The following is a 61,445-nucleotide window of genomic DNA, read 5'->3' as shown; positions in this document are numbered from 1 at the left end:
TTTCTTCTTCATTTAATAATATATATATATATATATTCAAAAAGAATAACTAATTATTACCTAACCTAATTACCTTTGTCCTGAATTGCAAGTGACCTATTGTGAGGCTGCCACTTGGCTTAATGTGGATATTTCTTCTTCTTTGTTTAATAATATATAGATTACGCAATGCAATTATAAATTTATTACCTATTTGGAGGTAATTTCACAAATTAAATTTGATAATTATTTTAAAGATTCGGGAATTAATAGCCTATAAGAGAAGAAATTATAAATGATTATTTGTAAGAAGAGAATTGATAATCCAAAGAAGGATGTAGATAATTTGTTTTAGTGTGAAAAAAGAAGAAGATAATTTGAAAAGTTACAAGACATTACAAAAACAAAAAATCAAAAACAAGAAAAGTCAATAAAGAATTTGGAAAGTTACAATATGATTAATGTATATAACAACAACAATATACCCAGTATTATCTACATCGTGGGAAATATGATTCATGTATTCGTAAAATTTAAAAGAATGGTAAAATAAGAAACAAATATGAAAAAAAAATTAAATCAATACGGGATAATTTGAAAAATATAAATTTATAGAGAGGATAAGTTTGTCTTGAATAAATTAATTTTCTGCTTCTGCTTCTTGGAAGAAGCTAGAATTATCTGCTTCTTCCCAAAAGTAGAAAAACTGCTTCTGTTTGGCCAAACAACTTACATTTTTAAAAAAGTTTTTTTTAAACAAAAAAAAATATTTTTGACCCCTCAGAAACAGAAGGAAGAAATGGGCCAATCTATAGCAAAAAGTATTGGGCTGGCTATATTTTGAAGGTCCATAAGCCCAATAACCCAAGACATCATTAATCATTTCTAGGTTTATTAATCCCTAACTCACCACCTTACACAAACTTCCCCCGCTAGGGTTTTGCAGTCTTCACACAAACGCCGACTTCCCCCGCTAGGGTTTTGCTGTCTTCACAGAAACGCCGAGAGAGAAAGAGAGTAAAGCAAAATGAAGACAATACTCTCATCAGAAACAATGGACATCCCAGATGGGGTAAACATTAAAGTAAAAGCAAAGCAAATAGAAGTAGAAGGACCAAGAGGAAAACTCACTAGAAATTTCAAGCATTTAAATCTTGATTTTCAGCTCATTAAAGATGAAGAAACAGGCAAAAAAAAGCTCAAGATTGATGCTTGGTTTGGTTCGCGTAAGACTACGGCTGCAATCCGTACAGCACTTAGTCACGTTGAGAATTTGATCACTGGTGTCACTAAAGGGTACCGTTACAAGATGCGTTTTGTGTATGCTCATTTTCCTATTAATGCGTCGATTAGTGGAGGGAATAAGGCCATTGAGATCAGGAATTTCCTTGGCGAGAAGAGGGTATGATTTCTTTCTCTTTTTTTTGTAGTCTTTGTTTTTGTTATGTATTAAGTGGGTTTTTATGATCTGATTAAAATGTTGGTTTGTTTTTGTTTGTTTAACTATGATGCTGGTATCTTGAAATGTTTGATTATACATGTTGCTGTTGTATGTTAATTTTAACTTTAGGAATGTTCATCTAATTTTCGTTTTGGGAAATATATAAGCTTCTCGACTCTCGAGTGTGTTTGGTACGAAGGAAAGTATTTTTCATGAATTTTAGTTTTTGTTAAACTTAATTTTTTACATTTACAGGATAATTTTCATGTGTTTGGTTAGATATAAATATTGCTTACACATGATTATCCTGTGTGACCTTGCTCTGTTCCTAAGGTTGGATGAAGTAGGAGGATTACGGTAGGTTGATAATCAGCCTAAAACTAGTTAAACTATAATGAATAAGCAGCTGGAATAGTTCATTTGGTGGGTCCCGCGGGGCTCGGGTGAGTTCCGGAGTGATTTCGGATCATTATCCTCATATTGGCATTACTGGTTTCTCTGATTTCTGGCGCTGGGCTATTAGTCATCGCGAAGAGTATTATGGGGCCACTGGTGGTTTAGTCATCGCGGTCGCGACAGGAGGAGTGCGTTTGCGAAAGTTTGAGCGGGTTGCTCTACGCGTTCGCGATAGGGTACCGCGTTCGCGTTGAGAAGCTGGGGATTGGTGGAGTTGTTGTTGTGTAGGATAAGGGATAATCATAGTGTTGTTGGTCATATACTTGTATTAACGGTGAATAACAATGGGTAAGTGTTGATTAAAGTAAGCGATATGTAGTAAGAGTTGAGATGTTGCAAGGGAAAATGACTTCTCTCGCTAATGGAGGGAATTCATATATTTTCCTTGGAGGAAAACCTTTCCACATTTCAAGATATGTGGTAAATATTTTCCAAGAAAACATTTTTTGCCATACCAAAGACGCTTGATCAGGGCCTTTTCTTTTTCATTGGCTGCTCAGGGATAGGTTTCAAATAGCAGAGGTAAAAAGCATTGAGAAGTGTTTAACAACTTTGATGCCTTTACTTCATGCTGCTTGTTGTATGGACTATATCCGTCTTTTCTTAAACATGTGGAGATCATCGCAACACTAATATTGATGGATTTAAATGTCCCTTGCATGGTTTATAGTGTTCTTGAGCAATGGGCTTCATTGTGCTTTTATTTTGCTGATTGTTTTTAAAATTATACAGGAATGTACTAAGACAAGCTTCATTGTGCTTTATTTTTGCTGATTGTTTTTAAAATTATACAGGAATGTACTAAGACAATGATTTGATACTTTTAGAGGATGCTTTCTAAGTTTTTCTTTAACCCCCCCCCCCCCCTCCCTTCTCCTGTTCAATGGTCATGATTAAAGGGAAGTTGTCCTAGAATGATTGATATGTTTGTCTACTCGTCTTCCAACACTACAGAATGTAGAATCTGTTGACCTTTGCTTGGAAATGATATTGTTATATTAAATTTAAATTTAAATTTCTTCCCTTATCACTGGGATCTCTATGCATTAGCTTGTAATTATCTTCTTGTTTGGATGCTGTGATCCACAATACATTGCTATCTCACGTTTCAGCATGATTTGACATTTAAATAACCTTGAGGTCGTATAATTTGTTTTTGCTGTTGCACTTGTTATGGGCATTTCTTAAGTGTAGAGCACTAAGAGACCGACTTGTTTGCTGTGATTTTCAGGTGAGGAAAGTCGATATGCTTGAAGGAGTTACTGTTGTCCGGTCAGAAAAAGTGAAGGATGAGTTGGTATTGGACGGAAATGACATTGAACTTGTCTCACGATCTGCTGCCCTCATTAACCAAGTAAACCTCCGTTTCTTTTCTGTTCTTTTAGATATCACCCTATTTCGCCGTAATATGTGTTTACTCTTTATAGTGAATATCAATATCTTGCATATTGAGGTCATATATTGTTTTTTTTTGGGACAGAAATGCCATGTGAAGAACAAAGATATCCGTAAGTTCCTTGATGGTATCTATGTCAGCGAGAAGGGAAGAATAGTTGAGGAAGAGTAAGTAGTTATCAGTAGATTGCTCTTGGTCTGTTTGTTCTCGTTATTTTTGGTTAAGAGTTGAGGTTATGTTGGGATCCCTTGCAAATTTGTTTGGAGTTAGATCAATCAAAATATTGTAAGGTTTTTTACTTAAGATTCTTTTGAGATAAGTAATTTGTTCTTGGAACTGGGAAGATTAATGTTTTTCTTGAAAGCAGATTGATTATAGTAATTCTAAATCTGCGTTGTTTTCTGTTTTTCTATCAAGCGGCACGATTTTTTTTTGAGGAAAAAAAATGCCCAATGTAATCTCACATAGTGGAGTCTGTGGAGGGTAGTGTATACAAAAACCTTACTCTTACCTTGTGGAGATAGAAATGTTGTTTCTGATAGACCCCCGGCTCAGTAAAAGCATAAAGCGCAAATAGGAAAGAGAAACGATAGTGTACAAGCCATGAAAATGAAGCAGCAAGATAATAAGATGACCAAAACGAAAAACACATGTAGCAGGCCAGGAACCAGAATACATACTAATATTACTAAAATGGATTGGAAAGGAATAGTGCTTGACTATCTACTAACTTTCTACCCTCGGTAAGGACACCGGGAGTTGATTCAAAACACTTTCCAATCGTGATGGGGTTGCATCAGGGATCAGTGCAATAGTTCGTTTTTACGAAGAATAAACAAGACCTATTGACACCATACTTGTTAAGGTAAGGATGATTTTAGCAACACTTTTGTAGTAAAACATTGATCAATTTAATGTTTTGAGTTTGTTTATTCTTACCATCAGTGTTGCCATGTTATGAGGGTATAGATTATCTAATTGTGGTGGCTGTGGCTGCCAAGATTTGGCAAATCATGTGATTTATTTCCAAGGCTCCTCTGAATCTACTATCCACAAGCTATCAAATGTGATGGAGCCAGTAAGCAGTAAGTGAAACAAAAAAATATTTACTAGCAAACACTGTTAAACGTTTTGGATGTTCCAAAGAAAGAGAAAGAATCATATAAGTTGGGGGTTGCCATGTTTCATCTTGTAGAGAATCGGTGGTTTTTGTAAGCACAGATACTTGGTTCATGTGCTGGTTGGAACTAGAGGCATTTATTGGTATATACATTGTTTTGGACATTACGGTTATAGATAAATTTTTATTTCTCTTCATCTTATTCATGCAATTAAAGGGAGGCTTGGAGCAACAGTAAATTTATTTTTACGTGACCTATATGTCACGGGTTCAAGTTGATACTTGCATCAGGGTAGATTGCTTACATTACACCCCTTGAAATGCGACCCTTCTCTAGATCCTGCATGAATGCGGGATACTTTGTGCACCATTATCCTTATTCATCCAAACCAAAAAAGACTTTAAATCTTTAATCGAGGGAGATTAGTGTGGTCACCGAGTCATATTCGCCTAAAGACTTTAAAATGCAAACTGAAGGGATACGTGCAAATAATAATTTTTTTAAAATGCAAACTGAAGGGATACGTGTAAATAATAAATTTTTTAAAAGCGAAATGACATAAATCACGTGAAAATAGAAATACCAGCATAAAGTAATGTCAATATGAAATATAAATTTCTCTAACCTAATTCTAGCCCGCAAACTTTTAGTACTTTATTGAATCTTATGGCAGATTCAATATAATTTTGGTATTTGTTTGATTTGTGAACGAGTTAATATCGAAACACGAAAATTATATAACGATGTTAAAAATAGCCAGTTTCCAGTTTGAATTGTTATTTTCTCCCCGGCATATAACGTTAATTAGTACTAGTATAATTAGTAGAAAATGAAATAAGATACCGAGTTTCAAGTTTGAAAAAGTGACATTAGATATGTATTATTTTTTCAAATAAATGTATGTCCAAATACAATTTTAATTTATTTAACTTAACTTCAAAATCTACTTTAAAAAAAAAAACTTATGTCAAAATACAAAAAAAAATATATATATGATAAAAATAGTCTCATATGTTTGAAAATAGGTTCAAAGTAGTTCGTAAAATATTACATTTAAGTTTGCTCTCCATCAAATATTTAACAATTTATATTAGTTAGATTTGACGGAAAATATGAAAAAAATAATTTATGCTTAAACACCACAAAAGTCCCATCAAATCCTAAAAAGTACATTAGACACCAAAATAGGAGAAATTGCACTTTCAAAGGGTGCATCAAACTCTAGAAAGTGACCAAAAATAACAAAATACAAAATTTAACCTTTAAATGTGAGTTCTCACTGATCTTTTTTCCATATTTTCATTAATATAATTCATTAAATATTTGATGGAGATCAAAAGTATTAATTTTTAATAATCAAAAAGTGTTCGATGCATACTCAAAGGGTACTTTTTTATTTAAACATAAGGGAACAAGTAAAATAAAAGTCAAACATTTACACTTATGTTCCTTTTCTTTATCTCTCCCCTGAGTTAAACTCTGTAGCCCTAATATACAAAAGGAATTACAAATTTACAGCCATTTCTCTGAGCCTAAAAGGCAGCATAAAAAAACCTACAAAAATTTCGTTAAATTCTGTAAACCTTAGACCGACAACAATCGACTTGTTGCAGAAGAAAAAGGTACTGGAATTTGCGATTACTAATTTAGCTGTAATTAAAGTTTAAATCTTTGGGCTGTATTCTAGCTGTTCCTGCAGGTTGTAAAGCTAAGAGGAAAAAGATGGAAAACGGAGGAGGGCCCAATGAAATCCCAGAAAATGCTCCTGAACGTATGTTTATTCTTTGATGTAAAGCTAAAGTTTTTTTTTTTCCTTCGATTTAATTGCTTAAGCGTCTATATTTGTGTTGTTTTGTTGTTGGTATTTCAGATTGTCCAGGTCCACAATCTGAAACAGCAGGAAAATCGGATGCTTGCCAAGGATGCCCCAATCAGGAAATTTGTGCTACTGCTCCTAAAGGCCCTGACCCAGGTCTTTTCTTTTTCCAATATTTTTTCCATCACTATTTTGCTCTTTAATTGTGCATAATATGATTCTGTAAAATACTTTGTTTGAACTTGTTTTTCTTTCCTTGAAATATTAGGTGTCAATTTTTCTGACTTGGAATGTTATCCCTTTTATTTTTTAATATCCTAGTGTCGTGCTAGCTTTGGATTGGATTATGTATCTTATGGGGTTAACTCTGCGCGCCAAAGCTTATGGGGATGGGAAAAAATCAATTGCTTTAATCCAAATGCTAAGAGAAAGACATCCCGTCCCAATTAGTTTGACATTATAAAAATGGCAAAAGCTTCTTTCTTCTAGAATTCGGAATGGAATCATTTAGAAACACTTATAGTACTATTACAAGATTGTGTATATACATAGTTCAAAGTAACCTCAGCATAATATCTTCGTCTTTCTTTTTTAATAGTCAGGGTGGTTAAACTATGTTAATGAAACACAATGGAGGGGCTATTATTAAGTAACTATCGGCAATTTCATTACATATGAAGCACATATGAAGCACATATGAAGCACTATTAGCAGATAGAGTGCACTTGTTGCTGAAGTACAAGATACATATGCGTATTTTTCACAGAAATTTCAGACATGTTTGTTATTTATTGCATTATGTCTTTTTGATGTCCTTGGCTATATACCCATGCTCATACAGTACCTAAAGTCATAAAGGAAGGATGCTTAATTCAATTTGTCTGAATCTTATTAAGATCATCAACTCAGGAATTAGTTCAATATTTTAAATCCTTAACTTGGGAATGAGTTTAAGAAAGAAAGGATAAACTTTTAACTGAAGTTCACTGAAAGACATAAACTTTACCAATAAAAAAAAATGTGTATGCTCTGCAATGATTGGTCGGAGAGGGTTTTTTAGTCTGTGCAGCAAGAAGGGAACTTAAGAAGAAGTTGAAGGAATTCTATATTTCTGAAGATTCATTGTGGAATGAGCAACGATAGAAAGGATTTTCTCCACACAAAAACGTGCAAACGTTCACACTAAAGAATATCTAAATCACATTAAGCACCTCTCAGGCATAGGCATCTAGCTCTCATTCAGATGTTACCTTTTCTAATTTTAGAACTATTGCCTTGGTACATTTATTTTGAATTTATGTTCTCATATGGATAGTGTAACTCAAGTAGCTCTTATATGTTGCAGTAAGTAACAAAGGAAATTTGAATATTGTTGACTGACGCTTTCTAATGAATAATTTGTTTGCTTCTGAAAGCTAGTATGCGGACACCCTAGGTTTTCGAAAGTTGAATGACAAAGTGGTTGATAGTGTAATACTGACTAGATTGTTTATTTACCAAGTTGGGACATTTCTGGGGTCAAATGCATGCTGTATATTTCAGCCGTTGCTTTTCCCAATTACTTATATTTTCCCTTCGAACCATATCGGACGTGCCAAGGCTGAAATCTATTTCGACCATATACAATGGTATTCATTTGTCACGTATTTGTATTTATTATTTCGTGCAGACTTGGTGGAGATAGTAGAAAGAATGGCAACTGTGAAGCAGAAAATACTGGTTTTATCTGGCAAAGGCGGAGTTGGTAAGAGTACATTCTCAGCTCAACTTGCTTTTGCATTGGCAGCTATGGATTTTCAAGTAGGTCTCCTTGATATTGATATATGTGGCCCCAGCATCCCAAAGATGCTTGGTCTAGAAGGACAAGAGATTCACCAGAGTAACATTGGATGGTCCCCTGTTTATGTTGAGTCTAACCTTGGGGTTATGTCAATTGGTTTCATGCTTCCCAACCCTGATGAAGCTGTCATATGGAGAGGTCCCCGCAAGAATGGTCTAATTAAGCAATTCCTCAAAGAAGTTTATTGGGGAGAGCTTGATTTTCTTGTGGTTGATGCTCCACCTGGGACCTCAGATGAGCATATTTCAATTGTTCAATTCCTACAAGCAACTGGAATAGATGGTGCAGTTATCGTCACAACCCCACAACAGGTATCACTGATAGATGTGAGGAAAGAAGTTAGTTTTTGCAAGAAAGTTGGGGTGGAGGTTCTTGGTGTTGTTGAGAACATGAGTGGTCTGTCCCAACCACTCACAGAATTCAAATTCATGAGAATGACAGAGACCGGTGAGCAAAAAGACATGACCGAGTGGGCCATAGCTTATATGAGAGAAAAAGCCCCAGAAATGCTAAACTTGGTTGCCTTTAGTGAAGTTTTTGATAGCAGTGGTGGAGGTGCTGCAAAGATGTGCGGTGATATGGGTGTCCCTTTTCTTGGGAAAGTACCACTTGATCCTCAGCTATGTAAAGCAGCTGAAGAAGGGCGATCTTGCTTTTCAGATGATAAGTGTCGTGCAAGTGCCCCCGCACTCAAGATGATAATAGAAAAGATGTTGGCTCAGAAAATGATCTCAAGAACAGAGAATGGAGCATAGTATTTATTGCTTTTTTAAGGCTTTCTATACCTTTTCTCTTATTAAGTTCTGGTACTTGTGACCAACCTTTTGTTCGTAAGGCAACTTTTATCACTCCCGATATGGATGTATGATGTGGAGTATTAAATTTTAGTGGTTTAGATACGATGATTTGTGAAATGAACAAGTTTGTTCCCAATGATAGTTGAATAGACTGATGAATAATGGATGAGAAATGTTATCTCCTGTGATATGAGTTTACGTTCACTCCCGCGAAATTTTTCTTTCTGTTCCCTTGGACCTCAACCTAATATACTTGCACCGTGGGCGAAAAGAAAGAAGAAAGATCAATGTTTTTGACCCCAGAACAGGTGCTTTTAATGTATTATGTTTTTAGTACTGTATAGTAGTGTTATGTTGTTGCTGTGCAGTTACTCTTTGGTGCTACTTCACAATCAGTTAGGCCAAGCTTAAGTAGCAATCCATGTATGCATAATTGATCTGTATATGTACTGATAGAAGGTAACATATACTTAATGGTTTAATTGCAGTAGATGTAAGTTGGTCAGGACACCATAACTGTTATGTAAAGAAAAGAAAAATAAGCATGTCATCTTGTAGCAAAGAGGTCATGTCACACCCAGCCACAGATGAGGTTGCTGGCTTATAAGTTTACTGTGTTCAACTGTCTATTCCTTCTTTTTTTTTAAAATTTTTCTTTCTGGGTATAAATTACTGCATCGATTTTGCGCTGAACCATCAGTTGGTCTATAATCTCTTATTGCTCACTAGATTTTAGTAGATTTTCATACACCTATCATTTCATCAGAAAGAAGATGTTATGAAACTTTGCTTCTTATAAAATTCAATGGAGATCAACAATGTATTGACACCAATTGTTCTTTAATAGTAATCATTGATTACGAGAAAATAATTAAAAATGCTCTCTTATGTTTAGAAATAGGTCTAAAATGCTCTCTAATTTAGAACATGAGTGGTCTAAAAGTGAACATGTTTGGAGTCTGTCAAGTATTTACTTTCTCCGATCTATAATAAGTGATTTTTTTGTCCTTTTATTTTGAACCAAAATAAGTGTCCTTTTACATAATCGAGAAGGAATTAACTTTATTTTTTCAAAATTTGCCCTTATTTACATATCCACATGTGTCAACAATATGCAAATTTTAATTAATGATAACGTAGTCAAAATACCTTTTTTTCTCTAGGAGTTAGTATTTTATTAAGGAATGTGCCAACTATGGATCAGAGGGAGTAACAAACTCTTGTTATTAAATTTAATGTGAACTGTGAGAAGAAAAGATTTGACGAAGATTAAAAGCATCTACTTTTGCCAAACTTTAAAGATCAAAACTAGGGGTGGACGTTCGGTACGGTATTTAAAAATTTCGGTCTCTGGTATGTCAATTGTGCATATCAAATACCGTACCAAAATAGTTCGATACGATTTGGTATTTCTTAATTTGATTTGGTACGACTTCAATACGGTTCGGTAAAATTGCTGTTAGTGGAGTTCTCATAATAGTCCATCCATATAATCCAAATCCATGAGATAACCATATTGGTTTGTCAACAACGAACTCGAAGGAATAATGTTTTCATCTATTGCACCCAATCTATCTTCAAATGCCTAATATTAGTACTGTACTTAATCCAAATTTATGATAATCACTAATCGTTCCTTCTAGCCTGAAAATGCTCCAGCTTTAAAAATCAAATTTGCTACATTTATGTTCTAACTGAGAATTCACAGTAGAGCAACAAAGGACAGAGAAACCAAAGAATCTAAAACAACAAGAAAATGAGGAACTTTTCCAATATTATTTAGTTCCAGAATCAAATATATGAAAATATCAACACATTCCACCAAGTTGGAGTTTGTAATCTTGGTATACATATCTTATTGTAAGTCAAAAGTAGAAGATTGGATTTGGATAGTTGAATTGGGCTTACCGGCTTTAGGGGTTGTAAGTTGTACTTGGGTTGGGAAATGGGAACTTGGGATGGGCTTACTAAAATATTTCGATATTTTGGTTTATCAAAGTATTGAAAGTTCAATACCGAGAACTAGGGGGTGTTCATGGTTCGATTTGGGTTGATTTTTCCTAAAAAAAAAAATCAAACCAAGTAAGTCGGGTTTTAAAATATTTTAACCAAACCAAACCAATTAAGTTGGTTTTTTATCGATTCGGTTTGATTCGGTTTATCGTTTTTTCGGTTATTCGTTGATATTTTTCTTAAATATGAGACATACACTACCAAACGCATATTCCGGTGACTATATTTTCAACGTAACACTATCAAATCAATTATTCTTTGAGAAATCTATCATTTACCAAGATATATTGATGATAATTGAATCAAATAGTGATGAATAATTAAAGCACTCAATTAAAAATCGATTATTTTTAACATGGAATAAATTCTTGTACTTAGCTAAAGAAAACTACCAATCAAACTAGAATGTAAAAGCAAAGAATTAGATACATCGGTTATTCATCGGTTTGTTTCTTAAACATAAGACATACACTACCGAACACATATTCCGGTAACTATATTTTCAACGTAATACTATCAAATCAATTGCTTTTTGAGAAATCTATCATTTACCAAGATATATTGATGATAATTGAATCAAATAGTGATGAATAATTAAAGTACTCAATTAAAAATTGATTATTTTTAACATGAAATAAATTCTTGTACTTAGCAAAAGAAAACTACCAATCAAACTAGAATGTAAATGCAAAGAATTAGATTATTATAATAGCAAAGAACTAGACTAAAAATCTAAATGACTAGTATGTACCATAAAATTTTAGAAATTTTATATAAAAATATACATATATATGTGTAATAATAAATTTAAATAGCTACTTTTATAGTCGGTTTGACTCGATTTTTTTTAGTTATTTTTTGATTAAAACCAAAACCAAACCAAGTTTGATCGGTTTTTAAAATTCAAAACCAAAACCAAACCAAACCTAAAAAGTATCGTTTTTTTGGGTCGGTTTGGTTCGGTTTTTCGGTTTTTTATGAACACCTCTACCGAGAACCGTACCGAAGTACCGAACTTTTAAAATATTTATACCTAATTACTACCAAAAAATCGAAGAACCGATACCAAAATTCCAAATTAATTCGGTTCAGTCTGATTTTTTGATTTTTCGGATTTTATATCCACCCCGGATCAAAACTGTTTAGGAGTATATTTAAGGGACAATTTAGGCCTATCCCAAACATAAGACACCATTTTGTCATTTTCTCAAAGTTACTAGTATGATTTAATCGCCATTCCTCAATTTCTCGCGGATTGGGCGGGCCGAGCTATTACGAATATAGCTGCAGCTGGAAATTGCTTTAAATTAGACAACTTCTTAGTTTCAACATCCAAAATTCTTGCAATTGCCTACGCTGAATCTTCGTGTCACGGTCTCATTTCTGTAAAGTGTGAGTACAAATTCTGTTTCTACTTGTTACTCTTATGCAATGCCTACAACCTATTTGATTGTATGCATATATTACTTTCTATATTAACCGGGAAAACATTGAACATAACTTTTTGCGAGCAGGTTCATAGCCAAAATTAATTAGATTAGCAAATTCATATCTCTTTATTCACTAAAGCTAAACATAAATTGATTGTTAGAGGTGGGAAAAACACACACAAGAAAGAAAAAAAAAAGGTCTGAACTTGGAGAGTTTATTGCCCTTATATGAGTTGCTAAAACAAGGATATGATTCTTCTCAATATAGAATCACGTTTTAGCTCTGTTCTTTAATGAGAAGCTGTTAATTGTGGAATAGGCTGGTCCCTTTTTATGAATACTAGTGTCGAAAAATTTCTACTGAATGTTTATGCTCTCTCCTTCCTAGTGTTGTCACATTTCAATTCATGATTTTAGATTGACCTTCTTTTGGAGGTTAAACGTGGATAAAACTTTCTGAATTACTAGAGAAGTAGAAACTACATCTAAAATCGTATGAGCTGCAAATTTTCCATTTCAATTATGTTTTCAGGAGGTCACGGGTGCAAGCGCGGAAACAACCTCTTGCAAAAGTGCAAGATAAAGCTGCGTACATAAGACCCAATGTGGTCCAGACCTTTCCCGGACCCCACACATTGCGTGAGCTTAGTGCACCGGGCTGCCTATTAATTATGTTGAAAGAAAATTTGTATAACGCATTTAATTGGTAGTTACTTTGCTCATACTGTATTGCTTTTCTGAAAATCTTCACAGTCCTACAACATAAAATGAGATGAAATCCTTACTGAGATTCAAATCCAAACTCACACCAGTATTTGGTCTGGTTTTTATTGGTCCATTTCCTCCACTCTTTGCACTTGGACATCTGCTTCAACATCTGCGCTGTTACTCTGGTGTAGCAACTCAGTGGCAGAATGAGACAAGATCAATTAAATGTAATGATATGCTCAATGAGTTCACTACTTACTGCTATCAAAGGGATCTTCCCGGGGCTATGAAAGCATTAAACTCCTTGCAAACTCACAAGATATGGGCTGATGCTGTCACCTACTCTGAACTCATTAAGTGCTGCTTGGCTCGTGGCGCAGTCGAACAAGGCAAACGGGTCCACCAACATGTGTTCTCCTATGGTTATGAGCCCAAAACGTTCCTCATTAACACACTTATTAACATGTATGTGAAGTTTAACATGCTGGACGAAGCACAAGCTTTATTTGATCAAATGTCTGACAGAAATGTTGTCTCCTGGACTACAATGATAGCTGCCTACTCTAGCGCTAAGATCAACAACAAGGCTTTGGAGTTTTTGATCCTCATGCTGAGAGATGGTGTGAGACCTAATATGTTTACTTACTCCTCTGTTCTGAGATCTTGTGATGACCTGTCCAATCTTGGGCAGCTCCACTGCAGCATACTCAAAGTTGGTCTGGAGTCTGACGTATTTGTCCGAAGTGCTCTTATTGATGTTTACTCCAAAATGGGTCAACTCGAGTGTGCATTGTGCACCTTTAATGAGATGGTGACAGGGGATCTTGTTGTCTGGAACTCCATTATTGGTGGATTTGCTCAAAACAGTGATGGGGATGAAGCTTTGACTCTCTTCAAAAGAATGAAGAGAGCCGGATTCTCGTCTGATCAGTCGACCTTGACAAGTGTTCTTAGAGCTTGTACTAGTTTGGCACTTTTAGAAGTTGGAAGTCAAGTCCATGTTGATGTACTCAAGTTCCAGCGGGACCTAATCCTTAACAATGCACTTTTGGACATGTATTGCAAGTGTGGCAATTTAGAAGATGCCCACAAAATATTTACTCGGATGGTAGAGAAGGACGTGATCTCCTGGAGCACCATGATCATAGGCTATGCCCAGAATGGTTTCAGCAGAAAAGCACTGGAATTATTCAAGGAGATGAAAGTCTCAGGGATCAAACCAAACTACATCACTGTTCTTGGAGTTTTATTTGCTTGCAGCCATGCTGGACTGGTAGAAGATGGGCAATATTACTTCCACTCGATGAAGAAGCTCTTTGGTATTGATCCAGGAAGAGAACACTACGGTTGCATGGTTGATCTTCTTGGAAGATCTGGGAAGCTAGATGAAGCGGTGAAACTAATCCATGAAATGGAATGTGAACCAGATGCTGTGACATGGAGAACATTGCTTGGTGCCTGCAGAGTACATCGAAAAATGGATTTAGCTGAATATGCTGCCAAACAAATTATAAAGCTGGATCCAAGTGATGCAGGAACTTACATATTGCTATCTAATATTTATGCGCACACTCACAAATGGGAAGACGTTATGGACTTGAGAAGGTCCATGAGGGAAAGAGGAGTGAAGAAGGAACCAGGATGCAGCTGGGTTGAAGTGAACAAACAGATCCATGCTTTTATTATGGGAGACAACTCTCATCCACAAATAGAGGAAATTAAAAAAGAGCTAAATCAGATTATTTGGAGATTAAAGGAAGTGGGATATGTTCCAGACACAAACTTTGTCTTGCAAGATCTTGAAGGTGAACAGATGGAAGATTCACTTCTGTACCACAGTGAGAAAATAGCTGTTGCCTTTGGTGTAATGAGCCTGTCTAGAGAGAAGACCATTAGAATCAGGAAGAATCTCAGGATCTGTGGAGATTGCCATTTATTCGCGAAACTTTTGGCACAGATAGAGCGTCGGAGCATTGTCATAAGAGATCCTATCCGTTACCATCATTTCCAGGATGGTATTTGTTCATGCGGAGATTATTGGTAGATGGGAATGGACTTCAGTTGAGTATGATAAAATACCTAGTTAATTTGCTTTCGATAGACTTATAAGCTTCACTGTCTACATTAAACACATCATACTCACTTGTCCCCCATGTTTATATGTTTTGCTGGCAGATATAGTAACACTTGCAGAAATAGTGTCAACTATGGAGCTCAAAGTACTGGTTTCATGCAGCAATGGTTGGGTTGACAAGAATCCACTCTCTGCCCAACTTGCATTTGTATTGGCAGCTATGAGTTTCTAGGTTGGCAAGCAAAATTACTGAGGAGACCTCTGAAGGTATAGCAGCTGCTGAGCAAAAGTCCCAAGTTTAAGAAAATACATCTTTTAGTTGGACTGTTCAAGCCTATTTGATCTTCTGAAAATTTCATCCATCTTCAATTTTCAGATTGCAAGGTCCCCTATTTGAAATCTGCTAGAAAATGAAGCTTATCCAAGTCAAGAGCTTTGTGCAACTACATTAAAAATCCCTGATCCAGGTCCTCTCTTATTCAAATCTTTCCCCAGCCGTTACTCTCTTGTCAAGTATGTGTATTTGAATACTTGTTGGGACTTTTACTTTTCTTCCATTATTGAGATATTATTCAGTGTGGTTCTTGTTTGTCAAGTATGCTTGTTGCTTTCCCTGATCAAAATGAACTAATTGGCAATGAAGTCACTTCCTCATATTGTGAACTAGACTGGATTTGTTGTTGTTTTTTCTTTTAGGAAAATGCTTTGCTAATATGTCCTATAGCGATCAATTTACTTACTTCGTGGTTTAATTTGTATGTGAATTAGAGTTATAGGCTTCAGTAGTCTGTCTATATAGGAAACTTTGTACTTATGTTCCACATGTTTCTTATGGTTTCCATGCAGATTTAGGGGCAATCTTTGAAATAGCAAACTGGTGAAACATGAACTGCTTATATCTGTCAAGGAAAGGATTGCTAAGAGTACATTCTCTATGTAACTGGCATTTGCATTGGCAGCTAAGGTTTTAGGTTTTCCATTTCAGCCTCCTTAATATTGATATTTACGGCCCAAGAGTCCCCAATTCGCTTGGTCTAGAAGGGTACAAGATTTACCAGAGAAATCTGGTTTCTTTCTGTTGTCTATATTTAGTCTAATGTTGAGGTCACGCAGTTTCGTTGGTTCAAAACACAGATGATATGTGGCGCAAGAATGGTCTATTTAAGTTCCTGAATGAATTCATCCCGAAGAGCTTGATTTCGTGTGGCTGATGTCCCAGCTTAGACCACATATTACCATATTAAATTGCAATTCCTCCAAGCAACTGGAATAGATGGTACAGTTTTATCCATCAAGTTTTGAACTGTAGCCTTCGGAGATTTCGGATATGAAAAAACAAAATCTTGTTATTCGTTTAAATCTGATAGCCATGTTTGGTATTTGGTAACCAATTGTTATCTACATTTTATATTCGAAGGTGAGCCTTGGAGTAACTGGTAAAGTTGATGTCATGTGACCAAAAGGTCACGGGTTCGAGCCGTGAAAATAGCCTCCAGCAGAAATGCAGGGTAAGACTGCGTACAATAGACCCTTGTGGTCCGGCCCTTCCTCGGACCCCGCGCATAGCGAGAGTTTAGTGCACCGGCCTGCCCTAATAGAGAATCTAGAATTACTTGAAAAATGTGTTTTGCCAGATGAGTAATGGATGGACTTTTGATATGTTGTTACAAAACTATTGTAGGCAAAATTTAAATTAAAAAAACATAAATTCTGAACTTATAATTCCTACTCCCTCCGTTTCAATTTATGTGAACTCATTTGATTGGGCACGGAGTTTAAGAAAAGAGAGAAGACTTTTGAACTTGTGTAAAATGAGGCACATATATTTTGTGTGGCTATAAATCATTGCATAAAGTTAAATTGTTTTCAAATAAGGAAAGAGGTCATTCTCTGTAAGGTTCACATAAATTGAAACGGAAAGAGTATTACATAATCTATTTAGTTCTGACATTTATATAACGTGCTTCACATGTCTAATATAATTCAAGTACGACATAGAGGACTCACGTTTTGAATCAAAATCTTCTGAATAATGAAACTTGGCATTGAACACCGTCCATATCTTGTGAAAATACATAAGATTGAAATCAATTATTTATTATTTTCAAAAAATAAATTCGAAATTTGTTTTTGTGTTGGATTAGGACTTCCGTGGCAGTACTATGTATAGAGAGAATAGGTTTCCATTGATTTTTTGTATTTGTTTTGGATTAGGACTTCCGTAGCAGTACTATATATAGAGTAGAAAGAATAGGCTTCGATTGATTTTTGGTTTTTGTGTTGGATTAAGACTTCCTTCTTTACTTTCGGATTCCTATGTATATATATATATATAGGTGTATCCATAAGACTTGTGGTTTTCAAAATATAGGATTCTTTGCGGAGGAAACTCTTTTCGTTTCCCTCATATTTTTTTTATCCCAAACAAAATAGCAAAAGAGTTGGTTCAATTTTTTTGGTTTCCCCTCTCTCTTACTCGTTCGAAATTCTAAATCTAGACAAGTTGAAGAAGAATTAAACGTCAAGATATGGAAGAAGAAATTGAAGTTGCTTGGCGAAGGTTGTTGGAGGGAGAGATTGCTTCTGAAATCCTGTTAGGAAATCATAGAGACTATTTATTGCGGGAGTCTGAAATCATCAACAACAACAACCCAGTGAAATCTCATAGATTGGGTCTGGGGAAGGTAGTGAGTACGCAGCCCCGAGGGAGTAGAGAGATTGTTTCGGAAAGACTCTCTTCTCAAGAAAACGAAAAGAGAGTGCAGGAATCTGAAATCAAATATACAAAAACTGCAGCTATGATCCATAAATTGGAACATACAATCAATGATCTGAAGGAAAAGGATGCTAAAACTTGGAGGAGAATTGATACAGCGGAAGGTGATCTCAAGTTATTGCAGAAGCAGATTAGAGAGTATGAGCTTCGTCATCCGCCTAAAGTTGTATCTATTGACCAAGATAACCTATGCAACCAGTTGAGGTCAAATCTTCTTTTGCACCTCTATAATGAAAGAAAGATACTTGAAAAGACGATTACTTTGCTGACATTGAAAAATGAGGCCCAAGAGAAGCATATTCAACAGATGGTAGCCGAGTTCTTATCAACAGCTAGAGGCTCATTCGGAGATGTGAGGCAGGTTATTTTCAATTATGTCCGTCCAATAGTCAGTGCATCAGTAATAGTGGCAATGTTAGCCATTTCAGCATCTTTTTTTAATGTTCTGTGAAGAGATCCAATTCACAAGATAGTTTTCTGGACGCCAAACTATCAATGGTTTTCGTCAAAACAAGGTACTTCCAGAGCCGTTTGAGGTCACCGCTGCTTACTCCGAGGGAAAGACGCAGCTTGAAGCAGCTAAAATCAAGAGCGTCATGGAAAATTGAACAAGTAAAAGTATTAATTTTGTTGTAATTGTTTTTAAAGAAGTTGTTATGTAGTTTTAGAGAATTCTACTTTGGTTGGAAGGTGAACTAATTACTTGGAATAAAATTAGCTCGATTTGAATGTAAATGCCGTTTATTGAACGATCTTTTTTTGCCTTTTTTTGAATGATTTTTTGCAGATAGTATTAGGTTTTGCATATAAAGGTGTTAGATTTTATGTCTATTTTTTTTTCTTTTTAGGTTTAGATGGCTTTTGTTAGTTTTCCTTGATTTGATACAATCATTAATAGAGATATTTTAGGGATTCAGGTTTTCTCAGACTAGGTGAATGGCTAAATTAAGAACTTAATATGTCCTTTAGAATATTTGTTGCCAGTTATCTTCTGTTTCAAGCTTTGTACCCTAAGGTATGGAAGATCATAGGAGACCAATCACAGTAGAGGCAAAAAAAGTTGGCGATTTCTTTTCATTTACCTAAGTTTTGATGGACAGAGTTACTCGATACCTCTACTATAGAAGTATGAAAATTTTAGGTGGAATTGTTGCGAGCAAGTTGGCTAAAACACCACTGCAATACAATAAACGTTTGCAGATTCAGATAAGTTCATAGGATTCAAGACCGTGAGTATATAGATTAAGATTAAATAGATGATTTTGAATTGTTTGTTATAGCTGGCATTGTAGAGATTAGCAGTGGCTTTGCAGAAGTTTGTTAGTTTCAAAATTGTGGCATTTCCTGTGAAGAGGACTATGCATGGTCGAAGGTTTAAGAGCATATAATTTTGGTATATGTTCTATGTATTTGTGGAGTTGGATTTACTGGCAATGAAGGAGAGTTTTAGAGCAACAGTAAAATTGTCTCCGTGTGACTTATAGGTCACTGGTTCGAGCCGTGGAAGCAATCAGAAATACTTGTATTAGGGCAAACCGTCTATGTTACACTGCTTGGGGTGCGACTCTTCCGTGATACGTGAACACGGAATGCCTTAGGCACCAGACTGCCCTTTTTGCCCTTAGATTTACTGGCAATGATTGGCATACATGCATCTTTTGCTTATAATATATAATTTAACTTTTATCATTCCAACTGATGGTATTGACAACTGAAAGGAGACGCACTTCAATGACTTTTCTATTCAGAAATTGTAACAATTAAGTTTAACCAAGCTGAAGTAACATAAGCAAACAGGAAAATAAGCAACTATTTAGTGCCTTTACTAGCTTACAAACTATAAATGATGATTAGATACCTTTGTCCTGTTATGATGTGGAGTTGTAGTGGAAGTTATATTTTCTTATCCTGTTTACCAACTTATTTCAATTTCAATTTCCACTAGTTTCCTACCTTTTGTGCGTGAAAGGGTTGTTGAGGTACCTAATCTTTCTTTCTGGACAATTTTGAGTAAATGCCATTGCGTCTCGAGCTACGGATCGAGTACCACCCTGAATGCTTTTTTCCGGATCGGAACGTTGGTTCGCCTCTAGAGCCACTTGTGAATTTACATCTAGTGGTGCTTCGACTCGAGCTTCAGTGACGTCGTTAAGTGGCCTTCCTGCCCTGAGTATCAAGTTGTTGGTTTCATCCTGAAGGCCGGCTTCGTGGTCGATAGGTAAAACCATGAATCGAGGGTTTGCCATTGCTGATTAGGAATTGTAAACTGGTGCGTATTGCGGATTTGTATCAAACAATCACTGTTATCCTTAGTCCCACGGTGGGCACCAAACTGTTTACCCAGAAAATCGGATATAGTTGAATTTACAAGTAGTTCTAAGGATTTGTGATATAGCCTGACGTAAATCGTACGTAGAAGTGGAAGTGTTAGGATTTTTGGCTATGGAAATGAGATATAAATTATTGAACTAGAAGAGTGAGTATGTTGAGTCAAACAAGCTTAAGAGATTTTCTTCAATAAATAGAAGTAGTCTTTTCTTACCATCATCTCCACCTGTGTTTACAAGGATTCCCCAATTTATAGTAGAGGGATCTTACTATTATTTACAATAAAAAATATATAGTGGAGAATCCATCATGAATTGTCCCTTTCTCGATTCCTTCCAAGATTCTCTCCCCTAGTGCGGTTGCAACGGCTCCTGTCTGCGAGCTCGATACTGGTTCGAGCTCGGTATTGGGTCGAGCTCTCGGCTTGAGTTCGAGTTCGACATTCGAGGTGAGTGTCAATCGGCCTGTGCATTTCCGACAATCTTCTCTTTGCCTTGCGGTTCGATTTGATCATGAGCTTGACAATGATACCGAGCCGATTCCTCGATCGGTCTTGGAGCTCGAGGCTTGTATGCACTATCCTCGAAACTCGTTTCGAGCTCTCACTTCGATCGCTTACCATTCGAACTCGATCAAACGTACGGAGGCCGAAATCTATTTCGACCGTATACAGATAGTCCCCTCGTTTCTCAGGAAGAATGTGGTGAGAAACGATATGATATTCGACGGCTCGATCGGATTATAAGCTGACGTTTTCACTGGGCTCGATCGTGACGTATATGATAGATGTCCCGTCGATTTAGTCTTTCAAGGTATTTAATGCACATCAGATGGTGGTCGGTCACCGCTGATACTGAACCGCCACGGTATAAACCTTTAAATAGCCCTTCCATTTATCATTTACCACTTTTACATCTTCAATCTCCCAAATTTCTTTACTCTTTCTGTCTCTATTTCGCCACTTGTAGAGCCACATTCATCAGCGTTTGGAACCATCAACCTTTCATCTTCTTTCACTTTTCTTTCTCTTACATTAATGGCGAAAACTTCGAAAACTGTATCTCAGAAGGAGAAAGCTTCTTCTTCACGGCCGTCCGGCGACAAGGCGCCGGTGGAGCCGCCTCCCTATAAGTATGTTCCCGGCCCGCATACTCTGAAGATTGATTTTAAGGTTGTGAACCCTTCATCTGTTCCGGGTCGATGTGAGCATGTGTCGATGTACATGTGCTCGATAACGGAGGGTCATCTCGAGGCTGTGAGGAAAGACTGCAACTGGGGTTCCGAGGTTGCGTTGCAAATTCCCTATCCCGAAGAGAGCGTCATCACTCATGTGGAGGGGTTTTTAAGTGTTTACACTTACCCCTTCACATTGGGTCCTGTCGACCCGGTGATCATTGATTTTTGCAAAAGATATCAGGTTACCCTCGGTCAAATTCATCCTTCTCTATGGCGTATAGTAACCTTACTTCGCTTTTTCTCCAACAAGGTCGGGGGGCTGGATTTTTCCCTGAATCACCTCATACGATTGTATCGGCCTCAAATCTTTCGAGGACTAATCAGGCTTTATCGTCGGGCATCGAAGGCTTTGATGTCGAGCATCGACGAAGACAAGGATCAGAGTTGGATGGGCCATTATATCCGGGTGAGGACCCGTGACCTCATTCCGGAAGAGAAGATGTCGTTCCCCAAGGAATGGAATTTCGACCGTAAGTGGGTTTCATAAGACGTTGCTTTTCGTATCTTTCTCCGATTTTATCTAATGTCTTTCTCCGATATACAACTGCCCCTTGGATGCCACAAGCGGTACTCGACCTCGAGGATTGGGTTCAGAAGTTAGACTCGACTTCCTCTTATGCCGAACGCGCTTGGCGTGATTTGACAAAAAGGTAGATGGGAGGCCAAGAATCATGGTAAGGGTCACTTCTCGTGTTCTTCGAAATATTTTTTATGCTCCATTCGTTACCGATTTCCTTTCATGCAGGTGTAACCAAGGATGCCGTTTTGAGGCCTTCGAGTGGTGAGGAAGGAACCAAGTCCCCGGTCCTGGAATCGGGGAAAGATAAGAAGCGAAAAGCTGTCTCTCTGTCAGAGGACCCCAAGCCCAAAACTCGAAGGGTGAGGAGGAAGGCAATCGATCTTTCAACGGACTCGGTCCAACGGCTGAGAGAAGAAGAAGAAGAAGAAGAAGAAGAAGAAGAAGAAGAAGAAGAAGAAGAAGAAGAAAAAGATGATGCCTCGATTTTGGTGATCCGATCTGCGAAAGCTATCGAGGTCGCCAGACCTTATGAGTCGATGGCGGCTATACCGGTCGGGGTCGGTTCCGGTACCCCGAGTCTCGATCAGAGCGTCCCGAGCGATTCGCTTGGGACTATGATAGTGGGGCATTTGCCTTCTCTTCCAACCTTTTCTGAGGAGGTGTTAAAGGAAGCTCGAGAATTGAAAACCCCCGATATGGGCGGAGGCTCTAGTGTAGGGGACCCTTTTCGGGATTTTTTTACTGGAGTCAATGATGCCTCCGACATTGGTGATGCTTCTCTTCTCCTAGAAGAGGCCCAACGTTTCATTTCTCGGGTAATGATTTTACTGTGCTTGGTTTCTTCATTCTTTTCCAAACTTGACTTGTGTTTTTTCCCTACTGTGCAGGCCATTAGCAGGTTTTGAGTCGACCTCAGCCAGTGTGAGGTCGAGCTTCAAAAGGTCTTGGGGGAGAGAGATGCCCTGCGGCTTCTTTGCAGCCAAAAAAATGAGGCTATAAAGGACCTCCAAGCAGATTTGGGTAAGGCTCGTGAAGAAGAGGCCGAACAGGATAACCAAGTGAGCCTCGTTCTGTTAGAGTATAGGTTTGACCCAACTGTGGAAAATAACCCTTCGTTATCTCAGCTGCAGCAAAATGTTGAAAAGATCAGGTTGCTTTGGGAAGAAGTCGATCAAATCAAGGCTTAATGTAACTGGTGGAAGGAGACTGTCGACCGCCTGGCTGCAGAAAAAGAAACCATCTTGGCCAAATTATTATCGGCCGATGTTCAGCTTCGAAGCATCAAGCAAAAGGGTTCGGTTCAGGCCAAGAGGATCGAGGAGCTTGAAACACGACTTGCTAAGGCCAAGGCGGAGGTTGAGTCGTCGAAAGTCATGGCGGACAAGTCCATTGCCATGTATCGGGCTGATGCCGAGGCTGCTCAGATAGAGGCACGAGAGGCAGCGGATATTGCCGACACTCGAGCACATTGGGTTGCCGAACTTGCTAAGTGTCGGTCTCGGAGGGAGACCCTCAAGGAGATACACGCTCGAGGTTTCGACCTTGCTGAAGAGATAAAAAGGGCTAAAGAGCTCGAAGATGAAGCTGAAGCCTTGGCTTCTGATGGCGATGATGATGGCGATGATGATGGTAGCAAGAGCGGGCCCGAAGATGGGGGGGAGCCCGCTGGAGAAGGAGAAGAGACCGCTCTCGAAGATAACCCAGAAGCTTAGCCCTTTGCTTCTTCTATGTTGCATTTATTTATATAAACCACCCATGTATATCTATACAAATATCTTTTTCTTTTACTGCCTTGCTTCGTGAAGATTTCATTTATGCCTTGCGGATGTTTTTATGAGGATTTAGGTGATTTCATCGAATTCGGTCTTCGTAGCCTTTAATTTGAATGAGTGACTGTTTCGAACTCGAACTCAGAATATCTTAGCCCGTAGGCCTTTTATGACTGAGTGAGTGATTACTTCGAACTCAGAATATCTTAGCCCGTAGGCCTTTTATGACCGAGTGAGTGATTACTCGAACTCGAAGTAAGATAGCCCTTAGGCTTTAATTTGAGTGAGTGATTGTTTCAAACTCGAACTCAGAATATCTCAACCCGTAGGATTTTAATAATTGAGCGAGTGATTGTTTCTAACTCGAAGTAAGATAGCCCTTAGGCTTTTGATAATTGAGCGAGTGGTTGTTTCGAACTCGAACTCAGAATATCTTAGCCCGTAGGCTTTTTATGACCTAGTGAGTGATTGCTCGAACTCGAAGTAAGATAGCCCTTAGGCTTTAATTTGAGTGAGTGATTGTTTCGAACTCGAACTCAGAATATCTCAGCTCGTAGGCTTTTAATAATTGAGCGAGTGATTGTTTCAAATACTAAGTAAGATAGCCCTTAGGCTTTTGATAATTGAGCGAGTGGTTGTTTCAAACTCGAACTCAGAATATCTTAGCCCATAGGCTTTTTATGACCGAGTAAGTGATTGCTCGAACTCGAAGTAAGATAGCCCTTAGGATTTAATTTGAGTGAGTGATTGTTTCGAACTCGAACTCAGAATATCTAAGCCCGTAGGCCTTTTATGACCGCTATCAAAAATCCCTTTGATGGTGGTTGGCCTTTAAGCCCGTTTGAATCATGAAGCAGAAAAATCTTTTCAAAGTGTGAGATATCTGAAAAAGAAGTTCTCCTTTATAAGTCATTACACATGTGTTTGTATCTTGTGCCAGAGTCCGAGCGAAACTACGCAGGCATGGTTTGTTTTGACCATTTGGCCCTTACATTTTTCTCTATCGAGCCTCTGTTTGTCATGAATTTGATATGGAATAACTTTCTTGTGCCGAACTTTGATTTATTCGCTGGGTAGCCCCCCAGTATTCGAGGTTGATTATGAAGGAGCCTCAGATATAATTGATTTGTCCCCGGGTAGCACAGAGCTGTTGTCTCGTTAAAAACCTCATCGGAAAAACCCATTCGGGATAAAAGCCGAACTTAAGGAAAAAAGAGTACAACGCATGCTTTGAAACCAGAGGTCTTAATGTTTTTCGTCGAATTCTTGCAATGAGTTTGTGTCGAATGTACGTATATAGACGATAGAGGAGAAAATCATACCTTAACAGTAATATCATTTGAGAAGCAATATGTTCCAATTAATCAGTAACAGTTTTCCATCCGTTGCTCCAAGTTTATAAGACCCTTTCCCGACTATATTGAGGACTTGATAGGGTCCTTCCCAATTTGGGCCGAGCTTCCCTTCATTAGGATCTCGAGTGTTAACAGTGACCTTCCTTAGGACCAAGTCCCCGGCCTTAAAATGGCGTAGGTTGGTTCTTCTGTTGTAGTACCTTTCAATTTGTTATTTTTGTGCAGCCATTTGAACTAGTGCCGCCTCTAATTTTTCATCTAATAGTTCGAGGCTAGTATTCATTTCCTCGTAGTTTGATTCTTTCGATGTATGTCGGAACCTTGTGCTTGGTTCCCCGACTTCGACCGGAATTAGGGCTTCAGATCCATATACTAGGGAAAATGGGGTTGCTCCTATACTGGATTTAGATGTTGTCCGATATGCCCAAAGGACTTCGGGATTTTATGGTCGTCGAGGAATTTCGTCACTCTGCCACCGATAAACTGTCTACCATTGTGCATGTTATTTCTGCTGGTATCCCAAATCGACACACGATGTGGTCCCAGATGAAATCTATAACCTCTTTTTCCCTCACTTTTTCGAACGCCTGTTCTTCAACCTATTTAGAGAAATAGTCAGTCATAAACAGAATAAATTTAGCTTTACCTGGGGCCGATGGTAGAGGGCCGACGATATCCATTCCCCATTTCATGAATGGCCATGGAGAAATGACTGAATGAAGCTGCTCTCCGGGTTGGTGGATCATCGGTGCAAACCTTTGACATTTATCACATTTTCAAACGAACTCCTTAGTGTCTTTTTCCATGCTATCCCAGTATTACCCTGCTCTGATGATTTTGCGAATTAATGGTTCGGCGCCAGAGTGGTTTCCACAAGTGCCTTCATGAACCTCTCGTAAAACATAATCGGTGTCTCCTAGTCCCAAACATACCGCCAGTGGTCCATCAAACATCCTTCTGTATAATGTTCCATCTTCAACCAGTGTGAATCGAGCAGCCTTGGTTCATAGAACCCTCGATTCTTTAGGGTTCGATGGGAGTTTTCCGTTCTTTAAATATTTAATATACTTATTCCTCCAATCCCAGGTTAAGCTCGTGGAATTTATTTCGACATGTCCATCCTCGATTATAGATCTCGAGAGTTGAATGACAGTCCCCGAGTCGATCTTATCTTCCTCGACCGATGACCCCAAATTTGCGAGTGCGTCGGCCTCACAGTTTTGTTCTCGAGGCACATGTTGTAGGGTCCATTCTTTGAAACGGTGTAGAGTTACCTGTAATTTGTCCAAATACCTTTGCATCCTATCTTCTCGAACCTCAAAAGTTTTGTTTATTTGGTTCACCACTAGTAAAGAGTTATATTTGGCTTCAATGACTTCTGCTCCCAGGCTTTTAGCTAGCTCGAGACCTGCAATCATGGCCTCGTACTCGGCCTCATTGTTAGTTAATCTAGTGGTTTTGATGGATTGTCTAATAATGCCACCTGTGGGAGGTTTCAGTACGACGCCAAGCCCGGACCCCTTCACATTTGAAGCACCATCTGTGTAGAGGGTCCAAACCCCCGACGACATACCCGATTTTAACAAGAGTTCCTTTTTAACTTCGGGTACGAGGGTTGCCGTGAAATCGGCCACGAAGTCCGCTAAAATTTGGGACTTGATGGTCGTACAAGGTTGATATTCGATATCGTACCCACTGAGTTCGACGGCCCATTTGGCCAATCGAGCTGATAGTTCGGGCTTGTGCAAAATATTGCGAAGTGGGTACGTGGTCAAAACGCATATGTGGTGACATTTGAAGTATGGTCTTAACTTTCTAGAGGCGTTTATTAGTGCAAGTGCTAATTTCTCTAAGTGAGGGTATCTAGCCTCTGCTTCCCCTAAGGTCCGACTTACATAATAAACAGGAAACTGTGTACCTTGCTCTTCTCAAAGTAGGACGCCACTTAGCGCGATTTCCGATACCGCCAAGTATAAGTACAACTTCTCATCTCTCTCGGAGTGTGAAGTAGTGGTGGGCTCGATAGGTACCGCTTCAATTGTTCTATTGCCTGTTGGCATTCCGGGGTCTAGGCGAAATCGTTCTTTCTTTTGAGTAGGGAGAAGAATTTGTGGCTTCGATCTGATGACCTCGAAATGAATTGGCCTAAGGCAGCTATGCGCCCAGTCATCCTTTGCACTGCTTTCACGCTATCCACGATGGTGATGTCTTCGATGGCCTTAATTTTGTCGGGGTTGATCTCGATTCCCCAATTCGATACCATGAAACTAAGGAACTTGCCCGATCCAACCCCAAAAGCACATTTCTCGGGGTTGAGCTTCATGTTGTATTTCCTTAAGATCTTGAATGTTTCCTACAAATGAGTCAAATGGTCCTCTGCGCGCAGGGACTTAACTAGCATGTCATCAATGTAAACTTCCATCGACTTACTTATTTGTTCTTCAAATATTTTATTCACTAGGCGTTGGTAAGTAGCTCCTGCGTTTTTTAGCCCGAATGGCATTACATTATAGCAATAGGTTCCGTACTTGGTGATAAATGAAATCTTTTCCTGGTCCTCCAGGTTCATTCGAATTTGATTGTACCTGGAGTAGGCGTCGAGAAAATTAAGGATCTCGTGGCCGGCTGTGGCATCGATCATGCGATCAATGCTAGACAGTGGAAAAGAATCTTTGGGGCATGCTTTGTTTAGATCTTTATAATCTATGCACATTCTAAGTTTGTTCCCCTTTTTAGGGACTACAACTACGTTAGCTAACCACTCGGGATATTTTACCTCCCGAATTGATCCTATTTTGAGAAGTTTAGTTACCTCATCCTTTACAAATGCGTGATTTACCTCGGATTGAGGTCTTCTTTTTTGCTTCACCAGTTTGAACCTGGGGTCCAAGCTCAGCTGGTGCGTTGTTATCGACGGTGGGATCCCTTCCATGTCTAAATGGGACCAAGCAAAACAGTCTATGTTATCAATAAAAAATTGAATGAGTTTTTCCCTATGTTCGGGGGTCAATCCCGTTCCCAGGTATACCTTTTTCTCGGGCAGATATTTGATTAATATAACCTGCTTCAGTTCTTCGATCGTAGATTTGGTGGTGTCGGAGTCGTCGGGGGCGACGAAAGCTCGAGGTGTCAGAAACCTTTTCTCGTCATCCTCTATTTTCTATTCCACATGTTTGGTCTATGGTAGCTGTGATTGTTATTTGGTTTCTTGTCTATCTTTAGTGTTCGATCTTTTCGAGACCGATAGCATTGGCATCGGTGTTACCTCATCGACCGCAAACATTTCCTTCGCAGCATGTTGCTCCCTGTATATTGTTTTCACGCCGTCCGACGTAGGAAATTTCATTACTTGGTGGAGGGTCGAAGGCACTGCCTTCATATTGTGGATCCAAGGTTTTTCGAGTAGGGCGTTGTACCTCATATCCCCTTTGATTACGTGGAATTCGGTATTTTGGATGGTTCCAGCTACATTCACTGGTAGAGTAATCTCCCCTTTAGTCGTTTCACTGGCCATATTGGAACCGTTCAGGACCCGAGCTGCGGGCACGACTTGATTCTGCAAGCCGAGCTGCTCCACTACCCAAGATCGGATGATATTCACAGAGCTACCTGGATCCACTAAAACACGCTTAACTTGAGCTTTATTTAATAGGATAGAAATTACCACAGCGTCGTTGTGAGGTTGAGAGATGCCTTCGGCTTCTTCAATTCCGAATGATAAAGTGCCCTCGGGTACGTAACCTCGAGTTCGTTTTTCCCCTGTGGTCGGTATATTGCCGTACTTGAGCATGTGTCCCTGCGGAGTATCGACCCCACCGATGATCATATGAATGATATGCAGAGGTTCCTCTTGGTTATCCTTTTTGCTGGCGTCCCTTTCTCTGAAGTGATTCCTGGCTCGGTCGCCGAGGAATTCTCGAAGTTGTCCCTCATCGAATAGGCGGGCTACCTCTTCTCTTAATTGTCTACAACCCTTGATCCTGTGACCATGCGTGCCATGATACTTGCACATTGAATTCGGGTTTCTTTGGGAATGGTCTGTTTCCGTGGGTCTGGGCCACCTAGTATCTTTGATTCTTCCGATCGCCGATACAATGCCCGATGCGTCGACGCTGAAATTGTACTCCGATAGTCGAGGTGCCTCTATAGGATCTCCATATTTATCGAAGCCACTCTTGCTCATAAGCCCCCGAGAATTTTATCCTCGATCACTCCTTCGATTGTTCCGAGCGTAATTGCGCGTTGAGCCATTGTTCATTCGATCTGTCCGGAAGGAGCTCCCAACTAGTCGTCTTCGACCCTGATTTTTGACTGATATAGGTTGTGTACATCCGCCTAAGTCATTGCTGGATACTCGATTAAATTTTGTTTCAGCCGACGCGATGCTATTGAACTTTGCTCGTTCAACCCTTGGGTGAAAGCTTGGACGGCCCAGTCATCTGTAACCGGTGGCAATTCCATGCGTTCCATTTGAAATCGGGACACAAACTCCCTTAGCATTTCATTATCGCGTTGCTTTACTTTAAAGAGGTCCGACTTCCTTGTTGCAACCTTTATGGTACCAACATGTGCTTTTACAAACGAATCCGCTAACATGGCAAAAGAATCGATGGAATTTGGGGCAAATTATGATACCAAATCATCGCTCCCTTAGAGAGGGTCTCTCCGAATTTCTTCAATAACACGGATTCGATCTCGTCGTCTTCCAAATCGTTACCCTTGATGGCACATGTGTAAAAGGTGATGTGTTCGTTGGGATCGGTCGTACCGTTATATTTGGGAATTTAGGGCGTACGGAATTTTTTGGGGATTGGTTTTGGAGCTGCACTCGAGGGAAAAGACTTTTGGATGAATTTCTTCGAATCCAGTCCTTTTATCATTGGTGGAGCTCCCGGGATCTGATCGACCTTGGAATTATATGTTTCTACTTTTTTATCGTTGGCTTTGACTCGTTTTGTGAGTTCCTCGAGTAATTTGGTAATTTCGGGAGTAGTCCCCGATTCTTGCTCGTTTGACTTCACTATGGCTGGCTCCGTTCCGTAGGTGATTTCCTGAAGCGGATCGGGCTCCGACCTGCTTTGTACCTGAGTTTGGCTTTGCAAGTGAGCTATCGCTATTTGCTGGGCTTGTAACATCTCGAAGATCATCCGTAAGCTAACTCCGATCTCCTCCACGTTATGAGCGTCTCGAGCTACGGATCGAGTACCACCCTGAATGCTTTTTTCCGGATCGGAACGTTGGTTCGCCTCTAGAGCCACTTGTGAATTTACATCTAGTGGTGCTTCGACTCGAGCTTCAGTGACGTCGTTAAGTGGCCTTCCTGCCCTGAGTATCAAGTTGTTGGTTTCATCCTGAAGGCCGGCTTCGTGGTCGATAGGTAAAACCATGAATCGAGGGTTTGCCATTGCTGATTAGGAATTGTAAACTGGTGCGTATTGCGGATTTGTATCAAACAATCACTGTTATCCTTAGTCCCACGGTGGGCACCAAACTGTTTACCCAGAAAATCGGATATAGTTGAATTTACAAGTAGTTCTAAGGATTTGTGATATAGCCTGACGTAAATCGTACGTAGAAGTGGAAGTGTTAGGATTTTTGGCTATGAAAATGAGATATAAATTATTGAATTAGAAGAGTGAGTATGTTGAGTCAAACAAGCTTAAGAGATTTTCTTCAATAAATAGAAGTAGTCTTTTCTTACCATCATCTCCACCTGTGTTTACAAGGATTCCCCCCTTTATAGTAGATGGATCTTACTATTATTTACAATAAAAAATATATAGTGGAGAACCCATGATGAATTATCCCTTTCTCGATTCCTTCCAAGATTCTCTCCCCTAGTGCGGTTGCAACGGCTCCTGTCTGCGAGCTCGATACTGGCCCGAGTTCGATACTGGCTCGAGCTCGGTATTGGGTCGAGCCCTCGGCCTTGAGTTCGAGTTCGACATTCAGGGTGAGTGTCAATCGGCATGTGCATTTCCGACAATCTTCTCTTTGCCTTGCGGTTCGATTTGGTCATGGACTTGATAATGATACTGAGCCGATTCCTCGATTGGTCTTGGAGCTCGAGGCTTGTATGCACTATACTCGGAACTCGTTTCGAGCTCTCACTTCGATCGCTTATCATTCAAACTCGATCAAACGTACGGAGGCCGAAATCTATTTCGACCATATACATTGGGTTCAAATGACAATCAACAAAATATAACAAAGCTCGGTGCATGCGACTCATGTTAATTCCTCGAATATGTGACAGTTGATCATTTGACACAGGACGTCAACCACCTCATTAATATTGAAATTATTAATTGCAAATTGAGTAACATGTCATTAACCTTTTCAAGCACATATGAAGATCGTTAATCACATATGGAGGGAGATGAAAAACTTTACCTCTAACCTAAGTTGAATCATTTTGAGGGTCCATGTTTTCATAAAATTCCCATATTAATGTACACACAAAGTGTTGACAACTATTTAGCTTTATTTAGGTGCTATTAATAATGGCATAATGGTTTATCTTAAATTATCTAAGGAGTTTGATTGTTAACTTAGAAGCATTTAATCAGTCTTGAAATCCTATTATGTTTTGATTTCTAATGCAAAGACAACAGCTACCGAAGTTATACATTGAATAATTTACTTCCTCTGTTCGCTTTTACTTGTCCACAATTGACTTTGCACACCCTTTAAAAAATAATAAATAAACTGCATAATTTACCATGATACCCTTATTAATTGTTGTATAGTCTTAATGGATTTGGAAAATAATTTGGAATGAGTAATTAATGCCAAGGGCAAAACAGAAAAAATAAATTATTTTTCTCGTGATATGCGAAAGTGGACAAGTAAAAGTGAATGCATGGAGTAATATATTACTATCTTCGGTAGATTGTGAAATCCAATGGCCAGCGGCTTCGCTTTTCCAGCTGGTTTCTTTGTCTCAACTCTCACATACCTTAGTCCTAAGATATTACTCGTAATAATAACAAACTCGACAGCAGAAAAAGAAATTAGAGATCCTCGTATAACTCTGTCTATTTCTTTCTTCGATTAGGAGCTCATAGGTCTGAAGGATTGATTTCCAACTTGACAAAAAATTTGGGTGTATTATATGGGAATCCGCCATTGATGCTTGTATAAGGGTAAGCTGCCTACATCAGACACCCTTGGGATGCGGTACTTCCTCGGACCCTACTTAAACATAGGATGTTTTGTGCACCGAAATGTCCTTTTTATATGCACACATCATTTTGTGATTTTACGGAGGAAATTATAGCATCCATCTACCAATGTGTAATGTGTGGCCTGGTGATGGATCAACATTACATCGAGGAAACAGCAAATTTTTGAGAAAGCTCATTGACCAGAAGCAAATAGATAAATATATTTAATGGAGAACAAAAAAGAAACACGAGTAGTACAATGATCTGATTCAAAAAATGTACAATCAGACGGCACCCTTTAGGAAAAGACTTTGCAGTTTGCAAGCACATTCCAGGAGATCAGTTACAAATTTTGACCACAATGGGACACCCAATAATTTCAAGAAAGCAAAAGCTCAAATAAATTACATTTCCATGGTTCACCGAGAAAAAAATAAATCTGTACAAGCACGAGTGGTCGGTATGTAAAAGCATCATAATCCAACTAAAATGTGCAATGCTGATAACCCAGCATTTCATCTGGACTGGAATCATCTTCCCTAAGGCTGGATATCAGCTAATGAAACCAGCAAATCCCTAAGCACATCAAAGCCAACATTGATTCCATTTTAAGAGGTAACAGTCTTTCATCTGCAAACAGAAAGCTCAATATTTATGCATGTATTACTCATTCCGAAAACAAGGAAGCAAACTGAACTTCCCCACCATCTCACACTTGATAAGGCGATAATACAGTTATTGATCAGATTCCTTTGCCAGTTGCTGCACAGTTCATCCTCTCAGTCAATATTAAGTTTCCTTTAGTAAACACCTCTAAATAAGTAAAATGAAGTGGGGTAACAGACCTTAAAACATGCACCACCGGAAAGACACGCTTGAAATTGCAACATTTGATCCGTCTTTATGCTTCACTGACATGTCTGTAAATGGTGATAGATTTACTTCGATCTTCTTCATTGAAGGATTTCAACCTTTCTTTTTCAACCTTGATAACACAAGAAAATCTATCAGAAACCTCATAAAAAGGCTCCTCCTCAAGGAACATAGTGAGTCCCGAAGTTGATACCTGCGCCTCTAACTCTGCTATTCTCTGTAAAGATAATTGTTCAACACATGCACGTCGTTTCCGTTCTTCTTCAAGCAACCCAGTCATCTGATATCGTAGCTCAGCCATTTCTTGGGCTAAATCCTCTGCTTCTTCTTTGGCTTTTAGCTTTTCCATTCTTAGCTCTTCCTACACATCCAAATTAATGGACCAATAGCATTAGATCATGTTGGGACTTGGATGTGAATGTTTTCATGAATGTTAAGTAGTTAACCACAAATAGTACCTTAAGCTGCTTTACAAGTGACTCATAGTTCTTTACTTGACCGGCCAATTTCTCCATCTTGTCCAACAAGTCAACATCCGATGGCCCTATAGAAGCCAGTTTGATAAGGAGTGGACCCAAAATGTCACCACAGCAGCTTCAGCGAAAGGACATAGTGTCAGACACGACGTAAACATAGTAGCAAAGATGAGAATAGCTTTACTATAATTACAGATCCTTGTACGAGCATGGTCAACTACAAGACAATATGCAATCACTATCTCCAGCGAACTACAAAATGCATGCAACAAATGTGAAAACATTAATGACAATTTGCTTTATTAGATGAAGTAAATTAAGACTTTGGACTGGAATCAGTACGGCTCTTTCACATCATAACAACTTGTCTCAAGTATCTCATTGTAAGATCCTAAATTACTTAACGTAATCAAGCACCATCTTAAGCTAACCAGCTTATGGTAGACTAAGAGAAGCATATACACTCGGTGCATACCTAGTAGCATTTTCCTCTTCTTTACTTGAGGAGCTCTCATCAACATTCGCTAGCCAACCACGAAATTGCTCCTCTACTTTTTTAGAAAATGTTTTGGCATTCAATTCAGATGCCTGGAGTTGTTCCCTTAAACTTTCATTTTCCTTCCCTAGACTTTCAACAGCCTTCTCTGTGTCATCCATCCGAAGTTCGAGGTCATGAATAAACTCATTCAACTTAACATTCTCCTGAGTTGTTTCTTCTTGGGATTTCTTAGCTTCAAAATAATTCTGCTCCACAGCCATCAAATCAAGCTTCATACCCTCTATTTCAAATTGATGCTCTAATCCTACAGATGCTATTGACTCCTCTAGTCTCTCTATGCACAAAGCTGAGCCCTCTATCTCTAACTCTTTGTTTTCCAATTGCTGCAACAAATATAAGCGTTCAGCATTTGAAATTTCCAATTCTTCCCTTAACCTTGCAACCTCTTCGTATATATTTTCAAGGTTTGCAAGTTTCAACTGAAGGCTGCACACACACTCACTTAGAGAATTCATCTCTTCATTTCTTAAATGCACCTGATCCTGCAGGTAATCTGCAACAAATATATTTAAACAGTGAGCCTAAAATGGGCAAATCAAGTCAATATGATAAAGTAGACAAGATATTTTGCTCTTGAAGGGGAATGATGCGAAGTGACAAGCTTCATAAATATAAAGCGTATGACCTATTGAAAATACTAGCCAACAGTTGACCCAATAAAGGGGGTGTTCGGGCAGTTCGGATTGGATATGAGAATTTCAGTTTGGATTTTCAATTTTCGGATTGATGAAATGACTATCCAAATAAATTTAGATTGGATCGGATTTTTTAAGTTCGGTTTCGGATTAATCGATTTGAATATTATGAATTTTCGATTTTGAGCGTATAAGTTGAGATGTTTCTACTTTTTACAAAAATGAATATCCAAATGAAGTACTCATGTTAAATTGCCTAAAAAGTTCATCTTTCTTACCGCAATCATCCAAATAAAGTATTCAAGTAATGAAAATTATTTAAAGAAAAAATACAACAGAGACATTAATACGGCCGACAAGAAGTATCAATAGTAAAATCATGTCCAAATAGAAAGTATTCTGCAATAACTTAGTAATTAATATTAAATGTATGAGATAATATCTAATGGGTAGGGTATTGAACTTATTGCTATTGACATATGGATAATGGACTAAATATAAAGTAAAAAAATTTTTAATTTTCGGATATCCAAAAATCCGAAGTACCAAATCCAAAATCCAATCCGAAATCCAAAAATTTTAAAAGTTAAATCCAAAATCCAATTCGTAATCCGAAAATCCAAACCACCACAACAACAACAACAACAACAAACCCAATAGTTTCCCACAAGTGGGGTCTGGAGAGCGTAAGATGTACGCAGCCTTACCCCTACCCCTGGAAGGGCAGAGAAGATGTTTCCGATAGACCCTCGATTAGAGAACGACTGAAAAAGAAAAGGTAATTGCAACAAGTAGGAATAACAACAAGAAAAAATAAGATTGAATCCAAGAATGCAGTCAAACTCTAGGTAGTAATAGCCATCTATGGATAAAAGATATCATACTAACACTAATGCTAGCGAACTGAGTAAGACAGAGAGAAACGCTCCACTACCTACGAACCTTCTACCCTAATCTTTGACCTCCACAACCTCTTGTCTAGGGCCATGTTCTCAGTCAGCTCCAGCTGCGTCATGTCCCGCCTAATAACCTCTCCCCAAGACTTCTTAGGCCTACCTCTACCCCTCCTGCTACCCACCGAGGCTAACCGGTCGCACTTTCTAACTGGGGCTTCTATACTTCTCTTAACATGCCTGAACCATCTCAACCTCGCCTCCCACATCTTATCCTCCACAGGGGCCACTCCTACCTTTTCCCGAATAACTTCATTCCTAATCTTATCCAACCGGGTATGCCCACACATCCACCTCAACATCCTCATCTCAATTCTCAGCTACTTTTAGCTTTTGGGTATGAGAGTTCTTGACCGGCCAACACTCTGCTCCATACAACATAGTCGGTCTAACTACAACCTTGTAGAACTTACCTTTAAGTCTCAGCGGCACATTCTTATCACACAAGACACCGGAAACGAGCCTCCACTTCATCCATCCTACTCCGATACGATGCGTGACATCTTCATCAATCTCCCCATTACCTTGTATTATAGATCCAAGATACTTGAAACTACCTCTATTGGGGATGACTTGCGTATCAAGCCTCACTTCCATATCCCCTTCCTAGGTACCATTACTGAACTTGCACTCCAAGTATTCCGTCTTGGTCCTGCTCAACTTGAAACCCTTAGACTCTAGGGTCTGCCTCCAAACCTCCAGCCTCTCGTTAACACCACCCCGCGTCTCGTCAATTAAAACTATGTCATCAGCAAATAACATACACCATGGCACCTCACCTTGAATGTGTCTCGTCAATGCGTCCATCGCCAATGCGTCCATCGCCAAGGAAAATAGGAATGGACTAAGAGTTGATCCCTAGTGCAACCCCATCATAACCGGAAAGTATTCCGAATCTCCTCCCACTGCCCTAACCTGAGTATTAGCTTCATCATACATATCCTTAATCACCCTAATGTAGGCTACTGGAACCCCTTTAGCCTCCAAGCATCGCCAGAGCACCTCTCTCGAGACTTTGTCATATGCTTTCTCTAGGTCAATGAACACCATGTGCAAGTCATTCTCCATCTCTCTATACCGCTCCACTAATTTTCTCACAATGTGAATGGCTTCCATAGTCGAACGCCCTGGTATGAAACCGAATTGGTTCTCAGAAATGGACACGCTGGTACTCACCCTCACTTCAACCACCCTCTTCCAAACCACAAATCCAAAAAAATCAGATTTCGGATTTGCCGAAACTATGCCCACCCCAATGTGCAAGCCCGCAAAATATAGGCAAAATACATAAATTACCCCCTAAACTATGGACCAAATTCCTGTTACACACTTTCTGACCCCGAAAATCATCTTACACACTCAACCTTTCCAAAGTGTACCTAAGACCCACCAATTTTTTCTTGACTAATTCTTCAAAATATGTGTACTATCACGCACCAATAAGGTCGTGACACGTGTCCTAACTCAAGGGAAAAAAGAAAATACTTAATATTTTAAATAAAAAACAGAACCCCCCCCCCCCCAACACACACACACAACAAGTCTCTCGTCTTCTTCAAGCTCTCATACCCGTCTGTCGGCTTCTTCTTCTTATCTTCCTCTTCTATGGCTGCCACCAGCACCACCTCCATGGTTGCTGCCATAGCCATAATCAAAAAAAAAAAAAAGGTCCATCCAAATCACCATCTTCAATACATCGCCAACATTAACCATCATAAGAAAATGACCTCGTCATCGACAAACAAAGGCCAGTAACGACCCTCCTTGACTGGATTTTTTTTAATTCAAGTTGATCTTCTGGGTTTTGGTGTACCGAATTCATCTCTAAGCTTCCTTATTTTGCCATTTTTGTATATTTTAAACTGGGTGTTTGCTCATATGTTACTGAGAGGCCAGGAATGGAGAAGTCTAATTGTTACCATTGTTTTTTGGAATTGGGTTTCCAGTTGTTTGCTCGTATGCCAACTGAAAGACCATGAATTGGAAAGTTTTATTTTTAGCTTTTCCAGAGATACCCATGAATGGGTAGTGTATTTGTAGTATTTTTCTGAAGGGGGTGTTCAAGTATTTGTATATATTACAGAGAGGCCATGGACTAACATTAATAAAATTTACTTGGACTGAAATTATAGAAATTAACATAACTTCATTGGACATTTACTTCTAATAGTGTAGGATTACTGGATCTTTTATAAGTATTCTCTTGTTGGAGTAATTCAGTGAAATGAGACAATGGAGTTAGATGGAAGAGAACATAAAGGGTTTTTGCTGGTCATGGAGGTATTGGAGGGGAAAACAAAAGAAAAGAAAAAGAAAAAAAAATAACTTTGGACCATAGAATCAACTTTATTAAATCTGAACCATTGACATAAAGCTGTAGACACACATTTTTCACATCTTCACGCGCTCCTTTTGCGTGTAATATACATGGTCAAAAGTGGTGTGTATTAGACACACTCAGGAAAGGTTGAGTGTGTAAGATGATTTTCGTGGTAGAAACTAGAAAGTGTGTAACAGAGATTTGGCTCATAGTTCATGGGGTAACTTCTGTATTTTGCCCAAAATATATAAACCAAAGAAAAGACCATACAAGTCCCATACAAAGATGATATTCCACCAAAGAAAAGGTTAAACGTAGACATGGAGAATCAACAGTCAACTGTCATTTGAGTCCCATCAGTAGCACAAACTTCACTCTTTTTCTTCTATTAATCTTTTTATGGACTGGGGTTCCAGGCACCAGGAGTCTGGGGGGAGTATATTTCGGGTAAGAAACTAAGGAATGTTTACCAAGGAAAACAACAAATAAGACATATATAATGTAGCAAACATATTTTGGAATGTATACCTATCTCTTGGGAACAGTTCTCCAACTCGCTTTCCAGCTTCTGGATGTGATTTTTGTCTTCTGCTCGGGCCTCAGATAATGTCTGCACATGTTGTTCTAGTCTCTGCAAACATTTTTTTCTTTAATAAGTCAAATTTTCACCTTAGTCTCCAAGAATTCTAACTTAAATAATGGAATGTTCATGATACACAATATAAGTCGGCTATACAATCATACTGGTTATTTTCAAACTCAACTATTCAAAATAACTGTGGTGACCAATTGTGCTAAACATGTATGTTATACTCTTCTATTTGGATAAAGGGTAGCCCGGTGCACTAAGCTCCCGTTATGCGCGGGCTCGGGGAAGGGCCGGACCACAAGGGTATTCTTTCTAAGTTAATAATTCTCATAATTTAATAGTTGTTTCGATAGCCTACTCTATTCCATCTCCTCGAACCAGTATAAGCTAAGACTACGATTGCCACTTGCCATGCAGTAAAACCTCTGGAAAAGTTTGCCATCCTCTTTACATTAGTTTTTGGATATAGAATCAACCTAAGACATTATATACCATAGATAAAGATTACTGGAATCTTTATGAACAATTGTAACATATCTGGTCACTCCGGAACATATAAAACTTTATGGTTAGCAAGTGTAATAGCTAAAAATGTACCAGCTCCTCATGCTATTGATCACTAGAAAGTTGATTGTACATAGATAAAGGGCAACTACTGGAGCATTACATGAAACTAAAAGCAGTGAATTGACGTGGGTAACGGTAAACATTGAAATGCAAGTCCCCTTTTTTGTCTTTCGCTGGCCAAAAGGAAACAAGACACATGTTTGCAAATCATATCCAGATTTATTGGGTAGCAAATCTAATAGTTAAATGAAGAGAAAAAAAACAAAGGATCCAGATTGACTATGGAGGTCGATACAAATGATACTTTACACAAAAAGGAAAAAGTTAATGGCACAGCCTATTCAGCATTTTTTTTTTTGATAACCAAAAGTAAGCATTTCCGCTTATCCAGCATATTTACACATCCAAAAGACCTTTTATGTATGCTTCTACATTTGTATGCTCCAAGATCAATTACAAAGATCATAATTTGTGCTCCTCTGATTTTTAGAGCTGTGTCACCACTATTGTCAGACTGTACTCTAAAGTAACATTAATTTTTACTAACAAGAATGCAGAACATCACCAGCTTTAGAAAGCATGCAAATTCACAGCCAAATAACACAATGGCTATCCCTTTAGTAAAGGCAATTTTTGCCGTCAAACAACTTTATTTGTCTAACGCATCCGGAGATGCCTTGATAATGGCCAATGATCAGATCAAAAGATTCACGAATAAAGATAAAGATATCAGAAATTACTCGGATCAGTTCAAAGCTCTGGCCTTGTGAACCCCTCAGCATATCTTTTTCTTTCCTAAGCTGCCAAAAAGAGAAGTTAACAAAAGAAAATAAAGAAAGGTAACTAGCAAGAAAACTACCACATATCCATTCTTTATCAGGAAAGATAATTTGTACAGCAGCTATGAGCATAGGAGCAGGGAAAACTACAATTAGAGAACAGATTCCGAAATTGACCACCAACTTGGTGTTTATTACTAAATTTTCTGACGTATCAAAAACTGGGTTCCAAAAGTTATTGAATCAAGCAAAGTAAATAGCAGATTAAATAAAAGATTGCACACAGAATCTCTAGCTTAAAATTGTTCGTCAATTGATTCTGGTATTAAATTCCGCATTGTAAGTCAGATGTTTGGTTTTCATTTCAGTTTCCATGTTAATAATACATGCATTAGTTACACGGTAATTCCTGTATAATACTATGCTACGAATTCATGGTAGACTAACACTACAGGTAGTACTAATGCCTACATAAGAGCATGCAAACAACAAGAATGTCCCTTTATTACAAGTTTACTTAAGCCCAGTGTTATCAAAGGCGAAAGCGCAAAAAGCTCTAAGGTCTGTTGGGGCTTTAAGTGCAAAACACAAATAAAGCATGAGCTTTAATGAACAAAGGCGCAAATGGAGAAAAAATAAAAATATGTATGTATAGTCCAAGTCTAATAATTATAAGTGGGAATAACAAATATATGGACAAAGAAATCGCAAGAGAATTACGATAAAGTAAAATATCAATTGTTTAGTGTCGCCTCTTCAGGATTACGCTCATTGGCAAGGAAAAATATGCCTTAGAGCCTCGATGATGCCACTGAAGCGCCGGCTAAGCGAGGCAAAGCGCTCAACATGTTTTGAGCCTCGCTTCAGGGCTTAAGCGCGTCTTTGACAACACTGGTTAAGCCACCTCTCACTTGTTATTATCTGTAAATATGTGATAATGTTTATAGCATTGATTTAGTCATAATAGTTGGCAGCTCCAAAATAAAAAAAGGCTCATAAGAAAGTGTTTATTCTCATATCTTTGTATATCTTACTCTAGATTGTATATGAAAAATTGTTCATACTTGAGATATCTAAAAATTAATAATTATAATTCAATTTTGGTATTTAGTTATAGTAAATTAATAATTTTTGGTCGCATATGATAACAGAACTAAATATAAGTTGGATAAGGTAATGTGAACAACCCAAGAGTATTATTGGTATCCAATTAAAAACCAAACCATGTTCTAAATTATACACTATGTATCCAGATTCTAAAGCGATTAACCAAACATCCAGTAACAAATGCAAATACTTTGGTGATTGTTATTCACCATATGATGACACATGAAATATAATCTGCATTTAACTTGTTTGGCGGATCATACAACTCCTAAGTGCCATGACTGAATTCCTGAATTTAGTTTCGCATTATTTCCATGGATACCCTATAACAAATATTATGAATGATTGAAGAGCAGATTTTACCTCTTTACATCTTGCCCCAATCTCCAATAGCTCTTTTACATCAACAGAGTGGTCACTACTACTAGTTGATTGACTAGACATTCTAAAAACACGAGAGAGAGAGAGAGAGAGAGAGAGAGAGAGAGAGAGAGAGAGAGAGAGAAGAGAGAGAGAGAAAATTAGCACGCTCAGAAGAAAAATAGTACATCCAACTTAATTTATCAGGACAGGATACAGGCCTCACAATCTAAAGAATAGCCATATTAAGCACCATATCACAAGTCATTCTTATACCTCACTTCTTAACTGCTTAAACCCCCATAGATCAGATATGAACAACAATCAGATCATACTAAAAGCAGAAACATAAAGATAACGATATGCACATAAAAACTAGATGATGTTAATGGAATATCCATTCGCGACACTCAATTCCTAACTAACGCCACAATACCTGAATTCTGAAAAGAATACGGATAAAAAGCACGACACCCCATTTACCCATTTCTTGATTAATAAAAGTGTTCCTTCAACATAGAGATTTAATAAATTGAATACCAGATATCGGGGTAATCCAAAATTCTTTCTGTTCTCGAAAATCACATAAACTAGTAAAATGTTTGCCAGATTATATTACAAGGTCAGACATTAACAATAAAAGAATCACAGAAAAAGTATAAAACTAAACATGACCTGCCTAAAAACTACCGAAGACTAATGGATATGCTCGTTGTGATGCTCGTTTCATAAAAAGTAACCACAACATCTGAAGGAAAAAACACACACAAAAAAAAACTATGAAAATGTTCAACGCCTCGAATATATCAGAATGGATAAGAGGAATCATATAACCTACCCGAGCTAGTTTTAAATGGAGTCATAGCTGATTGAATGAAAAAAATTCCCTGCACCCCATTTTCCTATTTTCAAATAAAAAATAATACCTACAGATTGACGAAATTGATTATAAATCTTGTTTGATAATTCAAACTTCTTTCTGCTTCTTCATAATCACAGATATATAGCAAAAATCATTTCCAGATTAAACAACAAAATAAAAAGTTGCACAAATTTTACGACATACACAGGCAAAATGAATATAATTTCTTAAGCATATACTGCTGTTTCAAATTTACATGATTAAACAAAAAGTATCAAAAACTGAAACTCAAATAGAAATAGAAAATAAAAATAAATACCGATTCCTAGGGTTGACGATATCAAAAGCCAAAAGGTCCCCAGAATATCCTGAAATTTCCAAAATTTGAGCTGGATATTAGCAAAAACGCCTGATTTATTTCATAAATTATGGAGTACTAAATTCAACGGGGAAATTTTAAAAATGCAAGAGAGTTGTGACCGGGTTTCACTTAAGGATGGGTATCGGGTCTAACCCGGTTCAGGGGCAATAAGGGGATTTTCCCTCTTAAGTGCCACTAATTGGCATTATTTTTAGACTCAATTTACGTTTTTAATCAATTCTATTTGAATGACATATAAATCATACAAATAAAAGTAAATAATAACTTTGAACAATTGTAAAGAAAGACAGCCTTAAATCATACGTATATTAATTCTAGTAAATTTATTCTTTGAAGAATTTACTATGATATTAGATTATGTTAAGAATAATTTCTAAATTTATCTATATAGAATAGGAGAAACAAAGTCATATTATTGTGCTAAGTGTCAAAACAGAAAATAAATATATGTCCAATTTTAGAACAAACCTCCAACTAATTTGAAGGTTAAAAATAATTTAAAATAGAAATTTAAAAATATGCTAATGCAGTTTAACATCTGATTCACATGTTTGTTGTGCAGTTTTTTTTTATTTGTTAAAAGAAGTTCACAAAGTTTAAAATTTCTAGATGTTTGTTGTGCGGGTTTTTTTTATTTGTTTATAGAAGTTCACAAACTTTAAAACTTCTAATTTAGTTTACATCTACATTGAGTCCCACGTTTGTTGGTATCCATATTATTGTGCCAAGTATCAAAACAGAAAATAAACATGCGTCCAATTTTAGGATAAACTTTCAACTAATTTAGAGGTTAAAAATAATTTAAAATCGAAATTTAAATATATGCTAATGCAGTTTAATATCTGATTCACATGTTTGTTTTGCAATTTTTTTTATTTGTTAAAAGAAGTTCACAAAGTTTAAAACTTCTAGATGTTTGTTGTGCGGGTTTTTTTTATTTGTTTATAGAAGTTCACAAACTTTAAAACTTCCAATTTAGTTTACATCTACATTGAGTCCCAAGTTTGTTGGTATCCATATTATTGTGCCAAGTGTCAAAACAGAAAATAAACATGCGTCCAATTTTAGGATAAACCTCCAACTAATTTGGAGGTTAAAAATAATTTAAAATAGAAATTTAAATATATGCTAATGCAGTTTAACATCTGATTCGCATGTTTGTTTTGCAATTTTTTTTATTTGTTTAAAGAAGTTCACAAAGTTTAAAACTTCCAGATGTTTGTTATGCGGGTTTTTTAAAATTTGTTTATAGAAGTTCACAAACTTTAAAACTTCCAATTTAATTTATATCTACATTGAGTTCCACGTTTGTTGGTATCTATATAGAATAGGAGAAGCAAAGCCATATTATTGTGCCAAGTGTGAAAACAGAAAATAAACATGTCCATATTTAGGACAAACCTCCAACTAATTTGGAGGTTAAAATAGAAATTTAAAAATATGCTAATGCAGTTTAACATCTGATTCCCGTGTTTGTTGTGCAGTTTTTCTTTTTATTTGTTAAAAGAAGTTCACAAAGTTTAAAACTTTCAAATATTTGTTGTGCGGTTTTTTTTTTATTTGTTTAAAGAAATTCACAAACTTTAAAACTTCCAATTTAGTTTACATCTACATTGAGTCCCACGTTTGTTGGTATGCTTTTTTTAATTTGTTAAACCTGAAAATACAAAAAATACAAAAAAAAAAAAAAAAAAAACGTTGATCCACATTTGGAATTGACTCTCGCGTTTGGAATTAGTCGTTTTTAAAGTTTTATTTATATAACCTTACATACTTACAATATAGATAGATTTCACAAATAAACAGGAAGAAAGTATATATTTTTTTTAAAAACAAATCAGATCAACATCTCAAACGTGGACATCCTAACCTAACTCTACAACTTATCCACTTTCTCTATAACTACAAATAATGTTTTATGCGGCTCCTTTTAATTCCTTTTCCATTCCTTTTTTTCTTTGGTCAGAATACAGAACTTTGCAAATATGGCTACAAAACTTCATAACATCAGACAAATTTCAAGCAACTCCATGCAATGGAATTTAAAAGTTAGAGTAGTTCGAATGTGGGAAATCCTGCATTGCTTCAAGCCTGAAATACCTTATTCTATAGAGTTGGTATTACGAGATGTAAAGGTAACATATTTATAGCTGCTTTTATTTTTATTCTTCCTCTTCTATGCTACTATGGTTCATAAATTTTCCAAAATTTTCGAATAGATGAAAATTTTCATGTGAAACTATTTGCGCGGTATCCTTATTTCTCTCTATTGTCATTTCGAAACTGCGATCCGCTTGTGCCGTTAAAATAAGAACTTCTGGAAGTACATTATATACAAAAATAGGTCCATATTCTTTGTAGATATACAAATATTCTTTTCAACTCAGTTATGAATTTCTGTCATTTTGCTTTTCATTGCGCGCGCTAGATAAAAAAATCATATCTCACTATTATCATGTCGAAAACCCGATCCGCTCGTGCCCTTAAAAAAGAACTTTTGGAACTACATTATATACAAAAATTAGATCCAGCTTCTTCGTACATTTGTACAGATATACTTTTAAATTCAATTATAAATTTCAGGTATTCTGCTTTTCACAGCTTTGTGCGTCCTGACTAAAAATATTATATCTCTCTGCACACACATTGAAACCACGATCCGCTTATGCCTTTGGAAAGACGACTTCTGGAGCTACTATACTTACAATATAGATAGATTTCACAAATAAACAGGAAGAAAGTTTTTTTTCTAAAAAACAAAACCCACGATCATCTTCTCAAACGTGGGCATCCTAACCTAACTCCATAGCTTATCCACTTTCTCCATAACTACAAATAATGTTTTATGCGACTCCTTTTAATTCCTTTTCCATTCCCTTTTTTCTTTGGTCAGAATACAAAACTTTACAAATTTGGCTACAAAATTTCATGACATTAGACAAATTTCAAGGAACTCCATGCAATGGAATTTAAAAGTTAGAGTAGTTCGAATGTGGGAAATTCCGGATTGCTTCAAGCCTGAAATACCTTATTCTATAGAGTTGGTATTACGAGATGCAAAGGTAGCATATTTATAATTGCTTTTATTATTATTCTTCCTCTTCTCTGCTACTATGGTTCATAAATTTTCCAAAATTTTCGAATAGATGAAAATTTTCACGTGAAACTATTTGCGCAGTACCTTTATTTCTCTCTACTGTCATTTCGAAACTGCGATCCGCTTATGCCGTTAAAATAAGAACTTCTGGAAGTACATTATATACAAAAATAGGTCCAGATTCTTTGTAGATATACAAATATTCTTTTCAACTTAGTTATGAATTTCTGTCATTTTGCTTTTCACAACTTTGCGCGAGCTGGATAAAAAAAATCATATCTCACTATTGTCATGTCGAAAACACGATCCACTTGTGCCCTTAAACAAGGACTTCTGGAACTACATTATATACAAAAATTAGATCCAGCTTCTTCGTACATTTGTACAGATATGCTTTTGAATTCAATTATAAATTTCAGGTATTCTGCTTTTCACAGCTTTGTGCATCCTGACTAAAAAAATTATCTCTCTCTACACACATATTAAAACCACGATCCGCTTATGCCTTTGGAAAGAAGACTTCAGGAGCTACTATATGTACAAAATTCAAGTCCAGATTCTTTGTAAATTTATACAGATACTCTTTTGAACTTACTTATGAATTTCTGTCACTTTGCTTTTCACACCTTTGCACGCCCCTGGCTAAAAATATTTTATCTCTCTATAGGCACATTGAAATCACGATCCGCTTGTGACTTAAGAAAGTGGACTTCTGGAACTACATTATATACAACTATTAGATCCAGATTCTTCGTATATTTGTACATATATGCTTTTGAATTTAGTTAAAATTTCAGGTATTCTGCTTTTCACAGCTTTGTGCGTCCTGACTAAAAAATAATATCTTTGTAGACACGTTGAAATCACGATCCGCTTGTGCCATTGGAAAGATAATTTCTGGAGCTACAATATATACAAAATTCAAGTCCAGATTCATTGTAAATATGTACAGATATTTTTTTGAACTTAGTTATGAATTTCTGTCATTTTATTTTTTATAGCTTTGCATGCCCCTGACTAAAAATATTTTATCTATCTATAGGCATATCGAAATCACGATCTGCTTGTGCCGTTAGAAAGAGGACTTCTGGAACTACAATATATACAAATATCAGGTTTAGATTCTTTATAAATATATACATATATTTTTTTAACTTAGTTCTAAATTTCTATCATTTATGGTTCTATTTCTTTTCCTATTATGAGTGGTTAAGAAATTTCTGTAATTGGTCACACTATGACCTGTTGATTTTACTGTTGGTGATTTCACAATAGCATAAATAATTATATCTTTTTTTGAATTTACTACTTTTGTTGTTGAGATTGATGAGCCAACTGGAAAATAGTTGCTTAGATGATTCCCAGAAACATTTGTAGGGCCAGTTCCCATACCAGGAAGATCTGGATAGCAACAAATCTGCCATGTTGATTAAAAATACAATGCACAGATACAAATACTAGATTGGTAATGCTTAAAAGAATCTTATTTAATTATACTATATTACTATATTGCAAGTTCAAGTTACTGTGACATTTACTAATGAAGTGTTTTGGAATAATGCGACAACTATCCTTCAGAGTAATCACTCCCCGATTGCGCATGTATACACTAAGAATTTGATATATATGGAAGTGGGATTTCATGAGTTTGTTCATTTCTTTTGTTTATGTTGTTGGTGATACTGTTTTGCCAAAATATTAGATAAATATCTTAATTAGGTGAGATAGTTGCGAAAGTTTTTTCTATCAAATGTGCCATTATGTTCGAACAATTCTATTTTATTATCATAACATGTTCAGTCATAATAGTTCACATGTAAGAAAAATTCTACCTTTGTATGCGCCTAAAGTTTAACAGAATTTCGGCAACCTTTGCAAAGTAGGTTTTGAAAGGAAAGACTTTAATTTCAGCATGTTCTTTCTTGAGTGAAATTAGTGTAAATATTGATCTACATTCATCCTTAAAAAATTGATTCTTAAATCAGTACTTAGTTGACTCTTTCAGTAAACATGTTCAACTAACTTTAACATATGAATTAAGAAAGATGAATACTTCTTAGAACATGTCTTATCTCACACCTAGCTGCTATTATGCATATTGAACTTACTACAAAAGTAATAATAGCATGAGAGTTCCATAAAACTACTTTAAGTGTGTGTATGCGCCTAAAGTGTAACAGGCTTTAGCTGCAAATTCTCCTAATATTTCAGCAGTTGAAAAGCAAAAAAAGATCCACATTATTCTTCTAGCTAATGTAACAGGCCTAAACCATGTTATGCCCATACTAGAGACCACAATTAAGCTAACCAAAATAGATAGTAGAATGAAAAAGAGAAAAAAGCTTACGCACACCCAATGTTTACACAAAAATTTATTAGTTTATCAATGATGGATTGATGTGAGAATACATATAACTCCTTAACTATGGTTAGTGATAGATGCACATATGAAGGACACCTTCCATCTGTTTATCGATTTGGATTGTGGTGTACAAATGAGCGTAAATAAGTTTTTTCTTTTTCTCTAGAAAGGACTGTCCATAAAGAATTTTTTTACATATTTTATTGATTTTGCATTTTCCTTTTGGAAGTTTAGTCCAAAAATTCAGTTCCACATTCAGAAAAATATTAGCCAAGTCGGATTTCGCATAGAAGTTGCTGCATGATCTTAGGTTTCGTAAAGAAATGGTGGCTGCTGCTCAAAATTCAAGCTATTCATACTCCACGAGTAGAGGTAAACCAATGAAATGCTAATACATGATTCTACATTTTACATCTTAAGATCTCATGATTGAATTATGCATGAGGATAAATAGAATCAAGATTATCGACTACCTGAGTTTAGTAATGTAGTGATAACTTGGATTTTTTTAATTAAAATATGTTGAACTATATGATAATACACTATGACGAGGAATTAGTAGGTAGTTTGATTACTTTGGTTGGTGCGTAAGAGAGCTGCAAGTATACATAGTTCAAAGACAAATTTCAGATTAAAGAATCATAAAAAGATACTTTTGCAATATACAACTAAGAGTTATTAATTCATCATACGATTATTCCATGCTTCATTGAACTTTTGATTTTCTTTCCTTTTCTCTTGTCCAAGAATGATTAGTTGACGCTCTATCATGATTTGCACAATCTAAGAATATTCTTCTTTTATGTATATTTTTTTATATTGATTTTTGCAATTTTCTTATGAAAATTTAGTCAAAAAATCAAGTTCTACATTCACAAAAAATGTCAGCCAAGTCAGATTTCGTGCAGAAGTTGTTGCATGATCTTAGGTTTTGTAAAGAAAGGGTGGCTACTGCTCAAACTTCAAGCTATTCATATTCCACGAGTAGAGGCAACTAGTGCCTAGTTTTCGATGAAGTTACTGGTGATAATTCCACAGTTGTATAAATAATCACATCTTCTTATTACACCCTCCCCTTCTTTGCCTTAATAATTAATCTTTTTACTAATCGTTATTATTAGGAAGCTAAAAAAAATTATTATCATTTCAGTCGGCCGCTGTTTAGTCATGCGGGGTGGCACTTTATGGGTTGGGGCATATCCTTTTGAATACCAGAAAAACCATTCAAGTGAGTTTTCTTACATGTTGATATATCCAAAGGACTTTACATGATGTTTAGACGTCTTAATTTGACTTTGATGTTTCTCTTTCCAGCTAATAATAGCAGTTATTTTGGTTTAAGCGTGTGTTTCAAGTTTCTGCCATTGGCTTCTCTTTCTAAAACTTGTGCTCTTATGCTCCATAAAATATTGATTGTAAATGCAAGTTTATTTTCGTGACAACTTCGGTCTCACAAGCTTGTATGGTCCATTTTGTTTATGCACCTTCACTTTCCAATTGGTTGAAGGTTCTACTAAACTTCTTCATTTTTCTTACTTGAAAAGGTTTATTCACGTTTTGATATGTGGATTTCATAAATATGCAGGGGTCTAATTTCTACCATCCACATTTTATACTGATTAGTATTCGTTGGTAAATATTCTCTTACCTGAAAAGTTGTGCAAGAGTTTGATACTTCAATAACTTTAAATTCCATTAAAAAGGCACAAAGAAAATCATAAAGGTAGCTCGACAGAGGAAGATATTCAAAAAAATCTTAAAAATTTATGTAAAGTTAAACTAGCTACTTCAGTTCTTTATATGATGTCTTTAACTTGACAATGCATCCTTCATGAATACTCAGCTTTCTCTTCTATAATGTAGGTTTCTGCAGTTAATTGAGAGAAATATACCGTTGAATGACTGACACTAATGCAATGTAATACAGAATTATTAGTTTTCGTGAAAGTCAACTGAAGTTTGCATCAAGAAGACCTTGTGTAATTCTGCTGTATTTCACCTATTGAATGGTATTGCCAATTAAGTAGTTGCCTAATTTATGTTGTAGTTTGTCTAATTTCAAATCTCTTGATTACAAAGTTCTCATCAAGCAATCTTTATTCTCATCAAGCAATCTTAAGCATGCGCTATTTATTGCTTTTCTCAAACAGTGCTAATACATGTATCCAATAATCTAATGTTCGATTTTCTTACCTAATAGTTATTTTTTATAATGGATAAGTGTGTTTCCACATGACTTCAATTTATGAATATTTAGTGCATTTATATGTTCAAAAAATAATAGCATTTGCATGCTTCTTTGTATACCGTATTTTTCAAATAACATTTTCTTAAAAAAATTTATATTTAATATTTTTCACGCAACGCACAGGTACAAATATTAGTATATATTAATAGAAAATTATTGTTTAGTATACTAGAAATGTCAATTATCCAAAATGCGCTAAGTTTTGTTCTGACCAAAATTATTACGGTAATTATTAGAGATTATCTTATAAAATTTCAAATATGGCACGTGGAAGGAAAGTTGGATTAAATAGTAAGAAAAATAGTATATTATTAGTTATGTTTATGGTATAGGTTGCAAGGCATATCCATGATTTTAGAAGCATGTGTACACCACTATATTTACATAAATATATGATTTGACAATATAATTTTTTTTTACGATGACCCAAGTTGACGAGCAAACTTTAATTAATATTATTAGCATTATTTATGTCCTAGACAAGTTTTCATACTTAAAAAACTATCATAAATACTATCATTACTTACAGTTTTAAATATCTTACGTTATATATAGAAAGCTAAAAATCATTAAAAATTCTTCATCCATCTTATTACGTAGATATTTTTATGTACTTCTATTTCCCTGTAGATATGTGATTTGCACTACTAGTTTTTTTTTATTATAGTGGGAGTTTAAGATTAATTTTATTATCTTTTTCTGGTACTTCATTTCTTGACAAAATGTAAACTTTTTTGAGAGATTAACCTTTCAATTTTAAAGTTCTCTTTTTCAATGAATACTTACAGCCAACTATTATCAGTAATAATATCCTCAAGAGGAAAAGATGGGATTACATTTAATGAAACATTTTAGTGAAAGCTTTCTTTTTAAAAGAATAACTTAAGGTCGATTAACCAAAAAAGAAAAGGAAACAGTAAAGAAACAGAAATATTTTTAATTAAAAAGTCTAAGGGAACAAGCATGGATCAAACCCCTGGCCTTGGGGGCGAAGGTGCACTCATTTACCACCGAGCCAAAGTGCTCACTTGAGCATGGGTTCACACATGCTTATTTAATAAGTAAATCAGAAAAATATAAATACTATACATAGTTTAGGGATTGGAGCATGAGTTCACGTGAACCCACCCTGATAGGTTGGAAGCTTTACATAGTTATTATTAGTGATTCCTTTCTTATATTACAAAATTTTCGATCATTGGAATCCTATCAATCAAAAAGACACACTGATTAAATTGAATTTATTGCTTTTGACTGGAATGATTTATCATAATAAGCAATACGGACTTTAGATTCTAAAATTTCCCTCCGCAATAGAGTACTATACAAACATAGTGGAAAAGTTGAGCTGCAATTTTTCTTGTGCCGATGAGGGCTTGGTATATCTTGCTTAGACTTGAGATATATGACACGAGGGTGACAATATCTAATTAATAAAAATTAATTAACTTATTTCTATTTATTCGTGGGAGAAGAAACACAACTAGGAGAAATACTAAAGGGTAAGCTATTAGAATTTAAGCCCCAAAACCACAAAACTTGCAGAGCTTATGACATAATTGGCCGTTCGGCCGAAAAGTATATCACTCGCTAGCCCATTGTTTTACATTATAACTTGTAGCCAAAAATAAATAATATATGCTAACCAACAATGAGCGGCCCTTTGTCCTTTCTTTACACACTAGTCCTTCATGTAAAACTCAACAAAAATTAATCTCCACCTCCTAAAATATGAAATCTAAATGTTAAGACTCGCAAGCAGTTGGCGAACTAAAAAATACAAATAGGTTTTTCTCTGAAGGGGTAAAAGTTTGCTCCTTTCAACGTTTGTGAGAACTTCTTTTCTCTGTTCAGTTCACCGTTTGGTTTCTTCTTCTTCTTTTTTTATTGAGGTATTTTTTCAATTTCGCTAGTTGAATAACTAGTCTTTCTTTGTTTTACATGGGTCTCCGTCATTTTTTTAAAACTGAAATTAATGACAGATCTACGTATTTTGTTCTTAATTCTTTGGGTTTGGCTCATGATATGGTGGTTTCTTATCTTGGCCATGTGGGTTTTGAATAAAAGAAAGTTTGTGTTTGGTCTGGTCTGTTTAGGGTTGGTTATACTTGAACTTGGGTGTTAGTAACAGGGATGGTAAGGAAATATTTTTTAAATCTGGAAATGAAATAAATTTTCTATTTTAAACTGGAATTAATTTGTCTTTTGAAATGCTTTTGTTCCAAAAATTTTCTTTCTTTTAAATCTCCAAAACAAATGAAAGCATATCACTATCAATACCTAATATAGAAAAATCAAAAGGACCTAGAACTCTTCCTCATCGGCGACCTTAGCCATTGCCGATCACTATCAATACCTACAAATCTCTTTCTCTTTTATTTGCTCACCGAAAATGACCCAAAGACTAAATATTTCTCATGGTTAAAATTGTATAATAAATGTATATATATTGTATATTTAGTGTATACTTTATAAAAACTCAAAGTGTTTACAGATACACAGATTATACAATAGATACACTAAATATTAATTTATTATATATAAGATACACTAATTAAACATCTTATATACAAATAAGAAGAAGATGAAGAAGAACATAACAGCAATAACCACCTATAGAAATACACTTTACCCTTCACTTCTTCACAGCAAATGCACATAAATTCATCCCAAAAGAATCATGGAGTTCCAACCTCCAAAATGGCTAGAAAAATACCATTAAATGACCAACAACATTTACACTGTATAAATAATGTATATAAATTGTATAACCGTATATACACACCAATTATATAACATATTTACATTATATATACATTTATGAGGTTGCTGCAAAAAGTCGGAGCCATGAATATACACTAACAATACATTAGGGATACACTAAAATATAGAGGATACATTTTATATACATAATGTATAGTATATATACAAATTTTATACATTTTATAATAGTTTATATATAATTTTTATAATATACACTGAAAAATACAGGATACACTTTATATACAAAATTTATACAATGTAATAGTGTATATATAATTTTTATACATTGTAAAACAGTATATATATAATTTTTATAATAACATTATTATACAGAATGTAATTATATACATATAACAGTGCATATACAACTTTTATACACTGTGTATATAAAACTTTTATATGAAATTACATTGTATCTTCCAAACACTAATAAAATATAAATCACCACCAATACCCATTTCAAAAGATTTGTACTTATTGTGATGACCCAAAAGGTCATCTTATGTTTTAGAACTCGAATCTGCACTCTTAAGCCTTAAAAATCTTATTTTTATCCTCCTCGATTTGCGTGCGCAGTCCGGGAAGGTTTCCGGAAAGCTTTTATGTTGAAAACTAATGAAAATAAGAATTTTACCTTAAAAGTTAATTTTAGTTGACTTCGGTCAATATTTTTGGTAAACGATCCCGGATCCATGCTTTGGCGGTCCCGGTGGGTCCGTATCGAATTATGGGACCTGAGCGTATGCCCGGAATCGAATTCGGAGGTCCCTAGCTCAAGTTATGAATTTTTGATGAAAATTAAAAGTCTGAAAATTAATTGTTTTTAAGAATTGATTGATGTTTGACATTGTTAGTACCGGGTCCGTATTTTAGTTCCGGAGCCCGGTACAAGTTCATTATGATATTTAAGACATGTCTAAGAAATTTTGTGAGAAACAGAGTTGATTTGACGTGATTCGGACCTTTGGTTGAGAAAATAGTAGTTTTAAAGTGTTCTTGAGAATTTCATTCGATTTGGTACTAAATTCGTAGTTCTAGGTGTTATTTTGGCGATTTGATCGCACGAGCAAGTTCGTATGATATTTTTAGACTGGTGTGCATATTTGGTTTGGAGCCCTGAGGGCTCGGGTGAGTTTCGGATAGGCCACAGGATGTTTTGGACTTTGAAAATCAGGTATTTTGCTACAGCAGGTGTTCTGGCATGTCCTTCTTCGCGTTCGCGAAGGTCCTCTCGCGAACGCGAAGAGTAAACTGATGAGGCAGGGATTTCATCTTCGCGAACGTGAAGGCTTGGTCGCGAACGCGAAGCGATGGGGGAGTTACCCTTCACGAACGCGACAAGCCCATCGCGAACGCGTAGTGTTAGGCATTGGGAAGGGAGAGTCAGTCGTTCCTTCATTGCGAATGCGAAGGCCAGGGGGGATTAACCATCGCGAACGTGAGCTGGGTCTCATAAACGCGAAGGCTTGGCAGCCAGTACCCTTCGCGAATACTACAGTGCTCTCGCGAACGCGATGAACACTGTCGCCCAATACTTAACAGAATCCAAAAACGGGATTTTAGCCAAAAAATTATTTTTCTCAAAAATCAAACGGTGAAAGGCGATTTTTCAAGAGCCATTTCTTCCCCAAATTATTGGTAAGTAATTCTAAACCATTTTCTTTCAATTATCCATTACATTTCTTGAATTTTCAACCTAAAATATAGAGTTTTCATGGTAGAATTAGGGGTTAGGGTAGAAATTAGGGATTTCGGGAATTTGGGGATTTAGACCTCAATTTGAGGTTGGATTCCAAAACCAATTATATATTCGGGCTCGGGGATGAATGGGTAAATGGATTTTGGTCCGAACCTCGGATTTTGACCAAGCGGGTCCAAAGTTGATTTTTTGACTTTTTGGAGAAAAATTTGGAAAATTTAATTTATGCAATATATTTGATTCCTTTAGCAATATTTGATATTTTGAGTCATTTTTGAATAGATACGAGTGGTTTGGAGGTGAATTCCAAAGGAAAAGTTATGATTGAGAATTACGTGGCCTTCAGAGCGAGGTAAGTGTTATGTCTAACCCTGACTTGAGGGAATTAGGAACCTTAGATTACTTGCTAAGTGAAATTCATGTGAGCGGCGTATATGTGAGGTGACGAGTACTTATGCGCCGCCAATTTACATGTTTTTCATGTTTCTCTATTTTTCTTGTATTGTCTCATTCCTATGCCTAATTGCTACGTGTTATACTAGTGTTGTTCAATTTATCGTTCTTATTATGTTTGCGAACTTTCTGGTGATAATTGAGTTTTTATTTCAAGTTGAGATTGATATTATTGAACCAAATATTGAAGTAAGGTTTGTACTTGTTATTCTATCTCCCTGTTGTTATTTATATATTGCATTATGGTAAGGGAGAGTGTTAATGCACAAAGGGTGATGCCGTGCCATTTCTATTAATTTTATGGTGAGTTTGAGAGTAAAAGCACGAAGGGTGATGCCGTGCATTTTTCCTTACTGTATTCACTATTCCTGTTGATTCATGGTATATTGACTGTCCGGTGATCATTCTGTTGTAGTTCTTTATCTTGTATTTCCCTCAGTATGTTCCCCTCCCGGCATTTCCTATTTAGTTCTTTATTTCTGCTATTTGTATATACACTGTTAAATTGTACAGGTTGATTTGTAGGTGCCTTACCTTAGCCTCGTCACTACTTCATCGAGGTTGGGCTCGACACTTACCAGTACATAGGGTTAGTTGTACTAATACTGCACTCTGCACTTTCTGTGCAAATTTTGATACCGTCTCGGGTTGATCGAGATTTTTGCTATTGGTCCGCTGTCCGAAGACTCAAGGTATATCTATCGGCGTTCACATACCTTGAAGTCCCCGTCTATCTTTTCTGTTCTACTATTTCTTTCATTCAGACAGTTGTATTTCTTTCAGACTATTACTTGTAGTAAATTCTAGAATGCTCGTGAATTGTGACTCCAGATCCGGGTGGTAGTAATAAATACAGTTTTATGATATTCCGTACTTATTATATTTCATCTTAGCTACTTATTGTTATTTACCGAATGGAAATAAGGAATTGGTTTAATGATTTTCTAATATTGGCTTGTCTAGCAAGTAAAATGTTAGGCGCCATCACGGTCCCGTCGGTGGGAAATTTTGGGTCGTGACAGTTGGTATCAGAGCCCTAGGTTTCCTAGGTCTCACGATTCACGAGCAAGCTTAGTAGAGTCTGGAGGATCGGTACAGAGACGTCTGTGCTTATCTTCCAGAGGCTATGAAGTTTAGGAACAAGTTTCACTTCTTTTCTTCTCTGTCGTGCGATTTTGCTTTCTCAATGCTGATTGAACTCTTCTACTCTTATTCTATCACAGATGGCGAGAACACATATCACTTACTCAGCTGAGCAGTAGCCAGAGCCTCTAGTGGCAGCTCCTACGCGGGGCAGAGGTCGAGCCCGAGGCCGAGGCAGGGGCAAGGCGCATCCTAGAGCCCCAGCAGCAGCCCCAGCAGTGGAGCCTCAGATAGAGCTTGACGAGGAGGTTCCAGCCCAGACTGTTCCTGCAGGACCAGCTCAGGTTCCAGAGGGGTTCATTGCTACCCCAGTACTTCAGGACGGTTTGGTCCATTTGGTGGGCCTTATAGAGAGTGTGGCCCAGACTGGCGCATTTCCCATGGCACCAGCAGTCTCTCAGGTTGGAGGAGGAGCCCAGACTCCTACCACCCTCGCTCCAGAGCAGATAGCTTCCCAGTATCAGGCTCTAGCAGCTCAGCCAGTCGAATTAGTTCAGCCAGTTATTGCGGCACATGTCAGAGATGGGCCAGCTATGTCTTTTAAGGCTTTATAGAGATTGGACAGGTTTACCAAGATCTTTCCTGTTCACTTCAGTGGTGCTCCTTCAGAGGACCCCCAGGAATATCTTGACAGCTGTCACGAGGTTCTACGAAACATGGGTATAGTGGAGACCAATGAGGTCGATTTTGCTGCATTTCAAATAATTGGTTCCGCCAAGAAATGGTGGACAAATTACTTGTTGACCAGATCAGCTGGGTCGCCTGCTCTTACTTGGGACCAGTTCTCTCAGCTCTTCATAGAGAAGTTTCTGCCTATCACATTGAGAGAGGAGTGTCGCCGTCAGTTTGAGCGTCTATAGCAGAGCAGTATGACTGTTTCTTAGTATGAGACTCATTTTGTAGATTTGGCCCGTCATGCCATTCTTCTGCTTCCCACCGAGAGAGAGAGGGTGAGGAGGTGTATTGATGGACTTTCTCATCCTATCAAATTGCATATGGCTAAGGAGGATGGGAGTGATATTTCTTTTCAGGCGGATGCTAATGTCGCCAGACGAGTCGAAATGGTTCTTACTCAGGGAGGTCAGTGGTCTGACAAGAGACCTCGTCATTCCGGTGAGTTCAGCGATGCCTCATCTAGAGGCAGGAGTAATTTTGGTAGAGGCCATCCTTCCATGCCGTTTCATTCAGCGCTTCAGGCATCCCATGGTGCCTCAAGTGGTCGTGGCTCTTAGATGCATTATTCCGACCAGCTAGCCTATAGTGCACCACCAGCTCCTATTAGTGCACCTCCACTCCAGAGTTATCAGGGTGGTTATTCGGGTCGACAGGGTTAGTTTCAGGGTCAGCAGTCACCGCAACCGAGGTTATGTTATACTTGTGGTGATCCGAGACACATTGCTAGATTTTTCCCTCGAGCAGCGGGCAACTCACAATATCAGAGTTCTCGTGCCATGGTTCTAGCACCAGTTGTTGCACCACCTGCTCATCCAGCTAGAGGCAGGGGTCAGGAAGCCAGAGGTAGAGGCCAGACTGTTAGAGGTGGAGGTCAGGCCATTAGAGGTGGAGACCAGCCAGCTAGAGGCCATCCCAGGGACGTAGTTCAGGGTGGTCCAGCCCCGGTGTTATGCTTTCCCATCCAGGCCCGAGGCTGAGTCATATGACACTGTTATCACAGGTACTGTTTCAGTTTGTAGTAGAGATGCTTCAGTTCTATTTGATCCGGGATCTACTTACTCTTATGTGTCATCCTATTTTGCTTCCTATTTGATTATGCCCCGTCATTCTTTGAGTGCTCCTGTGTATGTGTCCACACCAGTGGGAGATGCTATTGTTGTAGATCGTGTTAATCGTTCGTGTGTGGTCACCATTGGGAGTCTTGAGACTCATGTAGATCTTCTACTTCTTGACATGGTTGATTTTGATGTCATACTGGGTATGGATTAGCTGTCACCTTATCATGCTATATTAGATTGTCATGCCAAGATGGTGACCTTAGCCTTGCAGGGGTTGCCTCGATTAGAGTGGAGAGGGAATATTGGCCATTCTGCCAGCAGGGTTATCTCTTATGTGAAGGCTCGGCATATGGTCGAGAAGGGGTGTCTAGCTTATTTGGCTTATGTCTGTGATTCTAGTGCGGATGTTCCTTCCATAGATTCGGTACCGGTTGTTCGTGAGTTTCCAGAGGTGTTTCCTGCAGACCTACCGGGGATGCCACCCGACAGGGATATTGATTTCTGCATTGATTTGGCTTCGGGCACTCAGCCTATTTCCATTCCGCCATATCGCATGGCCCCGCCAGAGTTGAAAGAATTGAAGGAGAAGTTGCAAGATTTGCTTGATAAGGGCTTCATTAGACCTAGTGTCTCGCCCTGGGGTGCACCAGTGTTGTTTGTGAAGAATAAAGATGGATCGATGAGGATGTGTATAGATTATCGGAAGTCGAACAAAGTCACCATCAAGAACAAGTATCCATTGCCGAGGATTGATGATTTATTTGATCAGCTTTAGGGTGCCAAGGTGTTTTCAAAGATTGATTTGAGATATGGCTACCATCAGTTGAGGATTAGGGCATCCGATATTCCTAAGATAACTTTTCAGACTCGGTATGGGCATTATGAGTTTCTAGTGATGTCATTTGGGCTGACAAATGTCCCAGCAGCATTCATGGATTTGATGAACCGGGTGTTCAAACCCTACTTGGATTCCTTTGTGGTTGTGTTTATTGATGATATCTTGATCTACTCCCACAGTCAAGAGAAGCATGAGCAGCACCTTTGGGTCGTTCTTCAGACTCTGAAAGATAGCCGGTTATATGCTAAGTTCTCAAAATGTGAGTTTTGGTTGAGTTCAGTTGCTTTCTTGGGTCACGTTGTATCAGCAGAGGGTATTCAGGCGGATCCTAAGAAGATTGAGGCAGTCCAGAACTAGCCTAGACCTACATCAACTACAGAGATCCGTAGTTTCCTAGGTTTGGAGGGCTATTACCGTCGATTTGTGGAGGGGTTTTCATCCGTAGCAGCCCCGTTGACCAGATTGACCCAGAAGGGTGCCCTGTTCAGGTGGTCAGACGAGTGTGAAGCGAGCTTTCAGAAGCTCAAGACTGCTTTGACCACAACACCGGTATTGGTGTTACCCACAAGTTCAGGATCTTATACAGTATATTGTGACGCATATCGTATTGGTCTGGGTGCGGTATTGATGTAGGGTGGCAAGGTTATTGTATATGCTTTGTGGAAGCTGAAGGTTCACGAGACGAATTACCCTATTCATGATCTAGAGCTAGCAGCCATTGTTTACGCGCGGAAGATTTGGAGGTACTATCTTTACGGCGTGCCATGTGAGGTATTCACTGATCATCGGAGCTTGCAGTATTTGTTCAAGCAGAAGGAACTCAATTTGAGGCAGAAGAGGTGGCTGGAGCTATTGAAAGACTATGATATCACCATATTGTATCATCCCGGGAAGGCCAATGTGGTGGCCGATGCTTTGAGTAGAAAGTCAGTCAGTATGGGTAGCCTTGCATATATTCCAGTTGGTGAGAGACCGCTTGCATTGGATGTTCACGCCTTGGCCAACCAGTTCGTGAGGTTAGATGTTTCTGAGCCTAGCAGTGTTCTGGCTTGTACAGTTGCTCGGTCTTCTTTGTTTGAACTCATCAGAGATTGGCAGGATGACGATCCTCATTTACTTGTCCTTAGAGACACAGTGCGACACAGTGGTGCCAAGCAGATTATTGTTGGAGATGACGGAGTTTTGAGGATACAGGGTCGTATTTGTGTGCCTAATGTGGATGGGCTTCGTGAGTTGATCCTTGAGGAGGATTACAGTTCTTGATATTCTATTCACCCGGGCACTGCCAAGATGTACTAGGACCTGCGATAGCATTATTGGTGGAGGAGGATGAAGAAAGATATAGTTCCTTAGGTAGCTCGGTGCCTAAATTGTCAGGAGATAAAATATGAGCATCAAAGACCTGGTGGTTTGCTTCAGCAGATGGAGATTCCTGAGTGGAAGTGGGAGTGTATCACTATGGACTTTGTTGTTGGACTCCCACAGACTTAGAGAAAGTCAGCGCACTTCATTCCTGTGGCAGTAACCTATTCATCGGAGCGGTTAGCAGAGATTTATATTCGTGAGATCATCCGTCTTCACGGTGTGCCCGTGTCTATCATTTCTAATCGAGGTACGTAGTTTACCTCACACTTTTGGAGGGCAGTACAATGTGAGTTGGGTATGCGGGTTGAGTTGAGCACAATATTCCATCCTCAGACGAACGGGCAGTCCGAGCGTACTATTCAGATCTTGGAAGATATGCACCGCGCTTGTGTTATAGACTTCGGAGGATCGTGTGATCAGTTCTTGCCCCTTACAGAGTTCGCCTACAACAACAACTACCAGTCGAGCATTCAGATGGCTCCCTATAAGGCATTATATGGTAGGCGGTGTCGGTCGCCGGTAGAGGCTCGGTTGTTGGGCACAGATTTAGTATAGGATGCCTTGGATAAGGTCAAGATTATTCAGGATCGACTTCGCACAGCTCAGTCCAGGCAAAAGAGTTATGCCGACCGTAGAGTTCGTGATGTTGCATTCATGGTCGGAGAGAGAGTGTTACTTTGGGTATCACCCATGAAGGGGGTAATGAGGTTCGGAAAGAAGGGAAAGTTGAGCGCTAGGTATATCGAACCTTTTGAGATTCTGGAGAAAGTGGGAGAGGTGGCTTACAGGCTTGCTTTGCCACCTAGTTTAGCAGCTGTGTTCATCTGGTATTCCATGTGTCCATGCTTCGAAAGTATCACGGTGATCCGTCCCATGTGTTAGATTTCAGCTCTGTCCAGTTGGACAAGGATTTAACTTACGAGGAGGAGCCGGTGGCAATTCTAACCCGGCAAGTTCGCCAGTTAATATCAAAGAGTTACCCTTCAGTTCGAGTGCAGTGGAGAGGTTAGCCTATTGAGGTAGCTACTTGGGAGTCCGAGTCCGATATGCGGAGTAGATAT

At 37.6% G+C, this 61,445-nt stretch overlaps 4 protein-coding genes across 14 annotated transcripts; 3 read left to right on the top strand and 1 right to left on the bottom strand.

The window, feature by feature from the left end:
* Positions 1-890: 890 nt before the first annotated feature.
* LOC107813756 (large ribosomal subunit protein uL6z/uL6y) lies at positions 891-3,660 on the top strand. Its single transcript, XM_016639061.2, has 3 exons — positions 891-1,381; positions 3,108-3,230; positions 3,357-3,660. Exons 1-3 carry the CDS (start codon positions 1,007-1,009, stop codon positions 3,441-3,443), a joined length of 585 nt encoding a protein of 194 aa, XP_016494547.1. The 5' UTR covers positions 891-1,006; the 3' UTR covers positions 3,444-3,660.
* Positions 3,661-5,822: 2,162 nt separating this feature from the next.
* Positions 5,823-9,005, top strand: LOC107813737 (cytosolic Fe-S cluster assembly factor NBP35). 3 transcript variants are annotated; one of them, XM_016639045.2, is made up of 4 exons: positions 5,823-6,015; positions 6,093-6,164; positions 6,264-6,365; positions 7,879-9,005. In XM_016639045.2, the coding sequence occupies exons 2-4, from the start codon at positions 6,116-6,118 to the stop codon at positions 8,802-8,804; spliced, it is 1,077 nt and encodes a 358-aa protein (XP_016494531.2). In that variant the 5' UTR covers positions 5,823-6,015; positions 6,093-6,115; the 3' UTR covers positions 8,805-9,005. The 3 variants fall into 3 exon arrangements, with proteins under 3 accessions (XP_016494531.2, XP_016494525.2, XP_016494536.2); XM_016639039.2 differs by having other exon boundaries at positions 5,875-6,015; positions 6,081-6,164; XM_016639050.2 differs by having other exon boundaries at positions 5,883-6,015; positions 6,056-6,164.
* Positions 9,006-12,065: 3,060 nt separating this feature from the next.
* On the top strand, positions 12,066-18,599 carry LOC107813706 (pentatricopeptide repeat-containing protein At2g03880, mitochondrial-like). Of its 4 annotated transcripts, none has more exons than XM_016639018.2 (5): positions 12,066-12,251; positions 13,043-15,057; positions 15,173-15,338; positions 15,448-15,538; positions 15,918-18,599. In XM_016639018.2, the coding sequence occupies exon 2, from the start codon at positions 13,062-13,064 to the stop codon at positions 15,039-15,041; it is 1,980 nt and encodes a 659-aa protein (XP_016494504.2). In that variant the 5' UTR covers positions 12,066-12,251; positions 13,043-13,061; the 3' UTR covers positions 15,042-15,057; positions 15,173-15,338; positions 15,448-15,538; positions 15,918-18,599. The 4 variants fall into 4 exon arrangements, with proteins under 4 accessions (XP_016494504.2, XP_016494488.2, XP_016494510.2 ...); XM_016639002.2 differs by having other exon boundaries at positions 12,822-15,057; XM_016639024.2 differs by having other exon boundaries at positions 12,822-15,057; positions 15,448-15,584.
* Positions 18,600-32,458: 13,859 nt separating this feature from the next.
* LOC107815992 (uncharacterized) lies at positions 32,459-42,759 on the bottom strand. 6 transcript variants are annotated; one of them, XM_016641647.2, is made up of 10 exons: positions 42,621-42,749; positions 41,443-41,524; positions 39,934-39,993; positions 38,566-38,668; positions 34,046-34,622; positions 33,553-33,688; positions 33,288-33,455; positions 33,067-33,206; positions 32,927-32,983; positions 32,459-32,851 (listed from the first exon to the last, which is right to left on the bottom strand). In XM_016641647.2, exons 2-8 carry the CDS (start codon positions 41,521-41,523, stop codon positions 33,123-33,125), a joined length of 1,209 nt encoding a protein of 402 aa, XP_016497133.1. In that variant the 5' UTR covers position 41,524; positions 42,621-42,749; the 3' UTR covers positions 32,459-32,851; positions 32,927-32,983; positions 33,067-33,122. The 6 variants fall into 6 exon arrangements, with proteins under 6 accessions (XP_016497133.1, XP_075087361.1, XP_016497129.1 ...); XM_075231260.1 differs by lacking the exon at positions 41,443-41,524 and having other exon boundaries at positions 42,621-42,759; XM_016641643.2 differs by having other exon boundaries at positions 32,459-32,983.
* Between the last annotated feature and the right edge of the window lie 18,686 nt (positions 42,760-61,445).

Source organism: Nicotiana tabacum, chromosome 15, assembly GCF_000715075.1.
Source record: "Nicotiana tabacum cultivar K326 chromosome 15, ASM71507v2, whole genome shotgun sequence".
Classification (NCBI taxonomy): domain Eukaryota; kingdom Viridiplantae; phylum Streptophyta; class Magnoliopsida; order Solanales; family Solanaceae; genus Nicotiana; species Nicotiana tabacum.
Note: the sequence above shows the minus strand (reverse complement) of the source record. Positions and strands in the feature narration are given on the sequence as shown.

Excerpts from the sequence above, each read along its gene's own strand:
- LOC107813756 (XM_016639061.2), top strand. The coding sequence starts at position 1,007 with ATGAAGACAATACTCTCATCAGAAACAATGGACATCCCAGATGGGGTA. Across the intron at positions 1,382-3,107 it reads ATTTCCTTGGCGAGAAGAGG|GTGAGGAAAGTCGATATGCT; the intron begins GTATGATTTCTT and ends TGTGATTTTCAG. Across the intron at positions 3,231-3,356 it reads CTGCTGCCCTCATTAACCAA|AAATGCCATGTGAAGAACAA; the intron begins GTAAACCTCCGT and ends TTTTTGGGACAG.
- LOC107813737 (XM_016639045.2), top strand. The coding sequence starts at position 6,116 with ATGGAAAACGGAGGAGGGCCCAATGAAATCCCAGAAAATGCTCCTGAA. Across the intron at positions 6,165-6,263 it reads CCCAGAAAATGCTCCTGAAC|ATTGTCCAGGTCCACAATCT; the intron begins GTATGTTTATTC and ends TTGGTATTTCAG. Across the intron at positions 6,366-7,878 it reads TCCTAAAGGCCCTGACCCAG|ACTTGGTGGAGATAGTAGAA; the intron begins GTCTTTTCTTTT and ends TATTTCGTGCAG.
- LOC107813706 (XM_016639018.2), top strand. The coding sequence starts at position 13,062 with ATGAAATCCTTACTGAGATTCAAATCCAAACTCACACCAGTATTTGGT.
- LOC107815992 (XM_016641643.2), bottom strand. The coding sequence starts at position 41,523 with ATGTCTAGTCAATCAACTAGTAGTAGTGACCACTCTGTTGATGTAAAA. Across the intron at positions 38,669-39,933 it reads AGAGCTTTGAACTGATCCGA|AGACTAGAACAACATGTGCA; the intron begins GTAATTTCTGAT and ends AAATGTTTGCAG. Across the intron at positions 34,623-38,565 it reads GAACTGTTCCCAAGAGATAG|ATTACCTGCAGGATCAGGTG; the intron begins GTATACATTCCA and ends TATTTGTTGCAG.